The sequence below is a fragment of the Cebus imitator genome, unplaced genomic scaffold, assembly GCF_001604975.1.
Source record: "Cebus imitator isolate Cc_AM_T3 unplaced genomic scaffold, Cebus_imitator-1.0 Scaffold99, whole genome shotgun sequence".
NCBI lineage: Eukaryota > Metazoa > Chordata > Mammalia > Primates > Cebidae > Cebus > Cebus imitator.
The window spans coordinates 4,603,272-4,674,789 of record NW_016107414.1 but is presented as its reverse complement, the minus strand read 5'-3'; the positions used below and the strand labels follow the sequence as shown (position 1 = coordinate 4,674,789).

Genomic DNA, 71,518 nt, shown 5'->3' with positions numbered 1-71,518 from the left:
ACTGTGGCAGGACGTGCAGGTGGACAACTCCATGGCTTATGGTGATGTTTCACGTTAAAGGATTTTTTGGGGAGATAACAACAATAACATTTTGGAAACAGGAAAGCAAACAAATGAGGAATATTTGACTGAAAGCCAAGTGTCAAGCTTGACTTGGAGAAGGCCAGAGCCACTGTTTGACACCACAGCCTCCTCAAAAGACAGACTTGGGGCCGGGCGCAGTGGCTCACGCCTGTAATCCCAGCACTTTGGGAGGCCAAGGCGGGTGGATCGCCTGATGCCAGGAGCTCGAGACCAACCTGGCCAACATGGTGAAAGCCCATCTCTGCCAAAAATACAAAAACTTATCCAGGTGTGGTGGTGGGTGCCTGTAATCCCAGCTACTTGGGAGGCTAAGGCAGGAGAATGGCTTGAACCTGGAAGGAGGAGTTTGCAGTGAGCCGAGATCTTGCCATTGCACTCTAGCCCGGGTAACAAGGGCAAAACTCTGTCCCAGAAAAAAAAAAAAGAAAGAAAGAAAGAAAAGAAAAGACAGACTTGGAAGCCCCAGGAACATGGGGATCTGGCAGGCAGTTCACAGCTTATTAAAATGGAGAGGACTAGGAGGAGAGCTGTGTGACAGATAGTTCTAGTTAATGTATGTAAATTACTTAATAAGCCGTATTTACATTTGGTGAGCAATCCATGGGGGTCTTTCTAGGTCTTTCTGAAGCTCCTTAATGCTCTCTCCAACTCTATTCCGCTGGTCACCTGCCCTTCTCTACCCTCAGCATGCGTCTGGAGCTTTACTCTCTGGAAAGGGTGACAGAGGTAGGTCTCTGAACTGGAGGCCCAGGATCAGTGGAGTGTGGGGTGTGGAATGGAAAACAGGGATGGAGGACAGATATCACTGATTGCTAAACTCAGGGACTCCCAGCCTTTCTCACTGCATGGGGGCCACAACCTGCTGGCAGCCTCACTGCACCTTCCAGGCAAGGCCCTGGAGGACTCCTCTCCGGGGAGTCTGAACAGCCCAAGAGGAAAAACCTAAGGACACTGGTGCTTGGGTGACCCAGCACCATCCACACATGCTTAATTGATGAGGAAGTGTCACCTGAGGTAGGCCTCTGGGAATTTTAAGAGGACTTACAGAATTTGGGATGGGAGGAATCACATAAAAAAATGTGCAGAGGCTGGGTGCAATGGCTCATGCCTGTAATCCCAGCACTTCGGGAGGCTGAGGCAGGTGGCTCATTTGAGATCAGGAGATCGACACCAGCCTAGCCAACATGGTGAAACCCTGTCTCTACTAAAAATACAAAAATTAGCCAGTCAATAGTGGTGTGCACCTTTAATTCCAGCTACTTGGGAGGCTGAGGCAGGAGAATTGCTTGAGCCTAGGAGGTGGAGGTTGCAGTGAGCCAAGATCATGCCACTGCACTCCAGCCTGGGTGACAGAGTGAGACTCCATCTCAAAAAAAAAAAGAAATGTGCAGAGATCATGTGATGCTGTTCAGAGAAACGGTGAGTAGGGCATTGAGCCAGTGACCAGGAAGAGGAGAAGGAAAAATAGGAGATGAGGTTGAAGAGCTGGCTGGGACCAACAGGTGCCTGATAAGGGACCCTGGGGGTGAGTAGGTACAAGTCAAATTCCCCTCTCCAAGGCTGCTCACCCAGCATGAAGCTGTACCAGCCAGTGAAGACAGTGCATCTAACCCTGGGGACCAGATGGAGGAAGGCCTCTAATGCTGGGCTTAGGAGACAGAAGTTAATTTAGGAGATAATGGGGAGCCTGCTGAGAGTTTAGAACAGGGGAGGAACATGGAGGATTGAGTTAGACTTAAGGAAGAATGAATTTCTGAGCCAGACACTGTAAGAAGTGATGCTGGGCTACACCAAAGTTAACCGGGAAACTCTGAGGAACTGGTATCTGTATAATAGGAGGAGATGAGAGACTAGAAAACAGGAATTGCTCAGAAAAGAATTGAGTTTTTTGGATGAGAAACAAGAACTCTGATGGAATGCAGGAGGAAGGATTGAGCAAGAGAGAAGGAAAGAGGCTGCCAACCCATCCAAAAGGAGAAAAATACCTTAAACACAACAGGGGACTTCACACGTCTCTAATGGCTTTGGCAGGTTTCTTTGCCTATATCAGCCTCACACTGGAATGCAAGGAAAAAATTATTTCTTTTTCCCACTGCTGTGGTATTTCAGCTGAAATCAGCCTCATTGATGCAGCCACTGTGTACCAAGGAGTTGACAAATAAAGGAAATTTGTGAAGTTGGGCTTCTTGGTCAGTGCTTTGTCCTTGGAAATTTTGTTCCTCTCGGCCTTCTGCACGAGGACTTCCCTTACATAGCAACAAGGTCTGTCGCCTTAGGAAGACAGAGGGCAACGCCTGCTAAGTGCCCAGTGGAGGAAGCAGCACCACTGAATCAGAAGTTGTTCCTCCTTTCTAGCCTGCCTGCAAACTTGGAATTTTTTCTTTTTTTCTTTTTGAGACAGGGGCTCGCTCTGTCACCCAGGCTGGAGTGCAATGGGATGATCACAGCTCACTGCAGCATCAAACTTCTGGGCTCAAGTGATCCTTATGCCTCAGCCTCCTGAGTAGCTGGGACTACAGGCATGTGCCACCACGCCCAGCTAATTTATTGTTTTCTCTTTGTTTGTTTTTGTTTTTGTTTTTGTAGAGACAGTGTCTTCCTATGTTGCTCAGGCTGGTCTCAAACTCCTGAGCTCGAGTGATCGTCCCACCTCGGCCTCACAAAGTGCTGGAATTACAGACGTGAGCTGCTGCACCCGATCTGAACTTGGAATTAACTCCCTACTCTTATCTCTGAATAAACGCATTGAAAGTTTTGGTTACAAGTACAAATAACTGTCTAGAAAGGGAAGCAAAAACTTCATTACTAACTATTCACATCTTGGTTTATTTAACAGGACCCAAAGGAAATAGGAGATTCCAGGATAAATAGCGTATTAATCACACTTTAGAGTACAGTGAACACTTTCACACCCATTATCTTGATCCTTATTGCAATGCAGAGGGCCTTATGATGATCACCTTCTTACAGCTCAGGACCCAGAGAGGTCCAGTGGCTGCCCAAGAATACACTGGTGGCTGTTGGCAGAGCTGGGACTTGAATCCCAGGCTCCTGATCTCCAGTCTGATGTCCTTTCCTAGGTGTGGATGGTGGCATGGGAGCTGTGAAGGTCTGGGTGTGGGACACCACCCCAGGGTTATGTGTGGTGAGGAAGGGTGTCCAGAGAACCTGAGAGTACAAGCTGGGAGCTGCTTTGGGTCCACCTCCACCTGCTAGGTTGAAGTCACATTCAGGTGCCCCAAATCTCACCTGTTGTCAAGGCCTCTTCCCTCTAGGCACTCTAGCCTGGGCGACAGAGCGAGACTGTCTCAAAATAAACAACACGAAAATTATTAGCTGGGCATGATGGCACAGACCTGTGGTCCCAGCTACTCAGGAGGCTGAGGCATGAGTATTCTTGAACCCAGGAGGCGGAGGTTGCAGTGAGCTGAGATCATGCCACTGCACTCCCGCCTGGGAAACAGAGCAAGACACTGTCTCAAAATAAAAAAAAAAAGAATTACCAGGATGAGCATTCATCTGTGACCCATTAGAATGTCTTTTGTGCTTTAATGTTCTTAATGGCCTAATGAATGCAGCTTGCTCAATGTAGCCCTATGAAGGGCCTACTTGAATCAGGCTTGGTGGGGGATGCTAATGATTCAAAGAGGAATTCAGTGTGATCATAAACGCAGTCACAGTGTGGGCAGGAAAACACATACACTACTTGTCACTATTCAAGCCAGTGCTAAGTAGAGTTATGGGAGCACAGGGAGGCAGTTATTACTTCTGGAAAGAGAGGGAAAGTTGGACCGCAGGTTTTGAGAGGAAGAGATGTAGGAGGCTTTGGACCGATGCCAGACAAGACTCCTGATCAAAGGACAGTGGTGAAACACAGGTGTGCTGAAGAAGAGGCAAGGCTCTCACGGGGCTGACGCATGGCATCTGGGAGTCCTGGGGAATGGGAGGAAAAAGGGGAGCTGGCTCTGATTCCATTTACATCTGAGGTCCAGCAGAACAGGGATTGGGGTGGGGAAGAAGGTGTGAGAGTGAGAGATTTATAAGAGGACATGACAATATGAACACTTGGGCATTGTTAACAAAACTGCCCAGATTCTCTCTGAGAAGCAGTATCTATGGTGAGAAGTATATGAAACACGTATACCATTCCTAACTCTGGCACTCACAGGCTGGGGGATATTGGATAACGTATTCCCTCCTGGGTGTCAGCTGGTGCCCACACAGATAAGAAAAATGTGTGCTTACCATGGGTGGGGTTTGATACTGCATTCCCCCTAGCAGGAGACAAATGGCCTCATGAAAGGGGATAGGTGAAGAGGGCTCAATGAAGGGACTATTTATAAAGGGATGGCCATGGTTAAGGGAGCTGGGAAGAGATGGGGAAACTCTGGGGACTTGCATCAGCTGGAAGCACTGTCACTCCTGGTCCTGAAGGGGGAAGGGGTTGAAACTCTCTCTACAGCCATGAGAGAGGGGCTGCCTGATGAGACTCATGGCCTTTGCTAGAGAATGCAGCCACTGCCAACTAGGACAGGGTAGGGTGGGGGTCAGGATGATAAATATCCCAACTTCTAACTACCCTTCAGTGCCTCTTGGCTGAATACATCCCAAAGCCAGAAGACAAGAGAACCCGTTGAGCTTAGCCTGTAGAGGCCAGCTTCCCCGACAGAGCAGATCAGAAGGAGGAGTGAGTGGGAACTATCTCACACAGGTGGAAGGCTGACACATTTATTGTAATAGTTGTATGTTAATTTTAATGTGTAATAAAAAGAATATACCTTGCATATCAAAACTATGAGTTCACAGCTGTTATTGCTTAGGATAAGGCTATAGCAGACATTTAAATGATAAAAAGATAATTTAAAGAAATATATAATGGGTGGTATGAGGATATGACAAAAATCACAAAGAGAACGTTTGTAAAGATGAAATTTGGGAAATTCTGGGTAGGATGATATATACAATTTCTCCCAGCTCTGACAGTCTGGGTTTCTAAGTGTCTACATGCAGCTGTACCAAGTACAAGGAAAATACCAGGAACCGTGATAATGAACTTTCAGACCATCTTAGTTCAGTACAATGTTATGATCATGAGCAATACAGTGAGATGATCACAGAACTCCTAGTTTGTTCCACTACTCTTTTTAGATTTTTTTTTTCTTCTTTAAGGTTAAAAAAAGCACAAGGCTACTGAAAGATTTGAGCACGAACATTCATAGCAGCATTATTTGCTATAGGCTTCAACTTGAAACAACTCAAATATCCTTCAAGGGGATTGAAAAAATACTGTGGTCTATCCACACTATGCAGCAATGAAAATGAACACATTTAAGCCACACGCAGCAACGTGGATGAACCTCACAGATGTCATTTTGAGCGAAAGGAAGCAGACACAGAGTCCACATTGTAGGATTTCTTTTACACAGAGTTCAAAATCTGGCTAACCTAACCTATGGAACAGAAGTCAGAAGAGTGGCTGCCACAGCAGGAAACGGGTGAGGGTGGTGACCGGAAGCAGCCATGAGGCAGTCTCAGGAAGGCAGGCAATGGTATGTTCACTTAGAGATAATTTACTGAGCTGTACATTTATGTTTTTTTAACTTTTTGGCATGCCACTTATAGTTCTGTGAATATATGTATTGTTCTAAGTGTATACAAAAATGAAAAGGTATGATTTTTTTTTTTTGGACCCCAGAAAAATGGCCACAAAGGAAGACGCTCTCTGGGATAAGCAGAGGTGATGTGTCCCTGATGATTGAAGGCTTGGTTAGTTCTCCCATTTCCACTGTCTCCCTCCTGCCATCTATTTCAGCCTCCATTCTTGGTGGAGCTTCTGCCATCCACAAACATTTTGCAATGTGATTGGCATTATCATTGTTTATAAACAATCTCATGGGATTGGCAGTAACAGTGCTCTTGTTTTTCTAAATCTGGTTCTACCTGGTTGACCTGATTTTAGCCTATTTCTTACATTGAGTCAGAAGAACAGGTCAGGGGTCTGCTCCTTGGTCTGTGATTGGTACTCTTGTTCCTATTTACCATTAGTTTGGCACTGGATATCAGCTGCCCCGGGGCCCACAGCGATGCCACCACCATGCATAGCCTAGCTACAGTCTTGACCACAAGACTTCTACCTTCTTGCACAGCTGTAGCATTTAGCGGTCAGTACCTGGGCATTCATGGACATTTCTATCATGCACTTCAGGGGAATTGGGCATAGGTCCCAGCCTCACCCCTCTGATACTGCTCCATCCCACTAGACCTCAGTCAAGGGAAATCCAAATCCCTAGGGTGTAGATCTCCTGAAGGAGTGAAGGGAAGAAACAACATCTCCAATTCTCTGAGAATGAGACTAGGGGGAGGAGGAAGAAATAACTATCAGGTTGTTTGCCCTACCCACTAAAACCCAGGCACTGTGCCCTGTTCCATGGAATGTTCAGAGAATGAAGTTCCTGCCTCTAAGCACCTGACAGCCCAATTGAGAATATAAGTGCATCCCTGGGTTTAAGAAAACACAAAAACAAAAACTGGCCAGACAAGCTAGTGTTTGAAGAGGCAGCAGAGGCCTGGGACCGACCTCTCCAGTCTTGCATACTCTACCATATTTCCATTTCCGCATCACCACCTTATCAGACCTTAAGGTCCTCCACGCGGAAGTTTTGTTTCACCTATACAGCATTTGTCTGCCCTGCAATTAAAAAGGTTTTTAAATTTGTTGTTAACATTTAAAAACTGAGATCATTCAACTTTTAAAAATCCAGATTTCTGACCTTCCTTGAAAAATCTAAAGATCTAGCAACAATTGTTGACTCCTATAAGCCAACAATTGGCAGACGCTGAGCGGGGCTGTCCTCTTTAGATGGAGCTCTCCAGCTGCTGTAGTCCTTATCTGTTGTCCCCACTTACTATTGCCTCACACTATTTTGCCCTTGATCTTGAAAGATTTCTTTGTTTCTGCAATTCTAGGTTGACAATTATCTTCTAGAACTTTGTAGACACACCCTGTCTTCTGGCAATTTTCAGCATAATTTTGATTTCTCTGTAGATAATTTGTTTTTTCTCTGTGGCTTCTTTTAAGAGCTCCTTTTTGTCTTCACTGATCAGCAGTTTCACTGTGATGTTTCTAATATTTCTGTTAATTTTCCTGTTAATTGGTTTTGGGGCATTCTTAAATCTGAAGGTTATGTTTTTGAATCTGGAAAAAAAATTCCATCATTATTTCTTCAGTTATTGCCTCTGAACCATTTTCTCTTTTTTATTTCGGGAACTCTGAGTAGGCATGTGCTAGACTTTTGGCTTATTTTATTCTCCACATCTCTTAATCTCATTTGCATTTCCTGTAACCTTTTTTTCTCTCAGTGTTACATTTTGGGTAATTTCTTTGTATCCATCTTTCAATTCACTAATTGTATGTTTATCTCTCTCTTTTACTGTTTAACTGGTTTACCAAATTATTGTTGGTAGTCTCTTCCAACTCACACTTTCAATATGTTCTTTTATTTCTAGAAACATATTGAACAACCTTATTTTATGTTTTGAATCTTTTAATTCATTCATTCTCTGAATCTTCATTTTATTATCTTTGCCAACTCTCATGTAAAATGACATTTCCTTACCTGTACTGTGATGTCTTAAATTGCAAATTCAAATTCCTTGGAATTTTGGAGAGACTGTCTTACGCTTGGGTCTAGAGAGCATGCCGCTAGAGGTGATTTGCTTTTCACAAGTGTCTAAGGGAATTATCAGCCTGGGACCACTTTAAAAGAATGTTTGGCTTGAAGGTTTTTACTCACAAAGGTGGTATAAATTCCTGTCCCAAATACCTGAATGTGGGCTTTTGGTTAGGAATTCTCAGAAGAAACTTTTGGCTTTGTTTTGCTTCTACTTTGAGCTAAAATCAGATATCTTAAGGCAAATTGACTGTCTATGGCAAACATTCGTTTCCTTTGGGGAGAAAAGTCCAACCACCCTTGCTGAAATTTCCATCTTTTGAGGGCTCTGATGTGCATAGGGATTTCCAATCCAATTTCACCCTCTGTTCCAGTCTAGATTTTGTCTCCTATCTCCAGCCTGCTGCTTGGCCAGGATTAGCAGGTGGCTCCAGGACAAGCGCTGGCTCCTGCTCACCTCTCAGGATGAACACTTCCTCACTGTTCCACCCCAGAGGAGCTTCCTCTCATTCCTGCCAGCCCAGTCTTGCTGTGAAACATGGTTTTAATAGTTTCCGCCATATCTTAGGGGTTTTGAGTTGGCAGATTTCTCCAGAATCTGGCTTGCCATGTTGCTGGAGACATGACACTCACTTTTCCAGCATCATTTTCCAATAATCCCCCAGAATCCTTTGTACATCCTATTTCTTCTTCCTGGACCACCTTTCCTCATCTTCTCCATTTGCTGAATTATATTATGGTAGGCAGAATTCTAAGATATCTCTCTAAATTCCTGGCTCCCAGGATATACACACTTTCAGTCATTCAAACATGAATCTAAGTGTTGCTGTGAAGAGCTTTTGCAGATGCAGTTAAGGTCCCAAATCAGTTGACCTTAAAATAAGATGATCTGGGCAGGCCTGCCCTAATCACATGAGCCTTTTAAAAGCAGAGAGTTTTGCCTGAGTGGCAGCAGAAAAGAAATTTATAGAGCTATGCTCTGACTACCCTAGAAGAAAGCAAGTGTCCATATCAGGAACTTCCCATGGGCCCACATGGCAAGGAACTTCCTATGGGGCCACCCTGGGAGCTGAGGGGGGGTCTCTGCCTAACAACTAGCAGGAAAATAAGGACCTCAATCCTATTATAAACTATAAGGAAATAAATTCTGCCACAAAGCAGTGAGCTTGGATGAGGACCCTGAGCCCAGATAGGAACTGCAGCCCTGGCCACCACCTTGATTGATTTCTTTTTTTCCTTTGAGAAAAGGGTCTTGCTCTGTCACCTGGGCTGGAGTACAGTGGCATGACCATGGATCACTGTAGCCTTGACGTCCAGGGCTCAGGTGATCCACCCACCTCAGCCTTCCAAGTAGCTGGAACTACAGGCATGTGCCACCACAGCTGGTTAATTTTTTTTTTTTTTTGTAGAGATGGGGTCTCGCCATGTTGTCCAGGCTGGTCTTGAACTCCTGGGCTCAAGCTATCTGCCCACCTCAATCTCCGAAAGTACTGGGATTACAGGCATGAGCCACTGTACCCAGCCCTACCACCTTGATTTTGAAACTGGCCCAACTGTCCCACAGAACTGATATTTATGGTTTCTTTTGAATAACATGGAAATTGAATCAAGTCTTGAAAGTTAAGGAATTACATTTGTCTTAACTGGGTTCCTTTCTCTGGAAACCAACCATCAGGCCTTCCAGATAGTATCAAGAACAGAAACTTACATATCACTGAATCTTCTAGGCAATGAGATGCCAGACCCCTCATCTGCCAGAAGACCACTTGGTTCCTGTTGACGAACTCCTCTTCCTTACCCCTACCTAATTTCTATTTTCGCACACATGGTTACATTTCTTCCTGGCTAAACCTCTAATTTCATTTATTTCTTTATTTTTATTTATTTTTTTTGAGACAGAGTTTCACTCTTGTCACTCAGGCTGGAGTGCAATGGCACGATCTTGGCTCACTGCAACCTCCACTTCCTGGGTTCAAGCAATTCTCCTGCCTCAGCCTCCCAAGTAGCTGGGACTACAGGCATGTGCCACCATGCCTGGCTAATTTTTGTATTTTTAGTAGAGACAGGGTTTTGCCATGTTGGCCAGGCTGGACTTGAACTCCTGACCTCAGGTGATCAGCCTGCCTTGGCCTCTCAAAATGCTGGAATTACAGGTGTGAGCCACCACACCCAGCCTAAACCCCTAATTTTAGCATGTCAGGTGAAAGATTGATACTGGATCAAGACCATCCTGGTCAACATGGTGAAAACCCGTCTCTACTAAAAATACAAAAAATCAGCTGGGCATGGTGGCACGTGCCTGTAATCCCAGCTACTCAGGAGGCTGAGGCAGGGGAATTGCCTGAACCCAGGAGGCGGAGGTTGCGGTGAGCCGAGATCGCGCCATTGCACTCCAGCCTGGGTAACAAGAGCGAAACTCCAACTCAAAAAAAAAAAAAAAAAAAAAAAAAGATTGATACTGATCTTTTATAACCTTGGCTGCAGCAACAGACTAAAGCCTTCTTCCCTGACAATACTTGTCTCAGTAATTGGCTTTCTGTGCTGGGAGTAGTGGAACTTAGACCAAACCCCTAGCATTTTGGTAACAGTTTCAGTCACGTGAGCCCCTGGGTGGAGAATCCAGCAGCACTGTACCTGACTTAAGCTGTGAGATAATAAAGATGTGTTGTTTTAATCTAATTTGTGGTAATTTGTTATATACAGAAAACGAAAATCAATATAGCCTGAAACTAACATACCTATCAATGTATCTGCATTATCCTTCAAAACCAGTCTCATCCCTTAAAGAGGCGGCCTTGAGCTCTGAGACAGATTCTGCTGTGCCCCCCTGATGCTTCTAGGGCTCTTTTTGGGGGGTAGGGGACAGGGTCTCACTCTGTTACCCAGGCTGGAGTGCACTGGTTTGATCATGGATCACTGCAAGCCTCAACCTCCTCAAGTAATCCTCCTGCCTCAGCCTCCCAAGTAGCTGGGACCACGTATGCGAGCCACCACATCCAGTCAATATTTTGTAGAGATGAGGTCTCACTATATTGCCCAGGCTAGTCTCAAACTCTTGGGTCCAAGCGATCCTCCCACTTCGGCCTCCCAAATGCTGAGGCTGCAGGAGTGAGCCAGTACACCCTTTCTTTGGCTCTTTGTTAGTAATTTTTCTCTCATGTCTTGTTATTTTATTGGTTTTGTTTGTTTGTTTGAAGCATCTTTCTCTTCTGTTGGACCATTAGATCCTTCAGGGTGAGGACTACATCTTAGTATATTAATCTGTTTTCATGCTGCTGATAAAGACATACCCATGACTGGGTAATTTATAAAGAAAAAGAGGTTAATGAACTCACATTTCCACGCGGCCGGGGAGGCCTCACCATCATGGTGGAAGGCAAAAGTCACATCTTACATGGCAGCAGATAAGAGAGAATGAGAAACAAGCAGAAGGAAGTTTCCCTTTAGAAAGTCATCAGATCTCGTGAGATTTCTTCACCACCATAAGAACAGTATGGGGAAACTGCCTCCATGATTCAATTATCTCCCACTGGATCCCTCCTGCAACATGTAGGAATTATGGGAGCTACAATTCAAGATGAGGTTTGGGTGGGGACACAGCCAAACCCTATCACTTAGGTAGGCTTGAGGCAGGAGAATAGGGTCTGGAGGCGGGGGAGCTAAAGCCGATTTGCACTGACTTCCTATAATTGAATCAAATGGAAAACCTCACCTCTCCATACCCAAATAACAAAAGGATCAGAGGCTACTCCCTTTGCACTGTAACACAGATGAAAAATGGAAAGTACCTCTGACTGGTCCCCTCCCACAACCGATGAAACTGGTCACAGTTTATGCCTTCGCTTACATAAGGTATAACCAAGTAACCAATGGGAAACTTCTAAAGGGTATTTAAACCCTAGAAAATTCTGTAACCAACCCTCTTGAGCCACTGGCTTGGGTCGCTCCCCCTCTGTGGAGTCTACTTTCATTTCAAGAAATCTGTGCTTTCTTTGCTTCATTCTTTTGTTCGTTTGTGTATTTTGTCCAATTCTTTGTTCAAAACACTAAGAACCTGGACAACTGCAGATTCGTCAGGACCCCCTACTGGTAACAGGCCCTGGACTCTGACAGCCTGGGTTTGAATCCTGATTTTGTGACCTTGGGCAGTTTATTTGATCTCCCTAAGTTTCTCTAAGCCTCAGGTTCCTGGGGTAAGATGGGGATAAGAGGCCCTACCTTAAAGGTATACTGTGAAGATAAAATGAAGTAATTTGTTATACACTTAGCATGATGCCTCACACATCATAGGCTTTCAGCCATGTTTGTGGAATGAATGTATGGGTAGGGGGCAGACAGAAGGGCGGCCTGAAGATGTGCCTGGATCTGTCAATATGCATCTCGCCACTTCCAGAAGAATTCATTCCGTGAGGGACTGTTTCCTCAATCGGAGCCTCCTCTGCACGCCACCAGCCTTCCCATGCTGTTTTTGTGTTGTCTTTGTCCCTTCTTTGTTTCACTCCTGCTTCTCCCGAGATTGCTCACAGGAAAACATTGCTAGAAAAATCTCAAGTGACCGACTTCCTTTGTGCTTCAGGGCAGCAGACAGCCTGTTTTGTTGGCTACAGCTGCGTTACAGCCCGAGGACCTGCGGAAGAGATGGCATCTCAGGAGGACCAGGGGGGAGTTCAACAGAACAAGGTTGTGTCACAAGACAAGGGACTCCTCACCCCTCCAGCCTCACAGATGTCCTCAGTCTTGGCTTCCACCCACACCTTTCTTCCCTCCTTTCCTTCTGGCCACCTACAAAACAGTCACATCAGCATCACCCTAACAGTTTCAAAGACACCGGGCCCTCAGGGAAGACCCAGCTTCTGTCGTGGTATGGATGAGGGCCATTTGGCAGGCAAAAAGAAACAAGCCATCTGGAAAGGCCTCTGAGACCTCAGTAATTTGAACCAATGACTCCCTTCATTTCTACTTATTGCAAAAAACAATATTATAACAACATTAAAGCGGATTTGTTAAGAAGGAAGAAAGATTACTCATGATCCCACCACCCTAACACAACTGTTTTCTTTTTCCAAGTTCTCTTTCAGTTTTTGGCCACATGATAGACGTTTGCATATAATCTGTAGTGCCTTTATTTTTTTCACTTAATATTATATCCTAAGTCTTTTCCAGTGTTGACATATGATCTTCACATTGGCCACATTTTTTTTCCCCTGCAAATAGTCATGACAATCAGACTGGGGCATAATTAATGATTTTCTAACCTTTGGGGATTCTTGTTCATCCCCTGGAATCTTTGAGGTTGGCTCTTGGCAAAGCTGTAAATGAAAGTAAGTTTGTTTTTTGGGCCAATCTGCATCCCTTACAAATCTTCTTTCTTCCCTGCTAGCAATTCTAGCCTAAGAGTTCTATTGCCATATCCCAGTCCCCAACCTGTTCTCTAATACTGCGCTGCCAGTCATTGTGCTATTAAAAAAGCAATAATATAGGTTTTAATTTTTCCTCAGTGTAAAAGCAATGCATATGCATATTGTCCAATTTGGGAAATACAGAAAAGCAAAAAAATAAAAATAAAAAGTAAAAATCTGCTATAATCTTGCTGTTTACGATCATATGCCACTGAAGATCCCATTTGCCTGAGCAAGGTACTTTCCTAGACCCTGCTTTCCCTTCCAGCTTCATTTCATCATTACAACTTCTGTTGTAATGTCATGGCTGAATTAGTAAACCCCAGAAAGTTTACTTAGGAATCTGTTTAGGTAAAAATATACATAGGTAGGTACATGGTGAATCAGTTGGGGCACCTGGGGTTGGCTAGTTGAAACCACAGAGGAACTCACTATCTTATACAACCAAAATGTACAGCGGCAAGATGGAGTTCAGGGTTGGTTTGATCTAATGGCTCAAAAACATCATAAAGGAAATGGTTTCTTCCTAACTGTGGTCTTCTGCTTCCCATAGCATTATTTTCTTCCCATAATAAGCTCTTCTTGTAGTCCAAGATGTCTTATTAGCAGCTTCTGAGGCTACTTACTGCCTGGTTCCTGTCTTCCAGAACATGAAAGCATCTCTTCCCCAGCATCCAATAAATTCCTGAGACTTCCACTGATTGGATCACTGTGGTTCCTAGGGGACCCATGAACCAATCCTAGCGGCAAGGAAGATGGGGCAATGGAGCTACTCTGGGCGGCTGAGACCAGTAGGTCTCAAACTCTGGTCTCAGGATCAATTTACACATCTAGAAATTACTGAGGAACCCAAATAATCTTTTTAACATAGCTTTATATCTTGATATTTGCCAAATTAGAAATTAAAATTGAAATTTTTTAAAATAATTACTAAGTCATTAAAAATAATAAATCTGGCTGGGCATGGTGGCTCACACCTGTAATCCCAGCACTTTGGGAGGCTGAAGTGGGTAGATCACCTGAGGTCAGGAGTTTGTGACTAGCCTGGCCAACATGGTGAAACCCCATCTCTATTAAAAATACAAAAATTACCTGGGCCTGGTGGTGCACACCTGTAATCCCGGCTACTCTGGAGGCTGAGGCAGGAGAATCACCTGAACCTGGGAGGTAGAGGTTGCAGTGAGCTATGATTGCACCATTGAACTCAAGCCTAGGTGACAGAGCAAGACTCTGTTTCAAGAAAAATAATAATTCCATTGCATGTTAATATATTGATTAAAAATAACTTTTTTTTTTGAGACGGAGTTTTGCTCTGTCACCCAGGCTGGAGTGCAGTAGCGTGATCTCAGCTCACTGCAATCTCTGCCTCCTGGGTTCAAGCGATTCTCCTGCCTCAGCCTCCTGAGTAGTTGGGATTACAGGCATGTGCCACAATGCCCAGCTAATTTTTTGTAGTTTAGCAGAGACAGCGTTTTATGATGTTGGCCAGGCTGGTCTCAAACTCCTGACCTCAAATAACCTGCCCACCTTGGTTTCCCAAAGTGCTGAGATCACAGGTGTGAGCCACCATGCCCAGCCAAAAAATAACTGGTTTTGGCTGCATGCAGTGGCTCACATTTGTGATCTCAGCACTTTGGGAGGCCCAGGCAAGAGGAAACACTTAAGCCCAGGAGTTTAAGGCCAGCCTAGGCAACAGAGGGCGACCCCCATCTCTACAAAAAATTAGAAATTAGCCTGGCATGGTGGTGGGTGCCTGTAGTTCCAGCTACTTGGGAGGCTGAGGTAGGATTGCTTGAGCCCAGGAGGTGGAGGCTGCAAGTGAGCTGTGATCATGCCACTGCATATGGCCCATGCCTGAGTGACAGAACAAGACCCCATCTCAAAAAACAAAAACAAAAACAAAAAAACTACTGTTTTCCAAAACAAAAATATGAGTGAAAAAAATGACTTTTTTTTCTTTTTCCCTTTTTCTTTTTACTGAATCCCAAATGTGATAGTAAGTTTTGTTTTAACATTTTGGGAAGCCTCTTTAGGTCTGGTTTAACAGAAGACAGCCGGATTTTTATATCTGCTTCTGTATTCAATCTGTTGCAAATTATTTTGGTTGAAGTACTTGAAGAAAACCTGGCATCACATTGATCTGTAATTGGAAAGGTATGAGTATTTTAATAGCCTTTTAAGATAATTGTGAATATTTGTCTTTGATACACCAAAATTCTACAAGAGGTTGTTTCTTAAATGTTTGTTGCACTGTGGAATCTGAAAACTTATCTGTAAACTTCTACTCTTAATTTAAAACCCATTGTCTGCCTTGTACCTTAAATGGATCTTTACTCATAGATGACTTTGTAATGTCATGTGTTAACTATTTGGAAATCAGTGATTCACTGGGTAAATGTAGGTGTTATACATTATCCAGTATCCAAAAATCATATTCATTAATGTCACCATTGATTTCATCAGAAAAGTCCTTAAATATTGAGAAGCTGTCAAGCTCATGGTGATCCAAGTTTTCTAAAATTCTAAATTTCTCTTGAAAAGTTGGAATTTTGTCATCATTGGCAACAAATAGTCAATTGTTTTCCTTGAAGACAGGCTCATTTAGCTTATTTTCAAGAAAATACGTACCAAATAAGTCAGAATAATCATAGTTTGTCAGATATTTTCTCAAGTAAAAGTGGTGTTTCACGAAGAAAAACAGCAAGTTAGGCTTGCAATGCAAACAATTGCACATGTGCTTTTCTAAGTTAGAAAACGATCGCACTTAGACAACCATGTTACATAGACAACTATCTAACATCAGTTGCAGCAGAAATATTTTACGTGTAGTTTTCGTTTTGTCATATGAAATATTAAAAAGTCATGCCTCCACTTTGGGAGGCTGAGGCATGTGGATCACTTGAGGTCAGGAGTTCAAGACCAGCCTGGCCAACATGGTGAAACCCATGTCTCTACTAAAAACACAAAAATTAGGTGGGTGTGGTGGTAAGTGCCTGTCATCTCAGCTACTCCAGAGGCTGAGACAGGAGAATGGCTTGAACTTGGGAGGCAGAGGTTGCAGTGAGCCGAGACTGCACCACTGCACTCCAGCTTGGGCAATAAGAGTGACACTCCGTCTAGAAAATAAATAAATAAATAAAAAAGGGCCATGACTCAAAGTTTGAGATTTTAATAATTTTGGTGCCATTGCTTTGATTTGTGAAGGTGCCAGTTGTTTGGCTCACTTTTCTTTTTTCGCTGTCAGTGAAGAAGATAACTGATGTACTAGATTATTATGAGACAGTTTTGACTTCAGAGTTAACCCTGAAAGGTCCTCAGGGATTCCCAGAAGTCTTTGGACCACATTTTGAGAACCCCTGGCTTAGACCAATCAGAACCCTCTCATAGAGTGTGGCAAACTCACCTAAAAGGTATGTTGCATCACAAAGGATGAGGGTGGATGGATGTTGGGGGCAACCAAAAGCCTGCTATGAGAATGACCAAAGCAATCAGCATAAGCAAAAAATTAGGCCAGGCGCAGTGGCTCGCGCCTTGTAATCCCAGTACTTTAGGAAGCTGAGGTGGGCGGATCACTTGAGGTCAAGAGTTCAAGACCAGTCTGGCCAATATGGCAAAACCCCATCTCTATTAAAAATATGAAAATTAGCTGGGTGTGGTGGCCTGCCCCTGTAATTCCAGCTACTCACGAGGCTGAGGTACGAGAATCACTTGAACCCGAGAGGCAGAGGTTGCAATGAGCTGAGATCACGCCATTGCACTTCCACCTTGATTTATAAGTAGCCTGAGTGATTCTTTGCTAGTCACTATTCAGAAGCTTCTCTGAGATCAGCCAATGACTTGGAGAGATACCAGTAAGGCTTTGAAATCTAGGTAGAGAGTGATCTGAGTCCGCTGTTCGGAGATCTTTGTCTTAATCCAAAATAGTAGCTAAGGATGTCTCTGTGGCTGGTGAAAAGGAAGTTTGGGGCCCTGCTTGTCTTGCTGTCCAAGTGGGTCAACCTAATGTGAGTAGAGTAAGGGCTTAACAGATGCCATGTGATGCTGGGACAGGAGGCAGCTTCAAGCTCCTTTTCTTTCTTACCCCCACCTTACATCCATCCTTGGAAGCTGGAATATTGCTGACTCTCAGCAGCCATGACGCTATCAGGGCCTGGCTTTGCAGACAAGGGGAATCTGGAAGAGAAGGGGAAGAGCAAGGGAGACAAAGAGAGGTAAAGAGTGTTGTATCACGCACATGTGTCAGAGGCGTTTGAACCAGAGTGTCTCCATTTTGAGTGAGGGCTAGGAAAATGAGGCTGGGACTTGTTAGTCTGCGTTCGCTGAAAGCTAGGCATTCATTCCTAGCTCTAGATATTTATGGTTAAGGGAACAAATTAATAATGTTTACTGAACAGACCCAGACCTGAGAGTGTCCAGATATCCTGATATCTGGAGAACAAAGGCATTCCTACTTTTGCTTTAAAGATAATAATATTGATTCTTGCAAATATAGTAATTAAGAAAATTAATCCTTTGTCACAAACCCTTGTAGTAGAGCACATCTCTCCATATATACAAGCATTACAAGCATTGCACCTAGGTTGGATATGTTCGTCTTCTCATTTTCAGGAACGCCCTGCTGGAGTGTAGTGGCAATCTCAGCTCACTGCAACCTCTGCCTTCCAGGTTCAACGGATTCTCCTGCCTCAGCCTCCGGAGTAGCTGGGACTACAGGTAAGAGCCACCTCGCCCAGCTAATTTTTGAATTTTTAGCAGAGACGGGATTTCCCCATGTTGGCCAGCTGGTCTTGAACTCCTAACTTCAGGTGATTAGCCCATCTCAGCCTCCCAAAGTGCTGGGATTACAGGCGCGAGCCACCGGGCGGGCCACCACTTTACCTTCCTTTTGTTATTGTTGTTTCCTTCACACTCCAACATAAGTTGTCATGCTAGTACACCACTTTACTTTCTTAATAAACTTGCTTTTACTTTGCACTGTGGACTTGCCCTGAATTCTTTCTTGCATGAGATCCAAGAACCCTCTCTTGGGGTCTAGATCGGGACCCCTTTCCTGTAACACATGGGCCTTGGGCTGCTCTCCAAGAGTAAGAGGGCAAGGTACTGAGCATTCTTGCCGCTGTCGCTGACCCGGGCAGCTGCTTCGCCTGGCTAGCCTTGGCCAACTTACCGGATTTAAATCGCCTAGTGACAGCTTTTCCTCCAATATTTTCGAAATGCTCCCAATGTCTTCACGTTAGAACAATTCAGATACAGTCTTACGGTTAAACCCTTTTGGGATTTGTGAAAGTAGAGTCCTCCCACCGTTTACTTTGCAACGCTTTGGCCCCAACCTGGATCACCCAGGCAGCACATTTTTTCCGGCACCCCCGCCCCCACCGAGGGAAGAACAGAGACATCTCCAAACCAGCGGCCTTGCGCCAAGTTGTTACAAAATAGAGCAACGAGCTCCCGGTTTATGCAAACATATTTGGCTCCGTGTCTAGGATCTTCTTTTTCAAACCCATAAGGGGATCACAGACACACGGCCGCGGTGCTGTGTCTGCCCGTCTGAAAGGAAGTTCTGCAAGCCGACCGACTTCATTGGCTTCACTGGGGTCGGGTCGAAAGCACCGGAAAGTTACAAGCGCACAGTATATGCTCAGCTGTGTTCAAGAAATAGCCTATTGATCATTGCCTTAAGCTTTGTTTCCTATCTATTTTTTTTTAATTTTAACGAATATTTATGTTTTTACAAACTGTATATCATTTCCTCTCCAGAGCCTAGCGGGTCTTGCCCCAGCCCGGCCTCCGCCCCGCGTGCGTACCCGTAGGGGGCGTCCTGGTTCCGCAGCTCCTACAGCTTCGTAGGGCGGAGGGGCCCGTGCGCCCGGGGCCGGGCCGCAGCCGAGGCATCGTGTTCTCCGATTGGCTGTCCGCTCTTCGTGACGACAGGTCCCGCCCCCGCGCCCCTCCTCCGCATCCGCGCGGGGGAGCGGCGGCCCTGGGCTGAATGGGCGCGAGCGCTGCGCCGGGGGCGGGCGGGGGCGCGGGGTCCGGGGTTGGCGGCAGGCCGGAGCCCCCTCCCTAGTATGCGGACGAAGGCGGCGGGCGGCGCGCAGCGGCGTCCCCTGCAACCGCGGACCGAGACAGCTGCGGCACCTGCTGGCCGAGGTACATGGCGCAGCCCCCTCCTCGGCGTCACGGGGGCCTGTGGGCTGGGGGCTGCGGCGGCGACCTGTCTCTGCCCGGCCTCGCTGGTCGCTGCGTTTCCGCCTAAACGCCGCGGGCAGCTTCCAGAGCACGGCGCCCCCAGGCTAGCCCGGCCGGGGCGCTGGCCGATGGTCGTGGTCCCGGGCCGTGTGGACCGGGCGGGGGGCGCCGCGGCCCGCGCAGGTGTGGACGCGGTGGAGGGCGGGGCGGACCGCTGGGTGTCGGGTCCGGCCTCAGTGGCCCTGTCCCCACTGCTTTCCGCAGCAGCTCTGGATTTAATTCATTGCTGGAAGCTTCGGAGCCAACAGAAGCGAGTTAACGCATTTTCCTGGGATGGGTTTAGGGGACCCCCTGCATGGTTGCTACCAGCTCCCGAAACCGCTCTCTGCATCCATCCGGGAGGCGTGATGTGGGGCCGCTGGTAGAAATTTGCCGGTGACCTTCCCTGCACCCTCTCTGCAGCCAGCCCTGCGGAGAAGACAGGTTTTGGCGACCTTTTTGTTTCTTCTGAATTGTAGCCGTGGCTTGACGCGGGCATGCATTCACTGTATGCCCTGCGTGTGTAAGTAACGCAGGGTTTTCCAAGAGCATCCCGGAGGAGCCCTGCCCCACACCAGTTGGGTGACCTTGGCAGACACTGATCCCCCTGTGGGGCTCGGGCTCTTGGTCACTCCTGGGAGGCTTACCCTGCAGATGATCGAGGTCCCTTCCAGTCCCCAGGTTTTTCTAATCATGAAAAATACGTTTCGAGGGTAGAGGGTCCTGCAGAATTATTAGCTGACTCAGACGACAAATTTGATATCCTCATGTCTTAATTCATGTATGCGGCCTTTGCTTAATTAGGCATCGTTCACTTAAAGGGGAAAATGGTTTTATGTGCTGCGCTTCATCTGGCACCGGTGGTTGCTTGCTCTTCGTGCCAGGGCCTTGCCACGGCCGTGCTGGGTGTCACAGAGGAAGGAGACTCATCTCCTGCCCTCTGGTGTTTAGCTGCCCTCCCCTGGGCTTATGGCTGCTAATCCTTTTCCCAGAAACTGCTGGCTCCAACACAGTTCTGCTGCATGAAGGGGCACAGTCTTGAATACAGTCAGAACAGGTTGTGGTTTCTCTTGTGTAACCCTGAGAGCTTGACAGCTTCGAGGAGTGTCTAACATTGCTAGTCATAGAGCCTGGAAGCACCTGAATTCCAGCTGTCACTTCAAGAAGGAGAGATTCATACTAACTGCGAGAGCATGTAACCAGCATGTCCTGAGTCTTTCACCCGTGTGCCTGTTACATGGGTGCTGCTGTTTTTGTAAGATGAAATGACGCTTAGATATTCTTAGTTGTGATTAGCATTTCTTCGTCAGGCAAGAAGAGAAACAGGTGCGATGGGAAGGCATGAAGGGGCTTGTAGAAGAGTGAGAGGGCTGGCAAACATAAATTCTGAAACCTCACATTTATGACTATTTGGAAAATTCTTACAATTTTGACATAAATTGTAGATTCTTGCATGTTATCAAAATAGATTGGGGATGATTGTTAAGGATATATCCATGGCAGAATAAGAACACACTCTTTGTTCTTTGGTTTGCCTCCTCTAGTTCTTCCCTGCTTGCCTTGTGGGACTATTTGCAGCAGTGAGGGCAATTTATCTAGCGGGTTGGCTCTTGGAAGGCAGTGAATGAAAAGAGGTTGGGGAGTCCTCTATGGGAGTCCATTCCTGGTCCTGGGGGGCTCAGGTGGCTGTGTTGGAGCCAGCAGTTCCTGGGAGAAGGGATAAGGCTTGCCTTCCACACCCTACTGGTTCCTGAGGAGCGATCTAATCTGCACTGCCTGTGGACACAGTGCCAGAGGGCATGCTCCGCTTTTTTAGTCTAGTTGGGAAGCTTCGGCAAAGGTAAAACAGTTGGGAATACACATACTTTAATGATGCTCCGAGCTCCCTAACTGCTGAGGAAGGAAAAGCAAGGCCGGATCAGTGTGGGTGGCATAAGTTAGCAAAGGCATGCAAAGAGGGGTGAATCACAGGCCTGGTATGGGAGGAAACCATAAATATGATGGTGACACGCAGGCTAGCCCAGGAGAGAGCCAGCTTAAGCACATGTGCAGAGGAGAAGCAAGTGAAATGCATAAGGGAGCAGGAGAAAAATCAGTTTTGAGGCTTCAAGGACACTGCCAGGCTTGTCTTATCTGAACACCAGACAGACAAAGCTTTATTATTATTATTATTTTTAGATATAGCATAGATACTAGGAAAGTAGACATACCCTAAGTGTCCCGTTCAATGAATTTTCCAAACTGAACATGCCCATATACTCGCACTGAGATTAAGAAACAGACCTGGCTGGGACCCTGGGAGCCCCCCATGTGTCGTTCTCTGGTCGCAGCCTCCCCGAGGATCAGCCTTGAACTCCTGGACTCAAGCAATCCTCCTTCCTTAGCCTCCTCTGTAGCTGAGACTACAGACGCACACCACTAGACCCAGCTAATTTGTTTATTTGATTTTTGTAGAGATGGCTCCCACCATGTTGTCCAGGCTGGTCTCCAACTCCTGACCTCAAGCCATTCTCCCACATTGGCCTTCCAAAGCACTGAGATTGCAGGCAAAGCAACTGTGCCCAGCTAGTATATGTCTTCTTTCCTTAAGCATTGAGTTTCTGAGAGTCACTCATGATGTTGCCCGTAGTTGAAGCATATTCACTCTCATTGCTGATGGGGCCATCAGGAGAATAAACAATATTCATGTATGGTATATTGTCACGTATTGTCTGTGAACATTTGGGCAGTTTCCAGCATTTGTCTGTTACAGATGGTGCCGCCGTGACCACTCTAGTGTCTGGCTTTGGTACATATGTGTATGCATTTCTGATAGGTCTGTACCTAGGGAGTGGTATTGCTGTTTTGGGAGCCTTGGACACAGCTATTTTATTTCAGTTTTGGTTTGACCATGTTGGTAGTTCCTCACTATTAGCTGATGAGGGTGACAGTTCTATGGAGACTGGGGCAGGAATCAGGAGTACTCTGGCAGTCAGGATCAGTTTCTACCTAGCTATGTATGGTGTCAGTAAGTGCAGTCACCTCTAGGCCCCAGCCTCCCAGTGGGCCAGGCCGCAGAGCAAGCTGGGCTGTGGGGAACCGTCAGCTCCTTAAGAGCCTCTGACTTAAGGGAAGAGTTTCTCTGGTGAAACAGCCTGGCTTGGTCTCAACTCCCACCCTTCTTGCTGCAAGCAAACCCCTCTTCTCTGAGCTCTCTTCATACTGTACTTTCTATACTTTATGTCTACTTCTCTGGCCTGCTTTCTCTGCATTTCTGCTAAAAGTTATCCATGACCTAGGGGAAAAGTCTATTTCTTTTTTTTTTTTTTTTTTTTTTTGAGACGGAGTTTCCTGCATGTTACCCAGGCTGGTGTGCAATGGCGCGATCTCGGCTCACCGCAACCTCCGCCTCCTGGGTTCAGGCAATTCTCCTGCCTCAGCTTCCTGAGTAGCTGGGATTACAGGCACGCACCACCATGCCCAGCTAATTTTTTGTATTTTTAATAGAGATGGGGTTTCACCATGTTGACCAGGATGGTCTCGATCTCTTGACCTCATGATCCACCCACCTCGGCCTCCCAAAGTGCTGGGATTACAGGCTTGAGCCACCGCGCCCGGCCAAAAGTCTATTTCTTATTTGGGTTTTTGACGCCATGTAAAACATTTTTGTTGTCCTGTTATTACAGCATGGAAAAATATTCAGGATTAAGTTCTTGAATGGCTCACCAACTCCTATACCCATGAATTCGTTCCTTTTTTCCTTTAATTTTTAAGAGCTGGAATTGTAACAGTTAAATACCATGTGATAGGATGGGATCAGTTTGATAGAAACAACAGATTAGAAAGGCCTACTTTGGTGGAATAGTACTTCTGTCTTTTGACTATTAAGGCTGTTTTTAAGACCATGTCTTTTTCATAATTCAGGGCTGATGTGTATTGAGTTCTGAGCAGAGGTAGTTTTTCTGTTACACGTGCCATTTCTTCCTTGGCCTCCCTCTCTCCTCCTTCGCCTCTGCTTTTTCGTCCTCTTCTGCCTTATTCTCCACCCACTTTTTGCTTTTCATAAAAATCTTATTCTTATCTCTAATCTATACCCCAGCAGAAGCGAGGAGGACACGTGCAGCCTCTGATACGCTCTCTGTTTGCTTATCACTTTCTGCAGTCCAGTTGTTGCCACCCAGGACTTGGGGATTGGTGTGGGCTTCTTGCTCATCCTTCATCTAGACCAGCACTGTCCAACTGAAATATAACCTGAGCCACATGTCTAATTTTATATTTTCTAGTAACTACATTTTAAAAATGGAAAAGAAACAGGTGGATCAAAGTTTCAGTTTCCCAAAAAGTTTCCATTTCTAAACTCTTATGCACCTCATAACACAGCTACACACTGTAAATTTTTAATGAGCTACTTTATATTCTGCTTTTCACACTAAGTCTGTTCCCTGCCTGCCCCCACAAATGAACCCACAAGCTACAAAACATAGATAGGACAGAAAGAAATCAATGCTTTCCTACTCACCTGATTCTCATCTATCGTAGACATGTTATATATAGTAAACAATGTAATTTTCACCACAGCCCTGTGTGTTTGGTGCCATTATAATCCCCATTTTGTAAAGGAGGGTGAGGAACAGAGATTAAGATGCCATAGGGGTCTGAGCTGGGTTCAGACTCAGGCAGCCTGGCCTGGAGGTAGTAAATGAGGCTGTCATATCCATGTCTTTGCAGTCTGTAACAGCTACTGGTGAAATTGGTGAGGATGATCTCAGGGGCCTAAGATGGTTCCGTCCTGTCAGGTGAGTGTGCTCCTAGCAGTGCTGTCATCACTTGCTTGGAGCTCCATCGCAGCCTCCTAACTGGTACTGCCTCGTGAGAGGATATCTCCGTCTCCAGTCCAGCCTCGAGAGAGGCCTCCAAAATTCCAGTTTAAACTACCACACCACCAGTTGCTCCCTTTTATTCCTAGAGTAAAACTGCAGCCTCCTGCGGCATGAACTGCTTGCTTTTCTAGTGTCTCAGGGTGCTGTTCCCTCCTGGGTAGACCCTTTAGGCACACTGCACTTGGCATTCTACCATCCTTCCCTACTGTCTGGCCCTGCTCCCAAGGCACCTGCCTCTCATCACACTCCAGTTCCTGTTCAGGCCTGGGCAGAAACATTCTTTCCTCTGGGAAGCCTTTCCTAAGACACACATTGTATTAGTCCGTTTTCACCCTGCTGATAAACACATACCCCAGACTGGGCAATTAACAAAAGAAAGAGGTTTAATTGGACTTACCGTTCCACATGGCTGGGGAAGGTCTCACAGTCATGGGGAAGGTCTCACAATCATGGCGGAAGGTAAAAGGCACTTCTTACATCGCAGTGGCAAGAGAGAAGGAGGAAGAAGCAAAAGTGGAAACCCCTGATAAACCCATCAGATCTCAGGAGATTTATTCACTATCACGAGAATAGACGGGAAAGACCAGCCCTCATGATTCAATTACCTCCCCCTGGGTCCCTCCCACAGCATGTGAGAATGCTGGGAGATAGTTAAAGTTGAGATTTGGGTTGGGACACAGCCAAACCTATCATTCCACCCCTGACCCCTCCAAATTTCATGTCCTCACATTTCAAAACTAATCATGCCTTCCCAACATTCCCCTAAAGGCTTAACTCATTTCAGCATTAACTCAGAAATCCACAGTCCAGAGTCTTACCTGAGACAAGCCAAGTCCCTTCTGCCTATGAGCCTGTAAAATCAAAAGCAAGTTAGCTACTTCCTAGATATAGTATGGGTACTGGCATTGGGACAGCCATTCCAAATGGGAGAAACTAGCCAAAACAAATATAGGCCCCATGCAAGTTTGAAATCCATCGAAGCAATCAAATCTTTTTTTTTTTTTTTTTGAGACAGAGTCTCTGTTGCCCAGGCTGGAGTGCAGTGGCTTGCAATCTCAGCTCACTGCAGCCTCTGCGTCCTGGGTTCAAGCGATTCTCCTGCCTCAGCCTCCTGAGTAGCTGGGATTACAGGTGCCTGTCACCATGCCCAGCTAATTTTTTTTTGTATTTTTAGTAGAGATGGGGTTTCACCATGTTGGCCAGGCTAGTCTTGAACTTCTGACCTCAAGTGATCCACCTACCTCAGCCTCCCAAAATGCTAGGATATAGATGTGAGCTTACCGTGCCTGGCCCAAATCTTAAAGTTCCAGAATGACTTCCTTTGACTCCATGTCTTGCATCCAGGTCACGCTGATGCGAGTGGTGACTTCCCATGGTTTTGGGCAACTCTGCCTCTGTGGCTTTGCAGGGTACAGCCTCCCTTCCAGCTGCTTTCGTGGGCTGGTGTTAAGTGTCTGTGACTTTTCCAGGCGCACGGTGCAATCTGTCAGTAGATCTACCATCCTGGGGTCTGGAGGATGGTGGCCTTCTTCTCACAGCTCCACTAGGCAGTGCCCTAGTAGGGACTCTGTGTGGGGGCTCAGACCCCACATTTCCCTTCCACAGTACCCTAGCAGAGGTTCTCCATGAGGGCCGTTGCCCTGCAGCAAACTTTTGCCTGGGCATCCAGGCATTTCCATACATCTTCTGAAATCTAGGTGGAGGTTCCCAATCCTGAGTTGTTGACTTCTGTGCACCCGAATAATCAACACCACAAGGAAGCTGCCAAGACTTGGGGCTTCCACCCTCTGAAGCGACAGCCTAAGCTGTCTTTTGGCCCTTTTCAGTCATGGCTGGAGTGGCTGGGACACTGGGCACCAAGTCCCTAGGCTGCACACAGCATGAGGACCCTGGGCCTGGCCCATGAAACCACTTTTTCCTCCTAGCTATCCAGGCCTGTGATGGGAGGGACTGCCATGAAAGTCTCTGTCATGGCCTGGAGACATTTTTCCCATGGTCTTGGGGATTAACATTAGGCTCCTTGCTACTTATGCAAATTTCTGCAGCCGGCTTGAATTTCTCCCAGAAAATAGGGTTTTCTTTTCTGTAGCACAATTAGGCTGCAAATTTTCTGAACTTTTATGCTCTGTTCCCCTTTTAAAACTGAATGCCTTTAACCGCACCCAAGTCACCTCTTGACTGTTTTGTTGCTTAGAAATCTTCCACTAGATACCCTAAATCATCTATCTCAAGTTCAAAGTTCCACACATTTCTACGGCAGGGGCGAAATGCCTCCAGTCTCTTTGCTAAAACATAACAAGAGTTACTTTGCTCCAGTTCTCAACATGTTCCTCATCTCCATCTGAGACCACCTCAGACTGGATTATTATTGTCCATGTTGCTCTCAGCATTTTGGGCAAATCCATTCAACAAGTCTCTAGGAAATTCCAAATTTTCCCACGTTTTCCTGTCTTTTTCTGAGCCCTTCAAACTATTCCAATCTCTCTGCCTGTTTCCCAGTTCTAAAGTAGCTTCCACATTTTCAGGTATCTTTTCAGCAATGCCCCACTCTATTGGTACCAATTTACTGTGTTAGTCCGTTTTCATGCTGCTGATAAAGACATATCCAAGACTGGGAAATTTACGATAGAAAGAGGTTTAATTGGACTTATATTTCCACATGGCTGGGGAATGTCTCACAATCATGGTGGAGGACAAAAGGCACTTCTTACTAGCATTGGCAAGAGAGAATGCAGAAGAAGCAAAAACAGAAACCCCTGATAAACCCATCAGATCTCGTGAGATTTATTTAGTATCACGAGAATAGCACAGGAAAGACCAGCCCCCATGATTCAATTACCTCCCCCTGGGTCCCTCCCACAACACATGGGAATTCTGGGAGATACAATTCAAGTTTAGATTTGGGCGGGGACACAGCCAAACCATATCACACATACATCCCAGATCTTCTGAAACATCATCTGACATTCTGCCCTCATGTCCAACATAGATAAGTTAAAATAGACCTACTTGTCTGTTATTTAAAATAAGATTATGAGAGTTTTTTTTGTTTTGTTTTATTTTTTGAGACAGTCTTGCTCTGTCGCTCAGGCTGGAGTACAGTGGCACCATCTCAGCTCACTGCAACCTCAGCCTCCCTGGATCAAGCAATTCTCCTATCTCAGCCTCCTGAGTGGCTGGGACTACAGGTGCATGCCACCATGCCCAGCTAACTTTTAGTAGAGACAGGGTTTTGCCATGCTGGTCAGGCTGGTCTTGAACTCCTGACCTAAGGTGATCCACCTGTCTTGGCTTCCCAAAGTGCTGGAATTACAGGCATGGGCCACCATGCCCGGCCTATGAGAGCTTTTTGAAGAAGGGACAGTGTGTGTTTCTTATTGCTGTCTTCCCAGGCACATACTCTCATCTGATCAAAAATGGGTTGTATAATTATGTCTGTTGGGGAGCATGCCCAAATGCTGGTTTCCCAGAATTTTGGAACCAAGAATAAAAGAGATGTGATTGGGGTGTAAAATCCTTCATGTGTTTTAGTTAGACCTAAATATATGTTGTTGGTTTTAGAAATGGAAACATAACTTGTTCTGAGTTTTAAGCAGCCCAAACAAAATCTCCCTTTGTCTCCTGTGCAATTCCTCCCTCTCCTGCCAACCCTGAATTGCCAGGTCCTGCCAGACTCTGGGCTGTCACTGTCCCAGTCACTGTCCTGCCCATTCCTTTTCTAGGGTCATTACTATTTTTTGATTTGGGGCTTTCTATGACGTCCTGTTCTTCCGTTCCTATAAGACATATATGATTACTGAATACCGTGGGTTATTGGAAAAACTGCCTGGCAAATTCCCTACCTTTCCTTCCCCACCCACCTGTCCAGCTGTTCCCTGAGGAATATTTCTAAGGTCCTGCTTGGTGACATCACTTTTATGCTCCAAAACCTTAAGAACTTTTACCCTTAAACTTTTGGGGCAGTGAGATCTTGATTATTTTAGTATTTGCCCACAGGCTTTCCCATCATCTGATACCCTGTGTTCCCCATTCTGCTCAAGTTTAGGGAAAAGCCCACATTGGAGCCTGTGGGTACTGGGTCCCAGAATTGCTTTTTGTTAACTGTCAGTTCTGCCTTCGCTTTCTCCTATTAAGTATTATTATTCAGCCCAACTACTTGTATGTCCTTTGGGTTAAGAGGGAAATATTCCATTAAACATTCAGCTTCTAGATTTGCTTTATTTGTGCCCTTTATGGGGTTGCCACGGAGCTGTTCTCTCTAGCACACTCTGTGTATATAATGTGCTGTCACACAGGCCCATCGCAGGAGAGCCACTCTGTAAAAGCTTGGTGGGACCCCGAGGGGAGGGGGAGTTCTAGGGGCAGTTTCTTCAGTTTACCCCTAGTGTCATGTCTTGCTCCCTTTGGCCTCTTTCTCTTTGAGGGACACGTCTACCTTTGCCATTAAATCATCTTGAGAAATAGTAACATTTGGAGCCTTCTTGCATACCTTCTCTCCTCTGCCTTCCGTCTTTAGCTACCTGAATTTGTTACACAGGATGGATCTTGGCTGGCCCAGTGCTACAATAATAGCCCCTCCTGGCTTGGTCACCAAGTTCTGTGGCACCTTCCTCCTCCATGTCTCTTAGTTGGCCACCTTCTGGCTTTACTGGCTGTAGCTCAGCTCCTCCATCACCCCTCACTGCACTGATCTCAGTGGTCTTTTAACCACCCCATTCCTTGGCCTCTTTCATCCCAGTATGAGCTCACCACTCTCCTACTTAAGAACCACTTAGGGCCCTCATCCTTTGTATAACTTAAGAGGGTCTGGTTCATTCCTAGCTGCACCTTCTACCCACTCTTCCCCAGGCCCGCTGTAATCTGGCCCAGCACACACCTGTCTCTGTGTGTCTGGCATTACCTTCCTTCTGTCTGGAATGCTGCCTTCTCTCTCTGTCCTGTCTCTGAAGTCTTAGTCATTCTTCAAGGACCCATTCATACATCACCTCCTCAGGGAAGCCTCCCTGATTTCCTCTGATGGAGCCTGTGGTTTCCTGCCCAGGATGCGAAAGGCATACTGTAGCTGCTCTATGACAGCATTATTTGGTATTTTGAGTATTTAGGCATTTTCAGTTTTCCTTGCTGGATTACTCATTTACAGAGGAAAGGGGTTGTGTCTTACTTATTTTTATATTCCCAGTGCCTGGTGTATGGAAGATGCTTATGAAATTTTTATTTAAAGGATTGTTAGGTAAACAAAGGAAATTATCCAACAAAACAGACCAGCCCTTCTCAGTGTTCTATAAGAGACTCGTGCCGCAGTACTGTCAGGCACCCATTGTATGTTATGAATTAACTTCACTCCTTGCTTCTGGAATGATTCTAGTTATAGATCATTCCTGGGAGAATTGAGAAAAATTGATTCTGTTTTGTAGGACTTCATTTTCGAGTGGAATGCACCTTAAATGAGGTTGGTGTCAATAGCATGATCACCATCATGATAATGTATCTATGCAAAGAACAGAGGCTGTTAGAACACAGACCAGAATATTAACAGTGGGTATCACTGGGTTGCAAGATAACAGTGATTTTTAAATGTTCTTTGTGTTTTTATATTATTTTCTGAAATTTCTACTTGTGCGCCAACAGGGTTTTAAAAATATTTCTTGGATAAGGCAAATTAGAGTTTCTACACCTGTTTCTACACCTGGTCATCAGTTGAGAGGAGAGTTTTTGCTTTTAAATGTAGCTCCTCCCTACATTGTGTCACAGTAAGCTGGGAATTACCAAGCTGAGCCACGCAGCATTGACCTTGGAAAATCAAGCATTGGTATGAGAATGACTCCAGTGGTTAGCTTTCTGGACTTGGATATCTCTTCTTGCCGCCACTAGACACTGAATTGATAGGCTAAGTTTCTAGCAGACATGGAAGCACCAATAGAGAAATTACCATACTCCCACCTCATATATACTGTATTCTCAAAAGCAAATCTAGAGGGTTTTTTTTTTTCGTAATACCTAAGAGTGAACATAAGTGGGGGTTACTCAAATTAAGTCTGATAGAAGAATTACATGTCAATTTTTGTTCATCACCTACTACTGCTTTATCCAGTCCTGGTTTCATTCCTGAGGTTTGAATTTGTTTGACTCCACACAGTCATATCCTTCTCCCGCAAGAATCCACCAGCGGGTACTGAAACACATAGATTTGATGATAAACAGGATATCTACTTAGTCTCTGAGTATCTCCCGTCAAGTCACTTATTAATTATGAAGGGAAAGTAGTTGACGGTGGAAAAACCCGGCTTCTACCACCTTAACCCTTAATCAAATCAACAACACATGCCTCCTGAGAAATGCTTTGAGAAGGGCACAGGGTCACTTCTGTGATATTCCAGCCAAAAAATGCGTAACTTGAATCTAATCATGAAGAAACATTAGACAAACTCCATTTGAGGATATTCTACAAAATAATTGGCCTGTACTCTTCAAAAATGCCAAGGTCATGAAAGATAAAGGAACTGTTTCAGATTATAGAAGGCTAAAGGAACATGACAGTGAATGCCAAATGATCCTAGACTGGACCCTGGAACAGAAAATAACATATATTCTTGCTGTTTTTGTTCTAAGGCCATCACTGGGACTAGGGGAGAAATTTGTGTAAGTTCTTTAGATTGGATATCAGTACTGAATCTATGTTAATTTCCTAATTATTATGTTGTGCTTGTATAAAAGTTTTGTCTGTTTTTAGGAAATATTCAGATATTTAGGGGTAGGTGTTATGTCTTCAACTTTCAAATGGTCAAATAAATAATATGCACACAGTGTATTAATGGAATGGCAGCACAAGTGTGGTAAAATGGTAACAACTGGGGAGTCTGCTTAAAGGGCAGATGGAAATTCTTTGTACTATTTTTGTAACTTTAAGTTTGAAATTATTTCAAGATAAAGTTTAAAAACTGCAGCCTCCAGGTCATGGATGCTGTGTGGCCAGTCTAGCATCAGAAGCCACCTTGCAGCTTCTCAGTGTCTGCCCTTTCCATGGTAATTACTGAAGTCATCCCCACAACACCGAGCTTCCTTACAGAATTTGTTTTGTCTCCTCTGGCACCATCAGAAAAGAGGGTGGAAGGCCGGGCACAGTGGCTCACGCCTGTAATCCCAGTACTTTGGGAGGCCAAGGCAGACAGATCACCTGAGGTCAGGAGTTTGAGGCCAGCCTGGCCAACATGGTGAAACCCTATCTCTACTAAAACTACAAAAATTAGCCAGGTGTGGTGGTGCCTGTCTGTAATCCCAGCTATTCAGGAGGCTGAGGCAGGAAAATCGCTTGAACCTGGGAGGCGAAGATTGCAGTGAGCCGAGATCACACCACTGCACTCCAGCCTGGGCGACAGAGTGAGACTGCAACTCAAAAAAACAAAACAGCAACAAAAAAACTTTTAGCTACACTAACAGCATGGCTTTGCTGGACCAGAAGTTTCCTTCCAGCCCCAGCCACTCATTGTTGCTACTTTTCTAGAGGACTGCAGTCTTTGTAGGTGTCCTCGGGCTTCTGGTCAACCAGCTCTGACCCACACATTTACCTGGTTTAGGCTAGCCCTACAGCTGCCCCTGAAAGAGGCTTGCCAGGCAGAATGTAAGTTTTAAAATAAATTTAAACATATTTGAGGGTGTTTATGCACAGAGATCAGTGCGCTTCACCAAGGTAGCTGGTGGAGCCCTTGGAGGGTGCGTTTTACCAAAATCCTCAGCATTTGCCAGTGAAAGATGGGTCTCTCCGCTACCTTGACAGAACTCAGGTTGTATGTTTCGGCAGAAATCACGAATTTACTATGCTCAGCATGATGAAGAGGGTCCTTTTGCAGCCCCACTTTTAAAACCCAGTTTAGGGCAAACTTCTACGCTTCTGGCTGGAGCCTCTCCTGTGTGGAGGGGAGCGGGCCGCAGGGGCAGGTCTTGGAATCCGAGGAGGATCTCTGCGGTGCTGCCTGTGATCGTTTTTTTGGGTGGGTCTGCTTATAAGAATTTGCAAGGGGGAGTTCCTCTGAAACTCCCCACCCCCAGGCACCAGAAGGAAAAACAGTGCTGGGGCTTCTCTTCCTGTTCCTATCTTTTCCTTCCAGTTTTCCCTTCCCAGAATGTCTTATGTCTCAGCTTCCACCCTGTTCTCTCCGCCCTGGTGTTCCCCTACTCTCTTTGATTTTTGTTGTCTTAAATCCCTGTTCTCCCACTTATTCCAGCTTTCTGGTTTTCTCCACTAGATGGCTATAACATATTAGCATCGATAGAGTAAGCTAAGCTTCATGCTCCGTGAGAATCGTAACACATTTTAGTGGAGGAAGGGGCCATAGAAATGTTGTCACCCAACCCTGCTTTTTACAGATTATCAAACTTCCTCAAAAAGATTGAGTAATTTGGCTGTTATTAAATAACCAACCAGTTGAGTATTTCATCTCTTTGCTCTTTTTTTTTTTTGAACTAGAGTCTCGCTCTGTCACCAGGCCCAAGTGCAGTGGCATGATCCCGGCTCACTGCTCACTGTAGCCTTCGCCTCCTGGGTTCAAGCGATTCTCCTGCCTCAGCCTCCCAAGTAGCTGGGATTACAGACACACATCACCACACCCTGCTAATTTTTGTATTTTTAGTGGAGATGGAGTTTCACCATGTTGGCCAGGATGGTCTCAATCTCTTGACCTCATGATCTGCCTGCCTCGGCCTCCCAAATTTACTGGGATTACAGGCATGAGCTGGCCTACTCTTTTAAAAAAAAAAAAAAAACAAAACAAAACAGGCAAGTGTGATAGCTCACACCTGAAAATCCCAGCACTTTGAGAGGCTGAGGTTGGAGGATTGCTTGGGGCCAGGGGTTTGAGACCAGCCTGGGCAATAAAGTGAGACCCTATTGCTACAAAAAAATAAAAAATGTAGCTGGGTGTGGTGGTGCACACCTATCATCCTAGCTGCGGAGGCTGAGGCGGGAGGATCACTTGAGCCTAGGAGTTCGAGGTTACAGTGAGCTATGATCACGCCACTGCACTCTAGCCTGGGTGACAGAGTGAGACCCTTTCTCAAAAAAAAAAAAAAAAAGAAGAAGAGATCCAGTTGCCATTTTCTTCCGTGGTAGGGGTGTGACAGTCATTTTATATTGTTCCCCTCGTCTCCCTTCAACAAACACATACGGTGGGTCTTGTTTGAAAAAGGATGATGGGTCTTGTTTGAAAAAGGATCTCAATCCTTATTTTCCATGTGCCTGGTGCCATCTGGACGTTTAACAAACACCCAATGATTATGATACTTCGACACCTGGAAGGTCTGGTCTTCACACAGGTCGCTTGTTAGGGCCGTGGTAAATTTGAGTTAACTTTGTGTGGGGATCTAGTTGCAGGCCACTGATCATTCATTCATCTGGGTTCATTCGTTCTGCAGGTGCTTGTTAAATGTCTTTTACATACTAGGTACTTTTTAGGCGCCTGGATTACAGCAGTGAACAAAATGGACGCAGTCCCTATGCTAGGAGTCTTATATTTTAGTAGGGATAGCAGAGAACAGGCAAATATGTATCAGTGGCAATGAATGCTATGAAGTAAAGCAGGAAAGTGAGGGGGTGAAAGTGGTGTTTTACAGAGGGTGTCAAGGAAGGCAACTTTTGAATGAAAACCAGAACAGAGATGGTAGGGAGGGAGCCATCTAGAGGGGCAGCACAGGAAGGGCAAGTAGAGCACGAGACCCCCTTGGTTGACATGGAGTAAGGAGGAGAGTGTGAGAGAGGTGGAAGTGGAACTAGGCTCTGGGCTCTGAGAGTAACTGCCCTCCTGATACACTTACCACTTCAGGAGAGTCTTGGAGAAATCTCATCTGCAGTTGCCAGGCACATTACAGTTTTAGAGAATGTTCATAATATTCCAAGGGCTCATAATTAATTGCCTTAACATTTTTACACTTGTAGAAAGCAGGCAATTGAATGATAGTAGTGATGTGTTCACTAGAGGAATACTAGTAGATTAGAAATAGATTAAAAAGTAATCATTGAAGTGCTTGCATCTTGGTTGATGGTCAGAATTAGTACTGTGTTGACTGTGCATTCACAGAGCAACATTTTAATTTTTTTCATTGCAGAAGGTAGGTCCTCTTAACTCTGCTCAGTTTGTAGGAGAATCAGAAAAATCTTTAGGCTAAAAATCTGTTGTTAATTGCACGTGCTTTCCTCCGGCTGTGAGAAACTTGCTGGTGAGCAGTTTTCAAAGTGCTGCACCCACATAACTTGGGGGAACTTGTTTAACACGCACAGTGGGACAGTGGGCATCCTCACCTGGTCCTACCACCAGGTGGGACATTCTGGGGATGAAGTCTGGGAATCTGCATGCTTTGCAGCCTCTTCCAGTGGTTCTTTTTTTTTTTTTTTTTTTTTTGAGATGGAGTCTTACTCTGTTGCCCAGGCTGGAGAAGTACAGTGATGTGATCTTTGCTCACTGCAACCTCTGCCTCTCAGGTTCAAGCGATTGTCCTGCCTCAGCCTCTCAAGTAGCTGGGATTACAAGTGCCTGGGCTGGCTAATTTTTGTATTTTTAGTAGAGACGAGGTTTCTCTATGTTGGCCAGGCTGGTCTCAAACTCCTGACTTCAGGTGATCCGCCCACCTCAGCCTCCAAAAGTGCTGGGAATTACAGGCATGAGCCATCGCACTCAGCCCTCTTCCAGTAGTTCTTGTACCTGTGCAGGTTGGAGAATTCCTGGTGGAGATAGTGGTGAGGGTGTTTGTAATTTCAACTGAACGAATACTAGAAGCTAGTGGGAGATAGTTGTGTGCGGTCTCAGCACCAGCACTTTCTCTGTGGTTTTGATTTCATGGGTGAAATTTTACACTCCTAAGAGACAAATGAGACACTGCCCACCCAGTTGAAATCGGAAAGCACCATAGAGTGGGGGTATTTTTTCTTTTGGTAGTGGGTATGGAGTGATATGGTTATGAAGAGGCCCTGCTGCAGTTGTGTCAATCCGGGAGTGGGTGCTTTCCTCCCACGTGTGTGTGCAGCTGTGTACTGTGCGTGGGCCGGCTGCTCTGCCTGGACCAGTGTGTGGATTCAGGTCTGTGCATGTCTGTTGGCCCATTCACTGTTATACAGGTGAGGACACAAACACATATCCCAATGAGTCAAGAATTTTTTAGATTGTGCAATCCAAACTAACATAGAAAAAGAGTAGATATTAAAACTTGTGTCATCAACATTTATCCCACAGGCCTTGATTTCAGTATTGCATTGTCTCATTACCTTCACTGACTTTAAAAATGAGTCCATGTGAATATTTTAAGGTATGCAGTGACTTTAATCCCAGTGGCTAAAATCAGGGGTGATTTCGCCCTCCCCAGGGGACACTTGGTAATGTCTGGAGACATTTTTGGTTGACAAAACTGGAAAGGAAGAGAAAGAACCAGAGATAATACTAGCATCTAGTGGGCAGAGGCCAGGGCTGCTGCTGAACCTCCTGCAATGCACAGGACAGCCCCTAGCGCACAGGATTACCTGGCTCCAGTGTCATTGGGGCTGAAGTTGAGAAATCACACAAAAAGATCAATTGAATACCGTATATCTGCAGTATGATAGATTAGGGGTCGAAGTGACGTTCGATGTAAAAAAGAGTTCTGCTGCTAAAACTAGTTTGAAATTAGCATCCTAGATTGTACAAGGATACTTGGATTGTATAAGCTGCTTGGGAGGACAAGGGAGGACAGGGGTACCTATGTTACTTATAATTAGGTTAAAGTGATTTTAAATGCATTTTGTTTAGGAACTAGTGTGTTTCTTAAATAATTGTCATTTCAGAGTCTGAAACTAGGCTTGAAATTGTCACATGAGAATTCCATATTTTGTTTAACCCTCCCTTTCCTTTCTCTCCTACTCCTTCAAGGTCAGTTTTCCCGAAGTCAAGATAGGCCTGCCCTTTGTTCTTCAGCTTGGGGATCCTGCCTCTTTCCAGTAGCCCTTAACTGTCTTCTTTATTCAAATAACCCCAGGTCCTTTCCTCTGACTGTGGCAGACCCTACTAGTGCCTATGAAAGCTTCTCTCTCTCCTTCTTTCTTACCGTCAGAACCCTAACTTTGTTTGGGCAAGCAGCCTGCCCACCTTATAAAAAGTTCCCAGCCCACTCTGCAGCTGGGGCAGCCATGTGATGGGGTTCTGCTCAAGGAGATGTGAATGGAAGCTGGTCAGGAGTCTCAGGAATACTTTCCCAGATAAACTGATCTAGGAGCTGCTGCTTCCTTCCTGCCCCTCCCTCTTTGCCTGGTCTAGGAGCCGCGCCTCTCTTCCTGTGTCTCCCGCTCCTCCGGCCTGAATGGGATGGAGGTTGGCCACGTGCTGATGCTGGAAGAGCAGAAGATGCCAGGACCTGGGGACATCGTGATGTCACAGAGCCTCTGGGCCAGCCCTGATCTGCTTGTCCCCAGACTTTCTGTGCTGTAAGAAAAATAAACCTGTTCTTGGTTAAAGGCCACAGCAGCTAGGTTTCTGTTACCCACAACCAGGTGCACCCCCTGACTGATGCTCCAGCTCAGGCCCCTCTTGGGGCATTAGGCCTGGTTCACAGCTCCCTTTGGGATTTACCGACCTGGTGACCCACAGGCATTTGGGACTCTGCAAAGCCAAGCTGAACTTAGTGTCTCCACAGTGTTTTGTCCTCCTCATGGCATCTCTTTATAGAGGGCTCCTATGTCCTCCCTGTGACGTAAGTCATCCTCTCCCTTGACTCTCGCCTCATCTGATCTATCCAGGGCCCTGTCTGTGCTGAGCCTGTGGTGCCCGGAACGCAGCGGTAGCCCCTTACCATCCTCCCTTGTCCCCGCTGCTGCACCATGATTTTCTCCACATTTCATGTCCTCCTCCTGAATAAAATCGTCCAGGGCTCCTCCTTATCATCCGGTGATCTTCTGTACCTTGACCTCATTGACCCAGCTGCCTGTCCTAGAAGCAAAGCCTGGGACAAGGGTTCAGGGACTCCTGGTGTGCTGAGGGAGCTCCTGGGATGAAGAGAGTAGGAGGAGCTGAGCAAAGCCGGGGTCTCAGCCCAGACCTCGGGGGCTTGAATTGCTCTCACGGTGGTCCCACCTCTAGGTGAGGGGGCCACCCTTTAAATGCCAGTCATTCAGTGGCTGAGGATGGAAGGCAGATAGGCAGAGAAGTGGACAGCCGTGTCCTAGTAGCAGCCAACACTCAGTGGCCACAGCAGGGCCACAACACTGCTCTCGTCCTGCCTGCACTCCCCAGCCCCACCTTGGAGTGGAACTTGCTTGGCCCCTTCATTCTGTCTTCCCTCCTCTCGGCCGCTCCCTGTGGCTCTGCTGTAGTTGTAGCTGTTGCGTGTGGTCCCTAGGCAGCTTTAAGAGGTAAGGCTTCCTGCCTTGTCTTCTGTTCTCCTTCGCCAAGTGGAATTCTTCATCTCAAACACAAAGCTCCAATGGCGACTAGAATGGCTCTTTTCTCCCTTCCCCACAGATGGTAGGTCACTGGTATCAGTCTAGGTGCATGGGAGAGGGCAGTTCATTTGTTCCGCACAGTGGGTAACTTGGGGCCTACTTCAGTCAGAACTGCTGCGGAAGGCCGACCAGCCCTGTCCATGTTCCCAAGTGCCTCCTGGACTTTTTTTTGTTTCTTTAGATGGAGCTTTTCACTCTGTCACCCAGGCTGCAGGGCAATGGCACGATCTCAGCTCACTGCAACCTCCACCTCCCAGGTTCAAGCGATTCTCTTGCCTCAGCCTCCCAAGTAGCTGGGATTATAAGCATGCGCCACCACGCCCGGCTAAGTTTTGTATTTTTAGTGCAAATGAGATTTCACCATGTTGGCCAGCCTGGTCTCAAACTCCTGACCTCAGGTGATCTGCCTGCCTTGCCTCCTGGACATTTTCATATGGTAATTTATCATTTCAAATTCATCGTCTCCACTCAAGGGCAAAAATTGACTTCCATTTCTTTCTTTCTCTGATTGGGACCGAGGTTTGTCTCTGCATGCTTCTGTTCATCACCAGTCTTGCTTTTGTCCTGGCTCGGAGACCTCTGTCCCCTTCCGCCTCACCAGGATAGGCCTCAGGCTCCCCTCCTACCTGGACTGGACACTACAGCAGGGCGGGCCTAGGATCCTGCCTCATCACCCCAGGTGACCCAGCATATAGCAGACTAGGCTTCCTTATCTCCTGCTGTGCTGGAAGTCCTGCTCTTGGAATCCTCCCACCCCACAGGGTGTGCTCTGCTGGCCATATTAGCCTATAAGCTATTCTCAGGAATAGTTTCCCAGATAAACTGGGAAGTCTGCTTACCTTCCCACAGAGTCCACTCCAGCCATGTCAGTTTATTCACTGCTTTCCCAACTTCAGATTTTTGTTTATAACCGTTTGTGCCCTGGTGTGACTTCACTGTTTCAAGAAGCAGCCCCCTCCTGACATTAAAAATGCCCTCCTGTGTTCCAGGTCCTTCCCATCCTGACCCCTTGCCACTGAAAAAGCGTGGAGGTCGGTAGATGTGGGCTAGAGTTCTCAGCTCTGTGTCTGCCCATGTGCATCCTCTGGCAGGTTAAATGCAGATGGCAATCCAGTGATATATGTGTTTTTAGGATGTAGTGAGATCGTATGTAGGCTTGTCCCTCTCAATAAATATCAGTGCCTTACTCATGCACCAGTAATTATCTCTATAGTTAGTTTGGTAATTCATCATGTACTGCTTTGTGGCATTTATTCTATTCTTAAATGGTTAATTCTTAATTTTGAATAAATTACATGTCTTACAAATTGACCAAAAACCCAAATTTGCCCTTATATTTCTTCATTAGGACCTTAAGAATTACTGAAAATACAGAAATAAGTTCTGGTGTTTGATGGCATAGCAGGGTGCCTATAGTTAGCAGTAATTATTGTGTAATTCAGAGTAACTAGAAGAGAAGAGTTGAAATATTCTCAACACAAAGAAGTGATAAATGAGCCTTGGCAGCATAGCGAGACCTCATCTCTACTAAAAAATTTGTTTTAATTAGCTGGATATGGTGGTACACACCTATAATTCCAGCTACTTGGAAGGCTGAGGTGGGAAAATTGCTTGAGCTGGGAGGTCAAGGCTGCAATGAGCCATAATTGCACCACTGAACTCTCGCCTTGACAAAAGAGTGAGACCCTGTCTCAAAACAAAAACAAACAAAAAAGATAAATGGTTGAGGTGATGGATATCCTAATTAACCTGATTTGATCATTGTAAATTGTATTCATGTATCCAAATATTACATGTATTCCATAAACATGTACATACAATTTCAGCACGTTGGGAGGCCAAGGTGGGTGGATCACCTGAGGTCAGGGGTTCCAAACCAGCCTGGCCAATGTGGTGAAACCCTGTCTCTAATAAAAATACAAAACTTAGCCAGGTGTGGTGGCGGGTGCCTGTAATCCCAGCTACTTGGGTGGTTTAGGCAGGAGAATCACTTGAACCTGGGAGGCAGAGGTTGCAGTGAGCCGAGATTGTGCCATTGCACTCCTGCCTGGGCAACAAGAGCGAAACCTCATCTCAAAGAAAGAAAGTGTGCGGTTATTTATCATTTTACAAAGCAGATAAAAAGAATTATTTCTTCATACGGGCTCTTTAAGAAGACTCTGTTACATTTTAGCTTGTGAGTAGAAAAATATAATTTTGAAAGTCAGGCCTTAGTGAAGCCATGATGCGGAGGCTGTTACTGGCAGCCTGAGGGAGAAGAGGATCAAATTGTTAAGCCCTGGGGATCCTAACACTTAGGAGATGAAAAAAGAGAACGAGGAGGGAGCCACAGGACGAAAGATGACAGGCCAGCCTTGCGATGGCCTGCCAACAAAAAAGCCTTGGAGGAATGCCTGTAACCACCATCGCCTCCGAAACCCTAAGAAACTGCGTAATTTATTAAATAAACAGATACGGATGGCCTTTATGTGCCTCTTCCCATTCTGGGCACCATGAGGACAGTGGTGTGCAAAGCAGAGACCCCTGCTTGCATGGAATCTGCATTCTAGTTGGGAAGACAAGACAAATGTGTAATTCAAAAGTAAAAAACATATGCAGAACCATATGTTTTGTGATTAGTGTTAGAAAAGAAAGCATGCATGCAGGAATATCCATGTAAGCAATTTTGCTAAGTAGGGCATGTCTGTAGTTGTATTATTCTAACCCAAGCATTCTTCACATTATGTAAGTTAATCGAATTAAGGAGAGGGTCCCATTTGCTTAACTGAATGGAGGCCGTGTGTGCGTGTGTGTGTGTGTGTGTGTGTGTGAGCATGCACCATTGGCTGGGTGGCTTTAGTGTGGGGAGGTGTTTGCGACACACTGCATCTCTAGCTGAAGCTGCAGTACCAGAACAGATCAGGTGAGAGTGTGAGCCTTCTGAAGGCAGCGGCCTCCGTCATGCTTTGTCCATCGGAGATTCACTCACCAGCTCTTTGGAAGCCCGGTGAGGCTTCCACAGAAAGGGAGCAACCCTGAGGCAAACTGGACTTGCTGAGTGCCGACACCTTTATTTTGCATCTCCATAAATCTGTCTTTTTCCAGCTCAGCAAATGTGGTCCTTTCTTAGTGAAGTTTATCATGATTTGTTTCTGCTTAAGTCTTAAATGCTTAATTTTTAGGACATTTTTATCCCATATTAAAGAAATGATCAAGGAATCCTAAAAGTATTTTGTTTGGGTGATTTTCAAATATCTTTTCATAGCTTAAATTTAAATCATAGCTTAAAAATTTCCCCCCAAGTGAAAATAGTTTCAGTCTTTCAGAAATGGAACTGGTAATGTATGGGATTCAGATAGTAAAAAAAGGAATGCAAAAAGAAATGAACTCAATTGCATCACCAGGCCATGCATGGTGGCTCACGCCCATAACCCCAACACTTTGGGAGGTGAGGCGGGAGGATTGCTTGAGGCCAGAGGTTTGGGACTGGCTTGGGCAACATAGACCCCATCTCTACAAATAAAGAGATAGCTGGGTGCAGTGGTACATGCCCATAGTTACAGCGACTCAGAAGACCAAAGTGGGAGGATCGCTTGAGCTTAGGGGTTTGAGGATGCAGTGAGTTATTATCATACCGCTGCACTGTAGCCTTGGTGACAGAGCAAGATCCTATCTCTAAAAAAAAAACAAAAACAAAACAATTGTAACACGTGTTGAAGACAGGTGTACTTTCTTCCAGATGCCTCTATATCTATAATTACCTATGGCTACATGAACTCTCTTCCCTTGCAGTCTGATTGTTTTTTGTTGGTTAAAAGTGTAATGGCCAGCTGGGCACGATGGCTTACACCTGTAATCCCAGCACTTTGGGAGGCCAAGGCTGGTGGATCGCTTGAGCCCAGGGGTTAGAGACAAGCCTGGGCAACATTGCAAACCCTGTCTATACAAAAAAATTTACAAAAATTAGCCGGGCATGGTGGTATGTGCCTGTAGTCCCAGCTACTCAGGAGGCTGAGGTGGGAGGATGGTCTGAGCCTAGGAGGTCGAGGCCACAGTGAGCTATGATCACACCACTGCACTCCAGCCAGGGTGACAGAGCAAGACCCCATTTCAAACCAAAAAAGAAAAGTATAATTGCTATTGAAGTTTATAACACAGTTATTCAGCAATTAATCAAGTATGCCCCTGATTCAGTGTTCATATAATCCAGCCTTCAATTTCAACCTTTTCACCAAACAGAACATTGCAAACAAAAGAAATGAATGAAAACAGTACAGATGGTATCAAGGTGATTATGACTTTCAACTGATAAGCCCTGGCTTCTCCAAGGGAGGATGGAGAGACCACTCTGCTGTTCACCTGTTGTACGTCAGTTCACCCAGCTTGGCCCTCCTCTTGTGATGCTGAGGGTTGTGGAATCCACATTGTCCCTTTTACATCAAAAGACTTAATACTTTGCTGAGCTGAAGTAGAGGGATTTGATGAAACTCTTGGGAAATCAAACTCTTATACTGTGGAGGCTAAAGCAACCCCATCTTGGATGCTAATCCGCCATGCTGACTTCTGACTAACCTCAGTCCCAGGAATGCTTCTACGGTTTCTACTTTCATATACTTACTGTAATTCTTGCCCTTGGGTCAAAACAATCTTGGCGTTATACTGTAAGTCCTGCCCTTAGGCAAATTCTTGCATTTCCCTGAGGGTTGGATGTCAATGTCCCACACATTTCTTCATTGTGGTATATAAGACCTGGGTGGATAAGCCCTCAGTCTGGGGAGTAATGGCACAGGCAGCCACCATCCTGTCTCGAAGCCACCCAGAACGTGGCTTCTGTTCATCACATTTCTTTCTGAGAAACTGGATTTGTCAGCTTCTTCCTTGGCCTTTGGGGGTAGGTTTGCAAATGCCTGCCCACTACAGAGCACATACCTTTAATAGATATATCCCAGGAGGTAACTACATGTGTAGATGCCTAGATTTTTACAAAACTGCCTTTTCCCTATGCTTTTCAGTGTCAATAAATTTAAGTACTAAGTGCTTTAGGCTAGGGCTTCTCAAACTTTAGTGTTCATATGTATGTTCCGGGGTCTCATTAAAATGCAGATTCTGAGTCAGCAAGGCCGGGGTGGGGCCTGAGACTGCATTTCTAACCTGCTTCCAGGTTACACTGATGCTGCGGGTCAGAGACCCTGCTGTGTAGCAAGATCTTAAGTACTGTAGAGTGTTCATGTAGTTTGTGCTGTAATTTACCAACAAATCTCCTGCTGTTGGACATTTTAGATGTTTCATGTATTATTATTTTTTTGTAGAGGCAGGGTCTCACTATGTTGCCCAGGCTAGTCTCAAACTCCTGACCTCTAGTGATTTACCCATCCCAATCTCCCAAAGTGCTAGGATTACAGGCATGAGCTATCACGCCTGGCCATTTTAGATGTTTCAATAGAGTTTATGCTTTATTCTTACTGTTATAATTTCTGTTAACATTCAGTTTTGGTTTTACCCTTAACCAATATTGAGAAAATGCATTTCTTGGAAGTTTATCTTGTTTGATAACAGGCTACAGACACGTAATGCACATTTCATTCCATTCGAGATGTTTCTTAAGGGGCTGCTGTGTGCCAATCTCTGTCCTAGATGTTAGGGATACAAAGGTGAACAGAATTCTGGCTCTGTAGCACATTCCTCCAGGAATCTGTAAAAGAAAATTCAGTTCATTGTGGCAAACAGAGATAGGGATGTGCCCAGGGATGGGTGTGGTGTTGAAAAACGACCTCAGAGAGAAGGAAATGCTTGATGCTGGAGCTGGGTTTAAGGATGAAAGGTAATTCACCAGGCAGATTGTTGGGTGGGATTCTAGATTCTGGGCACATCATGTGCAAAGGCACTGAAGCAACAATTTGGCACCTCCAGGTTTCTAACAGTACTTCTTTGTGCAGTATGATAGACAAGTTTGTCACATGGAGTCACAGAATCTGAGATAAGCTGAGTGCCAGTAGGCAGATACATATTTTTGAAAGATGGCTTTGAGGGGACAACATTGAGATAAGGGTGTTCCATTGAGATAAGGGTGTTCCAGGTAAGTTATTCCTATTAAAGGAGTGTAGTGAAGAATAGAAATTCAGGAGGTATTATTGGCAGGCCCTAGGGATTGACCGGGGTTGAGAATGAAAGTATGGTTGACCTGCAGGTTTTCATCTTGTGGCTGAACGGATGGTTCAGATACCAGATAATGAAAGTAATAGAAGAAAATGCCTATCAGGTTCTGTTTAGGAATGTTGCTTGAATTGCTTCAAGATAGCAAACAAGTCATTAGTTATACAGGTCTGGGCTTAGGTAAAATGTCCACGTTAGAGAGACGGATTTGGTCTTTAGAGAGCCATTGTCACCCCTAGTCTGAAGCTTGTACTTGTCACAAAGTTGCTGGAAATGCCACGGCTTCTGCTGCCTGAAAACCCAAGAACCTGAATGTCCATGACTGCTGCAGGAGTCACCTGTCGATACCTTCCCTTGCCTGTTCCTACTGCTGTCTGAAGCTTCACCAAGTCAGGGGAAGAGAAAGATGATTTCTTTCCCCTTGTCTCCCACTCTTTCTCTGGCATATCCTAGGATCACAACTTTACGAGAAGCAGCTGGTAAGAGAGAGTTTGGGAAATATTTACAGCCTTGTAGTCTGACGGGCAGAGGGGAACAGAGCACTGTCCGGCTCAGCGAGAGAGCAGCCTGGGGGTGGAGGCCCCAGAGTCTTTCTCATACTCTCGCCGCAGACATCTTTGTTCTCTGGAGGTCCACTGTGCTGTGAACTGAGTACCTTTCTGGTCATCTCAGAAACTTCCATTTTAAATATACACAGGCCCAGGTGGCCTGCTGGTTCCACTTGGCTTGACCATACATGAAGTAACCACAGAGTTGTGGTGTTTGAAAACCTTGCAGGATCTCGGTTGTTCTAAGTTCTCATGTAATAATTGAGCAGATTCTTCAGCAAAGATTTATTAATAAGGCCCTCAACACTTACTGAAACCATTTAGATAGAATTATACATAATGATAAAAATTATTGCTACACAGAATTGGAGTTAAGGAAGAGATTGTTTACAGTAGCAGAAAAAAAATAACTTGAATGCCTGTTTAAGATAAACAGATTTTTTTCAAAGAAGATGGCAGAATCCTAATGGGAAAAATAAAGTGAATAATGAGATATGACTTCTTCCGTCCGACTAAAAACTATAGTGAAGACATTATTTCTTATATATATGCATTTATTATAATAGTAACTCATGCCTATATTAGTTAAGATATAACTTTTTTTTTTTTTCTATTTTTTGAGACAGAGGCTCACCCTGTCACCCAGGCTGGAGTGGAATGTCATGATCTTGGCTCACTGCAACTTCCAGGTTCAAACAATGCTCCTGCCTCAGCCTCCTGAGTAACTGGGATTACAGGCGGCCACCACCACGCCCAGCTAATTTTTGTATTTTTAGTAGAGACGGGGTTTTACAATGTTGGCACGGCTGGTCTCAAACTCCTGACCTCAGGTAATCTGCATGCCTCTGCCTCTCAAAGTGCTGGAATTACAGGCATGAGCCACCATGCCCGGCCAACTTTGCTTTTAATTAACAATTCCTTAAACAAGACAGAATTTTATTCCTCTGTCATAGACCAGTCCAGAAGTAGCGTGGCAGCTCTCGGCCCTATGGGGTTGTCCCAAGGACCTCAGCTCCTCTTGTTGTTCCACCATCCTTGAATAATGTCCTCTCTGTGTGGTCCAGAGTGGTACATCATGTGTCCATATTTCAGTCAGGAGGAAGAGGGGATAAAGGAGAAGCCAGAGTATGCCAAGGGATACATGTTGAGAATTGCACAAGATGCTTCTGCTCATATCCCATTGGCTAAAACTTAGTCTTGAGTCCTAGCTCCAAGGGAGGCTGGGAAATGTAGTCTTCATTCTGGGAGGTGCTACACCCCACTAAAAATCCAGAGCTCTATTGAGAGTCAGGGGAAAATGAATATGGGGGAGACAGACCGATTTCTACTACAGTACCCCTTGGAATATTATTTAGAACTTGAAAAATTACAAATAAAATTAATTCAAAAGAGTGAGTAGGCAGGCATACTTAAGAACATACTTTTCAAGAAAAGTTTTACAAAATTGCCATATTCTCTCTTTTTCTTTTTTCTTGTTGTAGCACTTCTGCTTTTAATGTAACTTTCTTTTTAAACTTTTTTATTATAGAATATTTTAACCATACACAGAAGTGGAAAGAATTCTGTAGTGAGCCTTAGTACCCATCTCCCAGTTTAATAGATTATCAGCTTAAAGTTAGTCTTATCTATTCTCCCCTGCCCTCCACTTATCCCCTTCCTGAGTTTTTGAAGCAGATTTCATTTTCGCTATTTGATCTGTAGATATTTCTGTATATAGCTCTAAAAGGTAAAAGGACCTTTTTTAAAAAATAAACATTAAAGTTTAGGGTATTGTATTCACATGCAGTTGTAAAACATAATCTAGAGAGATCTTGTGTACCCTTTACTCATTTTCTCCCATTGGGAGCATCCTGCAAAACTATAGCACCTGTCACAGCTGGAACCTGACATGGATAGTCAAGATGCAGAACGTCTCCATCCCCACAACCTCATGTTGCCCTTTTATAGCCACACCTACCTCCCCCTCCACAACTCCTGACACTCACTAATCTGTTCTCCATTTCTATAATTTTGTCATTTGAAGAATATTAAGAATCATACAGTATGTAATATTTTGGTATCAGCTCAGCATAGTTCCCTCTAGATTCATCCACTTAGTTGCATGTAACAATAGTTCATTCTTCTTAATTGCCGGATAGTATTCCAAGGTATGAATGCAGCACCTAAAGGCTCTTTGAAAACCATAATCCTCCTAACTCTCCCCTCTCTTTGCCCCCACCGCCCTCTTCCCCTCTCTTCACAGCAATGCCAAGTGAGTACACCTATGTGAAACTGAGAAGTGATTGCTCGAGGCCTTCCCTGCAATGGTACACCCGAGCTCAAAGCAAGATGAGAAGGCCCAGCTTGTTGTTAAAAGACATCCTCAAGTAAGTACTGCCCCTGGGACTGTAGATCCCCCTGCTTTGGGTCAACTGTGTAGAAGTAGGAGAAAAATTCAGTGACAGCCCTAAAGATGGCTTATGTTGGAGAGCCATGCCTGGTCAAAGGATCATTCAAAGCACATCCGAGTGAAGAGTGAGTGCACAGCTGGAGTGGGCCTGTACAGCTGGCTGGAGTCGGTAAGCGCACAGTGCCCGGTAGCTGCTTGGGCTCTGTACCTTGACCTGGATGCCTGAGAGAGCAGCTCTCACTGTGCACTCCTCTTCATGCTCTTATTTGACAAAAGAGGGCTTTTCCCTTAGCTATTGGAAGTTAATCTAAAATATGGTTAATTAAATTTCCCTGAAGGCACTTGAATAGTATTAAATATTGAATACTAAAAACGATGACAGGTTTGGTCCAAGTCAACCTTATATCCTAATAAGTGGTAGAATTAATCAAGGAGGAAATTGGCAGGGTTTTTTCCTACATATATACCAGCGAAACTGAGTTGAAAATTGCCCTTTTTTCATGTCTAAAGATAGAAATCCAACCTTGCAATCTAGTCTTCTGTCTCACTTTACTGACTTAGAAGGTGTGGGAGAAAAGGAAATTTCTAAGAATAAGGTTTATGTCACATTCAGCCTCCCTTTAGTCACCAGCCAATATTTATTGAGGTCCACCATGTGCCTGACATTGTGCCGGGCATCGGCCACAAGGCAGCAGGTGGGATAGACCCATGCCCTGTGCTGCTTAGGCTGTGCGTGAGGCAGACTTGCGCCAGGAATTAAGGCACAGTCTGATATGTGCCACAGACACTGGGCTCGCCTTCACACCCTTTTCTTTCTTTTTTTTTTAAAAAAATCAAAACAATGGAAGTATATGCACTGAATGTAACACCTTTTCTGGGGCTGGAGAGAAGAATAGGTAATACTAGGTTTACAAGATTGAAAATTCAAAGATTAAATTAGAGTCTCAGTAAAACATCTCATCCCTACTCCTCATTTCCACTCCATACTTAAAGATAACCTGTGTCACCAGTTTCTTGTGTATGTGTGTGTGTGTGTGTGTGTGTGTGTGTACGTGTGTACTCTGCCATGCCCCCTGCCCAAACCCACTTTTTTACACAAATTGATAGCATCCTGTTCACTTATCATTATATACAATCCCAGGGAAGAATTAAGATGCTTGTCCAACTTGTCATGGGAAGCCTGTTTAAATGAGAATTTTAAAGTCGTAGAAACACTTCCAGCAACACTTCATTGTATTCTTATCCTCGAATATTAAGAAATATTTTGCATCTATTACATATAGTATGTTATACTAGATGCTTTTTTTTGAAAAAACAAACAAAAAAACCGCCCTTTCTTTAGAAAATGGATTGTTTTCTCCTTAATTATTCCTTATATTTGTTCTTTCAAGAACAGAATTGCTTAAAGCAGTGGTTCTTAAACTTTGGTTGAAACTTTTTAGCTTGTAGTTTGTGTCACTGGAGAGCTTACTAAAAATGAGATTTCTAAAATTAAGACTAGACTCCGCTCTTTTCTCCAAGTTGTGTGTGTGTGTGTGTGTGTGTGTGTGTGTGTGTGTATGTGTATTAAACTATATAATAGTGTGAACAAATATTTTTTAGGTCATCTTAAGGGTAACTAATGATTCTGTCTCATAGTCAGCTTCACTTCTGAGTAGAATTCTTTAGAAGTACTATGAATAGACTGTTACTGTTTCTTTTCTCTTTTTTTTAAGGACTGACAGAATTTTAAAATCACAAAAGATTGAAACCAAGAATTATAGTTCAAATCTATTACTTGATTTTAAGTTCAAGAATTGCCATTGTGATTCAGATTTTGTTACAGTGCTCTTGCAAATAAATTTTTTTTCTGTGTTGCTTATAACAAAGACTCATAAATGACCAGTTTATCTTGTCAGGAAAATAGGAAATGGCCCCTCCCTTTCACCCCGACATCAACTTAAAGATTGCAGTTTTATGCTGCATAGCAGGCAAACCCATTTAGGATTCCATTTTTAGTTTCACATTGTGTCTCATGATTCTCACATGACAAATCATAATACCTAATTGGTTTTTTTCCAGATGTACATTGCTTGTGTTTGGAGTGTGGATCCTTTATATCCTCAAGTTAAATTATACTACTGAAGAATGTGACATGAAAAAAATGCATTATGTGGACCCTGACCGTGTAAAGGTTAGATATCCCATTGGTGTGGTTTAAATGAAAACATTGCCAAGCATATGCTTAAACTATAATATCATTAGTCTACTGTGTTACAAATATATGTTAATAAAAGTTTGCACACAGAGGGGAAAGCACTTAATCTCAGCACTCTAAAACCAAACATATCACTAACTACTCCACAGTATCCTCCTCCCATTTATTGCAGCTGGGGTGCGGGGTGAGGTGGGCTCAATCCAACAGGCTCTAGGGCTCCTGTTGTGGAATTCATTTGCACTGATGCCATCTACATACATATTCTTAAAGTAAACAACAAAGAAATTCTCTGTTTTCTTTTCTCCCTCTTTTTTTTTTTTTTTTTNGAGTCAGAGTCTCTCTCTGCACCCAGGGTTGAGTGCAGTGGCAAGAACACAGCCATCTCAGCCTCCCCAGTGGCTGGGACCACAGGCATGCACCACCATGCCTGGCTAATTTTTAATTTTTTTGTGGAGATGGGGTCTTACCATGCTGCCCAGGCTGATCTTAAGCTGGGCTCAAGCTATCCTCCCACCTTGGCCTCCCAAAGTGCTGGGATTACAGACATGAGCCACCATGCCTGGCCAGAAATTCTGTTAATATCACCTGTCCTTCCTGTGTTTTATTTTTAATTTTAATGAATTCACATTGCATTGCAAGATTTTTCTTTCAGCTTACATTTATGTTTCCAAATCAAGTGACATACCAAATACTAATTTCAGTAATGATTTTAGTGGCTAGATTATCCGATAACGTTTAGCCCAGGATGGAAGAAGAGATAACTTTAAACAAGGTAGCATGAGAGGAATAATAACTGACATGTGTGGATACTTTTTATGTATTATCTCATTTAGTCATTATGCCTAGGAGATATCCCAGGATCATCTCCATCTTACAGATGATGGCTTAGAAGGTTGAGCTGCTCACCCAAGTTCATGTCTAGTTTAGCTCGCTAGTTTAGTTAATGTAGTTTAGTGCTTCTGTGTGCCAGGAACTGTTGTAAAAGTGTATTACCAATATTAGCTCATTTAACTCTCATCACATTCCTGGGGATTTAAGTGCTACAATTATACCCATCTCACAGCTGGGGAAACTGAGGAGCAGGGAGATTTAGGGTCACCTGCGGCAGTGTGTGGTGCATGGTGAAGCCAGGGCTTGAAGTCAGTGGTGTGGTTTCAGAGTCTGAGCTCGTGACCACTCTGCTTTCTGCCTGGGTAAGGAGTGTCCACAGAGAGACCAAAGTTAAAAGCAGCATGGTGCAGAAAGGAAAGAGCTTAAATGTTTTACCTCGATTCAAATCTGTCAATTAGTAATGGTGAAACCCTAGGCAGGTGACTTGTTTTGAGTCCCAGTTTTCTCAGCTGTGAAAAGTAGAAGTTGAGTAAGATAATATATATAAAATTCCTTTCTTGGTCCTGATTTTTATTCATATGTTTCTACTTTAATTTGTACATCCTTTGAAATGCCTCCAATTTTTTAGTGGTATAGACAGGTATAAAGAAGTAAATGAGGAGCTCAATTAGTAAAGGCATAGCTTGGCTTCTGCAAAACCGTTGAGTCTTGGGGGTCTTGCTGGTTGCAGGGCCAGCCTTTCCGGCATAGGTGTCCTCAGGTGTCTGCTGGCTCATGTCATTTCATCAGCTTAACACATCTGCTTTGGTTGAGTGGGATGTCTCCAGTACCCTCTGCTCAGGTTTCCCTCTCCTCCGGGCCTGTCTGGCCTTGAAGACATACCCCCCTCTCTCCCCACCAACCCCCCAGTCCTTTACAATTCTAAGGCCCTTCACAGCTCTCTTGGCTCTCTTGGATAAAGGTTTTAGACATCCTGTCTCTGTTTTTGTCTCCTGAGAAAGTCTTTACATGATGACACTTGGTATGGCTTCCTGCTGGGCTGGGAACTCTTCCCTTTGTTTCTTTGCTGCCCTTCTCCACTTTCTCTTGCATCCTGTTTTTCCTGTCCATTACCATCTGACCAACTGTAAAGTGATTGTTCTAAAGTCTGAGGCAGTTGAGGAGAGAGGTGAGCTCTCCTGTACAAGGGCCAAGCATACCATTCCACAAGCACAGGGTGGAGAAGGTATATTTTAGTAATATTTTGGGGGAAATCAACTTAGTAGTTTTACTGTCCAGCCAGGGCCATCCATGTCAGCCTGTGCTGCCTGTGATCATTTTGAATTTAAGCCACATGGTCTGCTTGTCTCTGCTGTGGTCAGCCAAGTGCTCTGGTTGTTAGGCTGTTACTTGTTACGTCTTCCCCAAGAAATCTTAGTGATTTCTGAGAATGACCAGAGTAGAAACTCAAGATCACCTCCCACAGGAATCATGGAAGGGATAGAAACATCTATGTAGCTTTAAGGAGAGCCGACCTGGTGCAGGGCATGTGGTGGCCAGTGTCAGTGAGCCAAAGGTTCAGGCCGTGGAAGGATGGGCCAGTCCAGGCGGCCTTAACGGCAGGGCTCTGTATTAGGGGATACAGATGGCAGCCAAGCTCAAAGGAGAAAGGTTTGATAGCCCTGGGCATCCAAAGATGGGATAAACGGACCACCTTTGTGGTGACTCTAGAGGTCATTAAGAAAGACAGGGGTCTGGCCGGGCGTGGTGGTTTCACACCTGTAATCTCAGCACTTTGGGAGGCTGAGGTGGGCAGATCACTGAGGTCAGGAGTTTGAGACCAGCCTGGCCAACATGGTGAAACCCCGTCTCTACTAAAAATACAAAACTTAGCCGGGTGTGGTGGCAGGCGCCTGTAATCTCAGCTCTTCAGGAGCTGAGGCAGGAGAATCACTTGAACCTGGGAGGGGGAGGTTGCGGTGAGCTGATAGGGCGCCACTGCACTCCAGCCTAGGCAACAAGAGTGAAACTCCTTCTCAAAAAAACAAAACAAAACAAAAGCCAGCGGTCCTATAGGTAGAATTCAGGCATCAGACAGGGAGGGGCTCAGGGGTCTTTCTGATCCCTACCAGGACTGAGATATGTACTGTGGTTCTCTGCAATTTGCTAGTGTCTGACTGGAAAAATGGAGGCTGGTTTCATAACCTGGGGCTTTCCCTGTGCTGAATTCTGGGTAGAGTTGCCTCAACGGGAAGGCTGTCAAAGGACACCTGCATGCAGCCCTGCCAGTCCCCAACTCAGTGACTTTCAGACTGAACCTCACTGGTATTTCCAAGCTCCTCTGAAGCTTGCCAGATTGCATCGGTATTATCCTAATTCATGTGAGCCTCTCTTACTGCCATCTAAAGTATAAGTAACTTGAGAGTAGTGACTGTGTCTGTACAAATATGTGGTTCCTGGCATTCCAAGGAAAGACGTAGTGAGCCAGGGCTGCCTTTAGAGTCCCTGCTCTTCCCGCTGCCCTGGTTGTGTGTCTCCTCACCTGCCTTCCTGCATCCAGGCATGCCCCACTGTGGCTGGAGTAGTTGTATTCTACAATTTGAATCTAATGTGTTGCTTCCCTCCTTAAAACTCTTTGGTGCCTCTCCATTACCTTCAGGAAAATATCCAGACTCCTTAGTCTGGCCCATGAGACATTCATGACTTGGTTCCTGCTGATCTCTCCAGCCTCTTTGTGCCACCTCATTGTCCCAGCACTATGTACTTTAGGCATGCTCAGCCCCTCACAGGTCCTTGGGGAAAACTCTTCTTTCCTTTTGTCTCTCTTTTTTTTTTTTTTTTTTTTTTTTTTTGAGACAGAGTCTCACTCTGTCGCCCAGGCTGGAGTGCAGTGGCGCAATCTCAGCTCACGCAACCTTCGCCTCCTTGGTTCAAGTGATTCTCCTTCCTTAGCCTCCCAAGTAGCTGGGATTACAGGCATGTGCCACCATGCACAGCTAATTTTTGCATTTTTAGTGGAGATGGGATTTCGCCATGTTGGTCAGGCTGGTCTCGAACCTCTGACCTCAGGTAATCTGCCCACCTCAGCCTCCCAAAGTGCTAGGATTACAGGTGTAAGCCACCACACCTGACCTTTTTTCTTTTCTTTTGAATAGGGCCTCACTGTCACCTAGTCTGAAGTGCAATGGCCCAATCATTGCTCACTGCAGCCTCAACGTTTCAGGCTCAAGCAGTCCTCCCCGCTCAGCCTCCTGAGTAGCTAGGACTATAGCATACACCACCATACCTGCCATATATATATATATATAATTTTATATATATATATAAAAAAATTTTTTTTTTTTTGGTAGAGACTGGGTCTTACTATGTTTCCAAGGCTGGTCTCAAACTCCTGGACTCAAGTGACTCAAGTGATCCTCCTGCCTTGGCCTCCCAAATTGCTGGGATTATAGGCATGAGCCACCACACCCTGCTCTCAAAACATTTTTATTGAGGTATAATTAACATACCATATAGTTCACCCATTTAAAGCATACAGTACAGCCAGTCATGGTGGCTTCTGTCTGTAATCCCAGATTTTTGGGAGGCTGAAGCAGGAGGATCACTTGAGGCCAGGAGTTTGAGACAAGCCTAGGCAACATACCAAGACATCATCTCTACCAAAAATAAAAGCATTAGCTTTGTGTGGTGGCTCTCAACTGTAGTCCTGGCTACTCCAGAGACTAAGATGGAAGGATCGCTTGAGCCCAGGAGTTTGAGGCTACAGTGAGCTATAATCATGCCACTGCACTCCAGCCCATACAACAGAACAGAATAAGACACTAAGAAAAAGAAAGGGATATAGTGCAGTGGTTTTGTGCAATAAACTATGGTTTTAGTGGTTTACAGAATTCTGCAACCATCACCATGACGCAAGTTTAGAAGGTTTTTAAAAGAAACTCCACATCCATTAGCAGTCACTCCCTATTTCCCCCTCCCACGAGTTCTAGGCAACCACGAATCTACTTTCTTTCTCTATAGATTTGCCTATTATGGACATTTCATATAAATGGAGTCATCCATTTCATGGTCTCTTGTGACTGGATTCTTTCACTTAGAATAATGTTTCAATGTATACCCATGTTGTAGCATGTATCAGCACTTTATTATTATTTCTGGATAATATTTCATTGTATGGATATACCGCATTTTGTTTATCCATTCATTAGGACCTTTGGGTTGTCTCCACTTGTGGTTATTATGAATAATGTTGCTGTGAACGTGTGTATGTGTTTGTGTACCTGTTTTCAGTTCTTTTATGTATATACCAGGAATACAGTTGCTGGGTCAGATGGTAACTATGTTTTGCTTTTTGAGGATCTGCCAAGCTTTTTTCGAAATGGTTGCATGATTTTACATTCTTGTGAGTAATGTACCAGAGTTTCAGTCTCTCCACATCTTCATCAACATTTGTTATTGTCTTTCCTTTTTTACTACTGCCATCCTAAAAGACGTCGTGTAATATCTCATTGTGTTTTTGATTTGTTGTTCCCTGATAGCTAATGATGCTGAGCATCTTTTCCATGTGCTCACTGAGCATTTGTATGTCTTCTTTGGAGGAATGCCTGTTCAGATCCCTTTCCCATTTTTAGTTGGGTTATTTGACTCTTTATTCTTGAATTGTAAGAGTTCTGTTTTCTGGATACTAGTCCCCTATATCTGGTATGTGATTTTCAAGTATTTTCTCCACCCTCTAAGTTGACTTTTCACTTTCTTGTTATTGACATTTTTAGCACAAAAGTCTTTAATGCTGATGAAACCAAATTTACCTATTTTTCCTTTGGTCATTTGTGCTTCTTGTGTCATATCTAAGAAACCATTGCTTAGTCCTAAGTTTTCTTCTCATGTTTTTATAACGTATTCCCTCTTACATTTAAGTCTTTGATCCATTTTGCATTAACTTTTGTATATGATATATTAATCCATTTTCGCTACCTATAAAGACATACCTGAGACTGGGCAATTTACAAAAGAGGTTTAATTGCACTTACAACTCCACGTGGCGGGGGAAGCCTCCCAATCATGGTGGAAGGCAAGGAGGAGCAAGTCAGTCACGTCTTACGTGAATAGCAGCCAGTAAAAGCGAGAAACTGTGTGGGGAAACTCCCATTTTTAAAACCATCAGATCTCATGAGACCCATTCACTATCACACAAAGAGCATGGGAAGGACCCACCCATGATTCAATCATCTACCACTGGGTCTCTTCTACAACATGTGGGCATTTCAAGATGAGATTTGGGTGAGGACACAGAGCCAAACCTTATCAGTGTGAGGTCAGGGTCCAGGGTCATTCTTTTGCACGTGGTTCTCCAGTCATCTCAGCACCATTTGTTGAAAAGAACTTCCCTGTGTTTGCTGCATTCTTTCTTTCTTTGCTGCCTTGAGCCTTTCCCTGCCCTTCACCCTTCTGTTACTCATGTTTTAAGTCAAATCTCAGCTTGGAGTTGCCCCTTCTAAGAGGCTAACCCTGATCATTCCTCTCTGTGTGTGAGGGAGCCCCTTCGTGCATTAATTCTGATGTTTATCATTGTAGGATTTCAGCTGTTCTTCTTCCCCACTTGTCTTCCAGGCCAGCTCTTGGGAGACAGGGGTTGCATGCTTAATGTTTTACATTAGTTAATAGGCACTTATGTATATTAGACTTTGTGGGGAGGGGGAGATAGCGCTTGAATCACAGAGCAATCTTCCATTATCTATGAACTCTAGACTGTACAGAAAATCCAGCTCTAACATGTAATTCTTTGAGTACATTCAATAATGCACCTTAGTTTTAATGTGAGCAACAGGACTGATAGTACCGTTCAACCCTAAGCATCCACTGGTAGACAGGGAAAACCCCAGTACCCACTCCCTGCTTCTTCTCCCTGAACCATGGAATGTAAGTCCTTTCATTAGGCTACCGGGCCAATTTTTAGACCTCAGTTCATGGCTGGACCAATAGCAACCTTCACAGATGCCAGAGCCCTGCCTTGATGGACTTCAGTGAGGATTCCTGACCAATCACTGACAAGGGGGGTGGGAGGACCTCTGATGGAGAAGTCATCCTCCCTGGTCCCACACCTGCCTGGAGAAGGAGCCAAAGCCACCTAAGCAAAACTGGGCAGCATCCCACAGTGTCCATCTACCATGTCACCCCAGCGCTGAGCAATTTCTAAAAGGTGACTTTTTTCTATCATTTAAAAAACACCAAAAATTCAAGTAATACAGAAACAAATTCAGGGGAAAATCCCTTATAATTTTTCATAGGGAAAGAGGAAGGAATGGGGGCAGTTATGTAGTCAAACATGTTTGTAAAACTCCGTGAGTTTGAAATTAGTAAAATACAAAGTGAAAGCCTGCTGTAACTATGGTGGAATTGAGGGTGTCTTATTCTGTTACTAGAGAATTTTTTTTAAAGTAGGTTTTTAACATTTTTGACCTTGTTAAAATGCTCCACTTTTCAAAAATGGTCCTGACAGGATGTCCCGCTTCCTTCCACGCAGAAAAAAGGTGGTTTGTGCAGAAGTGCAGACTTCAGAAGGCTTTGCACATGAGAGGAACAGCAAGAGTTGCCTATCACGGAGGATTTGGGGTGGAGGGATCACAGGATATGGGACGGAAAATGAGACAGGGCCAGATAGTGGAAGGCTTTGAATGCTACACTAACCATGAAGCAGCTCCTTAATTTGATACCTAGTTGTGTGCTGTTGAAGCAAGAACAGAGTGAAGGATGTGGCCCATGTGGCCCTCGTGTTCTGAGTGGCTGTGAGATGGAGTATGGTGTGAGCTCTCTACGAAGAAAACCAGGCAGTCAGTGGAGATTTGATCTGGACAAATTTGAATTCTCATGGATGTAGATTGGCAGAAGGCCTCAGAGCCGTAAGAGTGGGGCCCTATTAGCTCTGTTGGTTCCACTTAGCAACTCACAGCGTGAGTGGGACCCTGCTGGCCCTGCTAGACTGTTAGCGTTGTCTGTTAGCATTGTCTGGTGGCACTGGTCCCGGCCTGCATTACTGCAGCAGAGGAAGTGTGGCCGTGGCAGTTGTGGGTTTTGTATTTTCTATTTAAATATGTCCCTTAATGTGCCAGTTGTTAAAAAGTGTGGTTCAGATGTGAAATTGCACTTAAAAGAAGTTTGAGGAGAGATAAGGGCACGTTGATGTCCGTTTCAGTTTGGGCTATGTGTAGCAGCATTTTGAACTCGGCCCTTTGTCCTCGCTGAGAGCTAAAGGCCACTTACCACCCTGCGGACGGCATTGCATGCAGTTAATTATGGCCAAATGGACTCTACGTAAGAGTAAATCTACGTAAGATTTACTCCTTTGAAGCCTATTGTTTGATAAGTATTAATAAATGTATGCAGCCACACCTCTGTTACCACAGTCTCGCTTTAGCACATTCCCATGGCCCAAGCCAGTTCCCTGGAGCCCCTCTGCAGTCAGTCCCCACCCTCATCCCTCAGCCCCAGGCTGCCACCACCTGGTTGAGTTTATACTGTAGTGTTCTTTCTGTGACTTGGTTATTTAATTTTTTTTCTGCTTTTAACTGGGTAAAAGTTATAACTTAAATGTGAGTAAAATATGTCAATAACTTGACCCTCAGTTACCGTCCTTGTGTGATATCATACAAGTCTCCACACATGCCAGGCACTGGGCAAAATGCTTTGGGCATCAGAGCAACCTGGGAGGAAGAGCCAGCACTGGAGTTTACAGGTGTGGGAAATGAAAGCTCTACAGGGAACTGATGCCTCCAGATCACGTGATCCCACATCTCCTTAACTCCAGACATGAGTTTTCTTTCAATCTGAATGTTCTACCCTGTTCTGGATTAAATAATAATAATAATAATAAGTGCAATAGAACATTGCCTTTTACTATGAATTATGCTGCTTGTATTTCTAAGGGTTTTCCTCAAAATTTCAGAGTGGAAATGAAAGTGGGGATTTTGCTGAGGAAAATTGCTCTGTTTTTAATACCCTTCTGTGAATTTCACATGGTGTTTTTCCTGACACATTGCCACAGCATTAACAATTGGCACTACCAGATTATCTACTTAGTCTTAATCGTGGGCAACCTGCAGGCTCAGCCCAGAAGATGTTAAGAACTGAAACCTTTGTTTTTGTCCCTGGATTTGAAACGAGTGGGAGTTCGTGTATTTTACAAGAAAGTCGTCAGCTCCTGGCTGCCCAGGGAGCCTCATCTGGATGAATGCCATCCGGGCCCCAGCTGCCTGAGGCCTTCCTGGGAGCTCTGGCGTCACCTGCAGGGGAAGACGGCCTAGTCACACTGCCTGCTCTTCCTCGCAGCTCCTGAAGGTGGGGCGCTCCCCTTGAGTCATTTTCTTCTGAGCTGTAAGCCACAGGCAAGCAGTGGAGAGGGAGGAGAGCAGCTGAGACAAGTGTCGGTTCAACTCATTTAAAGATGTGGGACAAGCTCTAAGAAGTCCCCAAGACAATGATATCTGGTTGTGTGCCGTTGAAGCAAGAACAGAAACCATCCAGAGTGGAGGACATGGCCTGTGTGGTCCTTGTGTTCTGAGTGGCTATGAGATGGAGTTCGGTGCGAGCTCTATGAGATGGAGTTCGGTGCGAGCTCTCTACAAAGAAAGCCCTGTCTCCAGGCAGGCAGTGGAGAGTTGTTAAACGAGCTGAAACAAAAGAGGAGGAGGAATTGCTGTGGCTTTAGCTGTTGCCAGCGGCATGTAAAACACTCGCTCAGGATTTACTTACCTCGTCCGCTGTCAGGCGCAAGGAGGGGTCACAGTAAGAAGGAGACTATGAGACATGTGCCCTGCCCACAGTATAGAAAATTAAGTTGGAAGCCTGAAATTGACCTCTAGGTCAGAATGGAAGTGGAATGAAATTTTACTCCTTTCTAGATGAAGCTTCTGAAGACGAGACCTGGCAGCCCCACGAGCGTGCAGCTCGCTCACGCACCTCTTTCTAGTCCTGTGGCCATCGGTGAGCTTCTCCAGGTCCCTCTTGCCACTTCTCAGATGTTCCTTTCTGTTGTAGGAGATTTGTAAAACCATACGCTTAGGATATGATTCTCAGTGGAGAATTAGACCTTTAGGTCTCTAAAAATTGCCATTCATGACCTTCAGGCCTAAGGTTTAGAGATGAATGTGCAGTGTGGATACCTGCTCTGTGTGTCCTGCCTCCCCCAGCTTGGCATTAAGCACCAGAGCATCGCTTGCTGGAGGCCTGGCCAGAGGTGAGCCTCTCCATTTGCTGGCTAGGGGGCTCTGGGTCATGGCAGATTCCTTGCTTGGCTTTCCCATGGATTCCTCATGAAGATGCCAATCTGTATTTAAACGTTCGTTCTCAGTGGTGGTGTTTGTGTGTGCTGATTTCTGTCAGAAGAAGCTGTTGTTTTAGGAGCCAGGGAAGGACTCAGCCCAGATTGCTGTGCTAGCTGAGACCTCTTACAAAGTGAAGATACTAATGACTGTCTTTTAAGGTGCCATAGTGTCATGAGAGTAAACGGAGGCAGTAGTTATGCATGGTGTCTGTAGCAGCGTTTCTGAGGCTCCAAAAATACCAGTTCCTTTTTCAGAAATTGGGCCAGATCCTTGGGATATAGACAGTGATATCATTGGTGCCAACAATTTGGCAAAGCTATAATATGTTAACTGTTTCTGCCGTAATAGGATAGATGCATTCCTTAAAAAAATGTATGAAGCAAAAATTAGAAAATAAAAATAACAAGGCCTTGAGGAAAAACATAGGTGGGGTCAAACATTTAAACCTATACCACAGTAATAATCCTCATAATGATACTGACAAAGTTGAAAAGATATATTAAATTCCTAATAATAAATATCCCAGTAAATACAGGATCTCACACACACACCGTCTGCCTGCAAGAAGGCAGTGAATAGGAAGGGTAACTCAGGGCCAAGACTGCTAAATATGGAGACAAGGACAAAAAAGCACAAAGATTAGGGAGAACTACCTGACAGGGATTCTGAGAAGCATTTGTCCAGCTGAGCCGAGAGGAAGACTGGGGTGAATGGACACATGTACCATATTCCCCCAAGGTTGTGTTTGGGGTTTGTTTGTTTTCTGAGACGGCGTCTCCATCTGTCACCCAGGCTGGAGTACAGTGGCACAATCATGACTCACTGAAGTCTCAACATCCCAGGTCGAGGATCACTTGATACTCCTGCCTCAGACTCCCATGTAGCTGGGGCCACAGGTGCATACCACCACACCAGGCCTATTTTTAAAAATTTTTTGGCAGAGTTGGGATCTCACTATGTTGCCCAGGCTGGCCTCGAACCCCTGAGCTCAAGTGATGCTCTCACCTTGACCTCCTAAAGTGCTGAGATAATAGGTGTAAGCCACCATGCCCGCCTTTCCTCTGAGGTTTGTTGCTTTCAGCTGGGCTAATGAACTTGGGATTTAGCAGCAGCTCCTGGCTGAGACAAAACATTAAAATGTGTATGAAAACGCAGACTGGGAAAATGCCTTGAAACCAATGCAATTTCTATGTTAAGGGGACATTGTTCCCTGATTCTATTTAAGGTAACTTGCATTCTAGGCTGCGTGAAGCTCTGTACCTCAACTGATAAATAAGCCTGTTCGTCATCCTGCTAGATGAGAACCTGACATATGAAACCTTTTTTTTAATCATGGTAAAAAAAAAAAAAAAAAACCATAAAATTTACCATCATAATTATTTTTAAATGTACAATTTGGCAGTGTTAAGTATATTTACACTCTTGTGAAACAAATTTCTAGAACACTTTCATCTTGTAAAACCAAAACTCTGTACTCATTAAATAGCTTCCCTTTTCCCTCTCTCCTTGACCCTGGTAACCACCATTCTTTCCTGTTTTTATGAATGTGACTACTTTAGATACCTCATATAAGTCAGGTCATATAGTATTTGTCTCTTTGTGACTGTCTTTGCTTAGCACAGCGTCCTCAAAGTTTAACCATGTTGTAGCATGTATCAGAATGTTAATGAAACATGAAGTCTTAAACACCCTAAAGTACATTTTTTACCCCAAATGTATTTGAACAGTGTTAGGCCAGGGGTGGGAGGTGGGAGTCCTTCTTGTTTTGCCTGTGCAATGAAATGAATACCCTGCTATGTTTATCTCCTTGTCATGTGATTCTCCCAGGCTGTTTCTTCAAGTTTCTAAGTCTAGCTTAACTTGAAAATGCAAATGTTCTTTGTTAAAAGACAGTAATCGACACAGGAGCTACATCAGATATCATAGAACAAATTGTCATCTAGAAGAGTACATTTTAAATGCAGGAGAGTTTTTATAGCCCAGATTGCTGTGATTTCATTCCAGAGAGCTCAGAAATACGCCCAGCAAGTCTTGCAGAAGGAATGTCGACCCAAGTTTGCCAAGATGTCAATGGCACTGTTATTTGAGCACAGGTATAGCATGGACTTGCTCCCTTTTGTGCGGAAGGCCCCCAAAGCGAGTGAAGCTGAGTCCAAGTACGATCCTCCTTTTGGGTTCCGAAAGTTCTCCAGTAAAGTCCAGACCCTCTTGGAACTATTGCCAGAGCACGACCTCCCTGAACACTTGAAAGTCAAGACCTGTCGGCGCTGTGTGGTTATCGGAAGCGGAGGAATACTACACGGATTAGAACTGGGCCACACCCTGAACCAGTTCGATGTTGTGATAAGGTACATTGCTTTTATTTATTTGTTTGCTTATTGTTTTTATTTTATTTTTTGAGGCAGGGTCTCACTCCTGTCATCCAGACTGGAGTACAGTGGTGTGATCTCGGCTCACTGCAGCCTCAACTTCCCAGGCTCAGGAGATCCCCCACCACAGCCCCTCCAGTAGCTAGGACCCCAGGCCACACACATTGCAGCTAATTTTTTATATTTTTAGTATAGATGGGGTTTCTCCGAGTTGCCCAAACTGCGGTACATTGCTTTTAAAACCAACTGTTCTCTCCTAGAACTCAGTGCACTGCTCTTGGTCAGTGCGGCTCCAGGAACAGTGAGGGATACAGGAAGCTCTTCACAGTCCCTGCCATGAAGAGACTTACTGTTTGAGAAGTTGAAACAAAAACACAAAATGGTTGGATGCTCCAAGCGGTCATATTGACCCTAAGTTGAAGGAGCATGCTGCAGGCTGCAGCCAGTGGCTGAACCTTGTCAGAGGAAGTGAGGTTTGGAAGGTGGGTAGGTTCAAGTAAACCAGCAAAGGACCCAGGCAGGGGCAAGAAGAGGACACAGCAGGAGACTTGAGTCGGTGAGGGGCCTGGCTTCTAGAGAAGGGGCTGGGGCCAGTGAGTCCTGGAAGCCAGTGCTGGCTGGGACATGGAAGGCACACAGAGAAGTTCAGACTCACCATGATAGCCAGTAGGCAGTCATCCTGGATTCTTTTTTCGGTTTCACTGTTTAAAAATTGATTTCTGGCCAGGTGCAGTGGCTCGTGCTTATAATCCCAGCACTTGCCAAGGCAGGAGGATCACTTGAACTCAGGAGGTTGAGTCCGGCCTGGGCAACATAGAGACAACTTGTCTCTACAAAAAAATCAAAAAGTCAGCCGGGCATAGTGGACTAGATTTTCCCTTCTGATTCCTTTTTTGAAATTCTGGCAAGAACTAATATCTGAGCACAATGGGAAATTTCTAAGGAAATTTTACTGGTACCTAGAGAAAGTCCCAAATGTAATATGCTTAGATTGAGTAAAAATAGTAGAGCTAGATGAAATTGCTTGACATTCAAGAATTAGATACAAATGTTCAGTCAGGGACTAAAGGCTGCATTCCTTGAACTCCTAGAAAGACGGAGCTGGGAGGGGCCATGAGACTGCTGGGAATACTCATTCCTAGTCTGAAGAGAATGAAGAAAATGTGGAGGACATGACATGGATAATGTCTGGTACGCAAAGATGGTTGATGGCTTGTTTTGTCAGGATGTCTTTGTCCTTTTTATTTAAATAGGTTAAACAGTGCACCAGTTGAGGGTTATTCAGAACACGTTGGAAATAAAACTACCATAAGGATGACTTATCCAGAGGGTGCACCGCTGTCTGACCTTGAATATTATTCCAATGACTTGTTCGTTGCTGTTTTATTTAAAAGTGTTGATTTCAACTGGCTTCAAGCAATGGTAAAAAATGAAACCCTGGTAAGCACTAGAACTTCTATTAAATGTTCCTTAGTAAAAAGTGAAGGAGACTCAGTTGTAATTATAACCTTTTATTTTTACACATACACAGTGGAGTGCATAGTTTCATGTTGTCTTTCAAATGGTAATCACTCTCTTTGTAGAAACCCCTCAGCAATTCTTTCTTTTTTCTTTTCTTTTTTTGAGAGGGAGTCTCACTCTGTTGCCCAGGCTGGAGTGCAGTGGTGTAATCTTGGCTCACTGTAACCTCCACATCCCAGGTTCAAGCGATTCTCCCACCTCAGCCTCCTGAGTAGTTGGGATTACAGGCACCTGTCACCATGCCTGGCTAATTTTTATATTTTTAGTAGAGACGGGGTTTCACCATGTTGACCAGGCTGATCTTGAACACCTGACCTCAGGAGATCCACCTGCCTCAGCCTCCCAAAGTGCTGGGATTACAGGCGTGAGCCACCACCCAGCCACCCCTCAGCAAATTTGCTGCAAATTGCTTTTAGAACCTAATTAAGAGTCACATGAAAATGGTGATCATTGCTTAATGGTAATATCCAGATTGTGACCAAAATTGCTGTTACTGAGGTTGTTCACTTACCTGGTTCTCCATACATGGGCTTGCATAGCTTTTGGCATAGTTCCAGATATTAGATTTACTTAGATGAATATAAGCCTTTTTGAGGATATTGAAAAGAATATAAGATTGTTAAGAAATACTCCTAAAGAGCTTCTCCAAAAGTGCTTTAGTCAGTGCTTCCCTTGTTGAAATAAATTCATAACATTCCAGAAAGGCAGCTATGGAGGAGATGGCCCTCCCTTGGTCATATTCTTTTTGTCTTTATTGATCACATTACTTTATAGTCCAACACATTATATTCAAATACGTTTCAGAGGTCAACTGTTGAGGACTGTGTGCACATTTATAGACATATGCACAAACTAGCTGTCTGTGAAACTAATGGGATGTATTAGACTTTTCACACGAACTCCATGTGATGAAGAATTTGTATTTCCAAAGCTGATTCTATACCAGTCATCATGGTCTTCTGGATTTTTCTGTTGGGTAGAAGTTCCAGTTGGAAGATGAATCATATATGAAATGATTTCAGTCAGTTGCCAAGAGACTTCATGGGACTAGGAAATAGAGTAAATGGGAGAGGATGCAAGGTGAGGGCAGTCACAGCACTTAATAGCCTTTTTGCTTGGGCTGTTTGCTTGGGCTTCCCTGGACAAAATGGTAGCTTTAGAGCCATTGAGGAATGTTTACCTCAAACAAATACGAGCTGTTCTACTGTTTCTCTCTTTGTCCAGTGCTGCCTTTGGGAAGTGGTTATTTTAGAGTTACTTTTTTGAGTTGAAGGGCTGGATTTGCATAGATTTTGCAATCTACAGGAGTAGGTTGCTGCAGAAGGCAGTGCACAGGGCCACATGGGGTCATGCCCACGGCCTTGGCCTGATGAATGGGAATGCTTTCTCCCCTCCCCTGGAAGGGTGACTAACGACTACTTGCTTGCTTTCCTTAGCCATTTTGGGTGCGACTTTTCTTTTGGAAGCAGGTGGCAGAAAAAATTCCACTACAGCCAAAACATTTCAGGATTTTGAATCCGGTTATCATCAAAGAGACTGCCTTTGACATCCTTCAGTACTCAGAGCCTCAGTCAAGGTTCTGGGGCCGAGATAAGGTATTTTTGTTGCTACTCAAAGTTAATTGTTCTCTGTTTGAGGGGAGATGTTTACAAATTTCACTTTGGCTCAACTGTATACCCAAAAGCATCTCCAGTGGAGAAACCCAGCCTTTGATTAGATGCTCCATGTGTGCTTACCACTGTGCACTTGGCCGCAGGGCTCCTCATTGTTTAATTGGCCTTCTCTCCAGTGACTCTTCCGTTTAGTGTAGGTACCCCATTAACAGTTACATCACTGAGATACTATGTAAGGTATTCTTACTCCAGGACTCCATATAACTGCAGGACACTGAAAGGCACTTTCGTGATCTGAAAAGTCATTTACATTTTATTTTTTAATTTTTTTCAATTAAAAAAATCTGTGTCTCAGAGAAAAGTCATATTTACATTTGTAGGTGATAGTTATAAAAGTCAATTCTCAAGAACAGTGTTTTTCAGTTAATGCCTGGGTCTCATCTTAGGCATTCTGATTTAATTGGTTTGTATTTTAAGATTTTCTAAATTCCCTGGATGATTTTTATTTTGCAGCCTAATTTGGGAACTTTGTGCTCTAAGCTATTTATTGCAGTAGAGATTCTTTACCTGCAATTAGCAAGTGCTGCCACCAGGGGGAGCGGGGGTGCGCATGCCTTTGTTACTTGCGGCTTCTTGATCTAAATAACTTGACCTGTGTCTTTAAAACTTAAGACCTGTGTGGAAATTATCACATATACAACGAGAGTAAACACTGTCAGAATACAAAGAGCTCTTATTAAATCAAAAAGAAAAATATGAACCAGTGGAAAATGGGCAAAGAATAGGAATAGATATTTCACAAAAGAATGAAAATAGCCAAAGAATACATGGAAAAATGTTCAGCTTTACCAATAATCAAATAAAAGCAAATTAGAGCCACAGTAGCATTTTTGCCCACTTTCTTAGCAAAGACTTAAAAGTTTGATAATATCCTTGTTTGGCAGGAATGTGGATAGAATGATCAGTTGGTACTTTTCCTGGAGGCTATTTTGGCAATATTAAACCATTTTAAATATGAATAACCTCTGACCCACCAGTTTTACATTAAAAATGTTATTACAAGGAAATTAGAGAAATTTGCAAAGATGGATATTCTAGGATATATACTATAGCGTTAACAGCAGAGGACTAAAAACAGCCAAGTGTTCGTCATTATGGGATTGTTTAAACAAATTATTATAAAGTCAATTCAATATTGTGATAGGAAAACACCTCCACTGTATATTAAGGAGAAAATCAAGATATAAAACACTTGAAAAATAAATGTATGTGTTTAGTATAAAAGCCTGGAAAAAGACACCAACCTGTGAAGAATGCCCTTCTTCAGAGGGGAAGTCTGTAGAAGGCTTCTGCTTTCTGTTTTATAATGTGTCTATTAGTTGAATTCAATGTTTGCCTATTTTTATAATTGATAACATGGCGTTTTTCTTTTGGATAAAAACGTAAAAGAGGACTTCTGATCTAAAATTGCAGTGTCAGAACTCATGTATATGTCCTTCCAGCAGATGAAGAAGCCTGTTGAGCAATAGGAGGTGTGGTCTCAGAGGGCATGCTATAGAGATAACATGCTTTGGGGAGTTTTTCATCGTTTTTTAGTTCTCTCCATATATCACTCCAATGACAGTTGAATATACACACTCCTTCCACAAACATTGAGTATTCCCTGTGTGCCAGGCTGGTCACTGGGGGTACAGGGTTGGAGAAGACAGAACAATGCCTAGAGCCCTGGCTAAACAGGAGTAAAATATCCTTTGTGTTAATTTCCCTTGGTTTCTATTTCCAAGCTTGCAGAATGGCTGTTGAGTTTCTTTTTAACAAATGAGGTTGGCTTTGAGAGGTACCAAGGAGCAGGAGGCAGGTTTTAACAAATGATGGCTTCAGGAGATGTTCCTAATCCCACCTGAATTGGTGAATTCCGAGGGTCCACTGTGGTTCCCATTTACAAAAAAGGAGAGTTATATTTATGGCAGCTACAAGCTCAACTAAGATGAATGAAAAGGGAGCCACTTTTGCACATGAAAAGCGAAAGGATGCTAATATGGAGTATTAGTAGATTGGTGTCAGCTGTCGAGGAGGCCTAGTGAGCTGCAGGACCTCCTGTATTCCTCCCTGTCCTGTGTACTGTCTTTGCCCAAGACTGGCATGGAGATCCAGAAAGCACAGTGCCAGATTTGCATGTTCCAGGAGGTATGACAAGATGCCAGACATGAGGAGGGAGTGGGGACACATCAGAATCTAGAAAGGTTTAGACATAGGGCATTCTAGGCCAAAGTCAGTAGTATACATTTTTAAAGGAACAAATATGAAAGTCTTTTATTCGGGACAAAAATTTACTTGCAGCTGGGCATGGTGGCTCATGCCTGTAATCTCAGCACTTTGAGAGGCCAAGAAGGGAGAATCACTTGAGCCCAGGAGTTTGACACCAGCCTGAGCAACATGGTGAAATCTTATCTCTACAAAAAATACAAAAATTAGCCAGGCCATGGTGGTGCATGCCTGTAGTCCCATCTACTCAGGAGGCTGAGGTGGGAGGATCACTTGAGCCTGGGAAGGTCGAGGCTGCAGTGAGCCGTGATTGCACCACTGCACCCCAACCTGGGTGACAGTGCGAGACAGACCCTGTCTCAAAAACAAAAAAGTTTACTTGCCCAAACCGAGGGTGGGAAGAAACTGGTTTAGCAGCTCAACATGGGGAAATGGCCCGGAAAATGCTATTTGCCAGCAAAGCTAATGGGGCCCTTAAGGTAGGCTGTAGCTGCAGGTGGTGTGAACGCAGTCTTCTGCAGTGAGAACGGAGAATCCTCTGTTCTCAGGAAGGGAAGGGCTCTAGAAACCATGCCCTGGGAAGGACTGTAGAAGGTCCTGTGGCCACCTATCCCAGAGCAGACCTCATAGACATTTGTCACTTGGAAGTGGGAAGTAGGCCTTTTTTTTTTTTTTAATGATTCTGGGCATCACATATAGGACCAGTGGGGTAGACATTTTAGAAAGTATACCTTTTAACTTTTTGTAAGAATTGTTAGACTGCCTCGAAAGTGTGTGAATATCACAGACCATGTTTTAGAGTCTAGATTCCTGACTTAAATGGGGACTTGGACTCTAAAGTTGCTGATGTATAAAATTATGTGATGTAGACATTGCAGCCCCGGTATAGCTTTCATGACTCTGATAGCATCTGTAATATTGACAAAATGGTGAATTGTGCTAAAACTTTTTTTTTTTTTTTTTTTTTTTTTTTTTGGTCTTTTCCCTTTCTCAGAACGTCCCCACAATCGGTGTCATTGCTGTCGTCTTAGCCACACATCTGTGTGATGAAGTCAGTTTGGCAGGTTTTGGATATGACCTCAATCAACCCAGAACACCTTTGCACTACTTTGACAATCAGTGCATGGCTGCCATGAACTTTCAGACCATGCATAATGTGACAACGGAAACCAAGTTCCTGTTAAAGCTGGTCAAAGAGGGAGTGGTGAAAGATCTCAGCGGAGGCATCCATTGTGAATTCTGAACACACAAAACCTCAGTTGAAAATGTAACTCTGAACTCTGAGGGCTGTTTTTAATAGCCTTCTTGATGTATTTCATCCTGCAAATACTTTGAAGTGCAGCTGGTGTTTTTAACTTTTAATTTAAAAACACAAAAAGATTTTAGCTGTTCCCACTTTTTTTTTCTATTTATTTCAGGTCAGTGTTTGTTTTTGCACAGCATTTTGTATGTTAAATTTTAAGAACTGAATTGGAAAGACTTCTCAAAGAGAATTGTTTGTAACGATGTGCTGATTTTTAAGAAAGTAATTTAATTTGTAGAAATTCTGTTCGTTTATACTGCACAGTGAATGCAGGTAACTAATTGGAAGGAGAGGGTAGGTCACTCTTTTGATGATGGCCTTGAGCCTCATTCTGGTTCCCTGCTGTGGCTGCGCTGCTTGGGGTGATCCATGGAGGATCCACTTTCAGGATGATATGTTCCGTAGCTATGCTGCTGATACGGGGTCCGTGATGCAGCAGTGTGAGGCCTGGGCTGGTCGGAGGAGGTCACAGCCCTCTCTGTTGGTCTGCCCTCTGCAGAAAGACTCAAGAACCAACCATGGAAGCTGTCCTGTAAGTCCCTTGTGGGGAAGGGACATGGAATCTGTGTCCTCTGACAACTGTGAAGCCACCCTGGGCTGTAGAAACCACAGTCTTCCCAGCAATTATGACAACTCTTGAATTTCTTGGGTTTTTTTTTTTTTTTTACTGCCCTTTCAAAGCACTTAAGTGTTAGATGTAACGTGTTCCAGTGTCTGTCTGAGGTGGCTTTAAAAAGCAGAACAAAACCTTTGTTATCCAGAGTCATGGGAGAGTACACCCTTTCTAGGAATAATCATGTTTTGGGAAACTGAAATAAAATCCTCCCAGTATTATAAATTGCATACTTTTAAAAAAGAACATTTTTTGAATGCCTACCTGGCAGTGTATACCAGGCAATGTGCCAGTTTAAAAAGAATAAAAACTTTTGAGGAGCTCTTGTAGTCTGGTTAATTTCAGTGCTTATGTCTATGAGCCTACCCAAAATGTCCTTCTTGGATGCTGCTGCTAGGTGGAGATCTCTCTGTGGATCCCAGTAGTGAGGGACAGAGAATTAAGGTCCCTTGTCCTGCAAGCTGCTTGAGCCCAGACAACTGTGAACCCTTCTGGAAAGATGCTAGGTGTCAGTGGCTTCCTCCTCAAGGAAGGGCTGGCCCTAGCTTCTGTCTCTTAACAGCATTAGCCTCTGATATCAGAAGATCTGCTGCTATTCTGTTCCCAGCCTGCCCCAGACTCGGCTGCCTTCATCACTGTTCTCCACTCTGTGGCTGCTGTTGTCACTAATGCCACCTCCCTCCACTCTCCCTTCCTGCAACTGCTTGTGCAGCCCCAGTGCAACCTGGACCCCTAGCCCATTCCAGCGTCTTCCCATCTCCGTCCTCCTCGGCATATGCAGGGCCAGGAGTCAGGTCACAGCATTCAAAGCAGAGTCCCTTCAATCTCCAGGGATCTGGGATCCTGCTCAGAGTGGCCAGCAGAGCAAAAGTTGTATTTCTCTGGTTTTGTGTCTTGACAAATATTTTTGTATGAATTTTACTTTCTATTCTGTAAGCTATGGCTTCTTTAAGAGAAAATGTTTTAAGATTATCACCCATCAAATGACAGTTTTGAAAATTGAGACTCTGGAAGATGGTCCACAGCTCCCTTGGGGCTCAGGTGGAGCTGGGTTTACACCACACAGCCCCATCCCCACATCCCTCAGGGTCTAATTGAAGAAACCCGAACCTCCTCAGGCAACATTCTTAATGCTGTGAGCAACGCCTTGCTGGTGTGAGGAGACTTGCTCACCTGCTTCTCAAGGCTGCTGGGATGTGTGGTACTCAAAGCTTGCACTTGGTCATCTTGTTGCAACTCTCAGACCCGCTCCTGGCCCCACCCCTCCTCCCCTCAAGACCCTTCTTGCATCCTTAGGTTGCTTTGCTCATGGCCCTCAACTTTTACTTACTCAGGCGGTAAGTAGGGATCCTAAAAAGGCATATTTTTGTAGACCTTTTATGAAGTCCACCAGCCAACAAGAGTTGGCCGTAGGTCATTCTCAAGAACTTTTAACACTCTGCATTCTTTTGTTGGAAGTTTCATTTTCACTTCAGAGCTGCACCCCGTTACCCCCCAACCCCCCACACACTTCTGAAAACGGACCTTCACTAGGTGCCTCTGGGTGCTCTAAGTTTGAGCTCCAGTAACAGAATTCACTGTCACGCCTAACAGCTTGGTATTGCATGCTAGACCTGCATGCACACCCTCCGACATAAATGAAATCATTTGTTCTGAGACAGCTTAGGAAGCCCTACACATGTTCTGTATTTTAACATACTTCTAGAATTTTGAGCTGCAGATAATTTCGGTTTTAGGGATTTTTTTCATTATTTTAATTTTTGATTGACACATAATGATGTACATATTTTGAGGGTCCATGTGATAATTTAATACATTCATGTAATTATAAGGAACAAATCTGTGTAATCGGGATATCTATCACATTAAATATTTGTCTTTATGGTAGAAACAATTCTAGTGATTTTGAAATACACAGTAGATTATTGTAAATTATAGGGATTCTACTGACTTATCAAATACTAGGTCTTATTTCTTCTATCAAACTGTATATTTGTACCTATTAATCAACCTCTCTTCATTTCTCCCTACCCTTCTTGGCCCCTGGTAACCACCAATCTACTCTCTATCTTCATGAGATCCACTTTGTTAGCTCCCACATAGGAATGAGAACGTGTGATATTTGTCTTTCTGTGTTTGGTTTATTTCACTTAACATCACCTCCAGTTCCATCTATCTTGCTGCAAATAGCAAGATTTCAACTTTTTATGGTGGAATAATACTCCATTGCATATATATACCACATTTTATTTATCCAGTCACCCATTGATGGACCCTTAGGTTGATTTCATATTTTGGCTATGTGAATAGTGCTGCAATAAACATGGGAGTGTAGATATCCCTTCAACATGTTGATTCTTATATTTTGGATATTGATATGGTTTGGCTCTGTGTCCCCACCCAAATCTCAACTTGTACTCCTATAATTCCCATGTATTGTGGGAGGGCCCTGTGGGAGATAATTTGAATTATGGGGGCAGTCTCCCTCATACTATTCCCATGGTAGTGAATAAATCTCACAAGATCTGATGGTTTTATCAGGGGTTTCCGCTTTTACATCCTCATTTTCTCTTGCTACAGCCATGTAAGTGCCTTTTGCCTCCCGCCATGATTCTGAGGTCTCCCCAGCCATGTGAAACTATGAGACCAATTAAACCTCTTTTTGTTCCCAGTCATGGATATGTGTTTATCAGCAGCATGAAAACGGATTAATACAGATATATAACCAGTAGTGGAATGGCTGGA

General features: G+C 44.5%; 1 protein-coding gene across 5 annotated transcripts; it reads left to right on the top strand.

Annotated features, from left to right (window-relative positions):
- Positions 1-19,080: 19,080 nt before the first annotated feature.
- ST3GAL5 (ST3 beta-galactoside alpha-2,3-sialyltransferase 5) lies at positions 19,081-69,098 on the top strand. 5 transcript variants are annotated; one of them, XM_017536616.2, is made up of 8 exons: positions 43,578-43,582; positions 44,523-44,528; positions 46,616-46,739; positions 48,824-48,935; positions 61,094-61,437; positions 62,712-62,898; positions 64,416-64,574; positions 67,852-69,098. In XM_017536616.2, the coding sequence occupies exons 3-8, from the start codon at positions 46,618-46,620 to the stop codon at positions 68,098-68,100; spliced, it is 1,173 nt and encodes a 390-aa protein (XP_017392105.1). In that variant the 5' UTR covers positions 43,578-43,582; positions 44,523-44,528; positions 46,616-46,617; the 3' UTR covers positions 68,101-69,098. The 5 variants fall into 5 exon arrangements, with proteins under 5 accessions (XP_017392104.1, XP_037597288.1, XP_037597289.1 ...); XM_017536615.1 differs by lacking the exons at positions 43,578-43,582; positions 44,523-44,528 and adding an exon at positions 19,081-19,303; XM_037741361.1 differs by lacking the exon at positions 48,824-48,935 and having other exon boundaries at positions 43,572-43,582; positions 67,852-69,077.
- Positions 69,099-71,518: the final 2,420 nt, after the last annotated feature.

What these genes read in the sequence shown, in the direction of transcription:
- ST3GAL5 (XM_017536615.1), top strand. Translation starts at nt 19,222, where the DNA reads ATGCGGACGAAGGCGGCGGGCGGCGCGCAGCGGCGTCCCCTGCAACCG. An exon ending in TTGTTAAAAGACATCCTCAA is followed by an intron (nt 46,740 to 48,823) that starts GTAAGTACTGCC and finishes GTTTTTTTCCAG; the next exon opens with ATGTACATTGCTTGTGTTTG. An exon ending in GGTTCTGGGGCCGAGATAAG is followed by an intron (nt 64,575 to 67,851) that starts GTATTTTTGTTG and finishes TCCCTTTCTCAG; the next exon opens with AACGTCCCCACAATCGGTGT.